The sequence below is a fragment of the Macrotis lagotis genome, chromosome X (assembly GCF_037893015.1).
Source record: "Macrotis lagotis isolate mMagLag1 chromosome X, bilby.v1.9.chrom.fasta, whole genome shotgun sequence".
Lineage (NCBI taxonomy): Eukaryota > Metazoa > Chordata > Mammalia > Peramelemorphia > Peramelidae > Macrotis > Macrotis lagotis.
This window is the reverse complement of record NC_133666.1, coordinates 555,960,085-556,032,173: the sequence shown is the minus strand read 5'-3', so window position 1 is coordinate 556,032,173 and position 72,089 is coordinate 555,960,085. Positions and strand designations below refer to the sequence as shown.

Sequence of the window (72,089 nt, the reverse complement as noted above, 5' to 3'; positions counted from 1 at the left end):
CAGCACAATAGTGAACTTCTAGTCTGTTTAATACCTCTTCTCTCTCACACTTTCTTTTGGAGCTTCCCAAATACTGATCTAGTTCTGGTAATGGAGTGTCAACCTCATTGTCAATGTATACCTCCCTGGAAAGGACACTGCCAAGGTAAGTAAACTTGTCCACAGTATTCAAAACTTCTCCATTTGCTGTAATCTATGGTTCCATATATGGATAGTGTGGTGCTGGTCAATGGAGCACCTGAGTTTTTTTGGTGTTAATTGTTAGGTCAAAGTTTGTAAAATCAGCAGAGAAAGGAGTGCTGGTGTAAGATTTTCTGTTTGCAGATGATTGTGCACTCAAAGCATTATTGTTCTATAAGAAACCATCAGTGGTCAGACTAAGCATGGAAAGAATTATATGAACTGATACTGAGCAAAGGGAGCCAAACCAAGAGAACACTAGTACACATTAAACATTCTGAATTGATCAACTATGATGGATGCAATTCCACTCAGCAGTTCAGAAAGCTAGGACAACTCTGGAAGACATGTTATGGACAATGCAAACAAACAGATCACAGAATTTGAATGTATACTATATTTACTTTTTTTAAAAAACTTCTTTTTTGTTTTTCCTTTCTATCTCATGGTTTTCTTTCTTTTCCTTAGTCCTAATTACTCTTACACAAAATTATTAATATGCAAAAATGTTAAACACAAATGTACATATACAACTTTTATAAAACTGTTTGCCGCCAAAGGGAGGGGGAAGGGAGGTAGTAGAAAAATGTGTAACTTATAAACTTGCAAATAAATGAATGTTGAAAAACTACCAGAACATGTAATTAAAAAAATAAAATATCAATTTAAAAAATAAATAGAGAACATTAAAAATCACTGGCATAGATGCCCAACTTTCTATCTATACAAAATCTTTTGAGTCATTGAGGTCAGTAGTAGGCAACAAGAAAGCTTCCATTAGTATTATACAATGCTAGAACATCTTTATTAATTTCCAATTGCCTTAAAGCTATAAAGAATATGGTCAATGAGATAGTGTAGTGCATAGAGCACCAGCCCTGAAGTCAGGAGGATCTGAGTTCAAATGTGACCTCAGACACTTAATAATTACCTAGCTGTGTGACTGTGGGCAAATTACTTAACCCCATTGCCTTGGAAAAAAACAAAAAAAAGACATAAAGAATATAAGGTCCTATTTTTTTAATTACAGGAATTAAATATTTGATGTAACAAAACAGCAATTTTTCAGGCTCTTTTAAAGCAAAGTGGCTCTCATCCACACAGCAACATCATTTGGGATTTCTTAGAAAATATCAGAAATAATTCTGTTCTATGACCCTAGGAAAATAAATCTCAGGCAAGGCATAAAAAAGGAAGATATATATTTGTCAAAAGTATTCACTGACATGATGGAAGAGACTCAGAATACAGATCAAATAGAGATTTCCTGTGTGAGGTCCTTCAAATGTTCCTGTTTGTAGGTGGAATTGTGATAATTATATAAAGTCCCAAAAAGAATATAGAGTCTCCTGAAAGACCTGTAATTACTCAAAGGAGATAGACCTGTCTATCTACATAGGAAAAACCAAGTGGATGAAGAATATTGTTCAGATTTCAACATGCATTTGCATGGATATACTAAAGAGCTTTATTTAGGGTGTAAATTTTGAACAGAGAGCAAAATGGATAGGGACCTAGAAAGAACTGAAAAGCAGAGAATGGGATAGAACACTTTAGGGAAATTTGTAAAGCTCTTTTACTGAGTTCATGCTTCCCATAAAAGCAAGAGTTCATTTTTATTTTAATACTAACATTTCAACAATGTTGCTATAAGGCAGAGAAATATGGAATGCAGCTGCGTCCAAAGGCAGAGAAGGCAATGGAAGGATTTGTGTTAGATGTAAGAAGATTGCAACATACAATACAGAAGAACCCTGAAGAAAAACAGGAATAAAAGACATTATCAAACAATTATGGGAAGAGGATGAGCTGGTCATATGACAAGAGCAAGGAATAATTTAACAGCAATAATAGGTAGAAATATTACAACATCTTAAATTTTGCAAAGTGCTTTACAATTATTACCTCATTTTATTCTCACAAGAATACCAGGAAATAGGTGACATCATTATCTCCATTTTTTAAAAGAGGAAATTGAGGTAAACAGAGGTTGAGTGACTAACTGAAGTATGAAATATGAATGCAGTTTTCCTGAATTTAGCACTACATCCACCACACCATCAAGCTGAGATGAGAAGTGAACAGCCAGAATATTTCATTTGTACTCTTGAGATATCAGGAAAGGGGAGGAAGCGCATAAATACACCATGTAGACCCACTATGGTGAACTTTTGGGAGAATATGGCCAGAAGTCATAGTAGATGGGTATGTCTGGATAGGTTGTGATCTGCATAAACTGGAGGAAATTCATGAAAAGACAAGACCATGGGTCCATTAGAATCTTTGAGGACACTGAAGGCCCAAGGGAATGGACCTAGAGGAAGGATAGTTTCAGTGGGAGAATGGGATAATAATAATAATAATAATAATAATAATAATAATAATAATACAAGGTTCCAAGGTGACACTAAATTCCTAGAAAGTAGAGAAAAAAAGACCAAGAGGAGAAGAGAAACATAAAGAGTTGGAAAAGAGATCAAAGAAAGGTGCTGAAAATAAGAGGACCAGGGCAATGGACAATAGGCAAACAAAAGGCAAGCTCTGGTTAGTGTGTGTAGCTGTAATAGGAATATTTTCAAATATAACAAAAATAAGTGTGTGTATGTTTGTCTGTGTGTGTGTGTGTGTGTGTGTGTGTGTGTGTGTGTGCAGGGGAGGAGACTAAGGTCACTCAGCTAGTAAGTGACAGAGTTGGATAACAGCCATCCTCAAGTACTCCAAAAGGCTATTATTATATGAAAGGACTAGATTTCTTTAGTGCAAGATTATAGAACTAGAAACAATGAATGAGTGAAAGTTGCAGAATTCTATATTTAGGTTTGAAGTAAAGAAAACTTCCTGACCAAAACTTAACCCTTCTTTCATCACATACTATTTCTTCTTCCTATTATTGTTGAGGGTACCAACCTTCTCCCAGGAACCATACCTTGAAAATGAGGTTCCATCCTTGACTCCTCTCTCTCTCTCTCAACTCCCATATCCTTTTGCTATGGCCTGATGATTTTACCTTAGTAATATCTCTCAATTACATGCCTTACTCTCCTGTGAAACTGCCACCACCCTGGGTCAGACCCTCATTCCCCATTGACCATTGTAATAAACTTCTGGTTGGTCTTCCTGTTTCGAGTGCTTTTCCCACTCCAGGCTATTTGCCAGCTGTCAAATTCATCTTCCCAAAATGAAGATCTGACCATGTCATCACCTACTCCATAAATTTCAGTGGTTTCCTATTAATTTTAGCATCAAATAAAAATTTCTTGGTTTGACTTTTAAAGTTTTTTATTGCCTGGCCCTTTTCTATTTTTCCAGGCTTTTTAACCTTACCCCATGCTACAATTCAGTGATACTGATCTTCCTGCTGTCTCCTTGAAAAAGTCATTCTATTTCCTATCTATTTCTTATCTTTTTCACTGGCTACCTTTAACATTGTCTTCCCCTTCATTTCTGCCTCCTGGCTTCCCTAGTATTCTTCAAATTCTTTTTCAAGCAGTCTTTCCTTTCTGTGGGAATGCTAGTACTTTCTCTCTGTTGATTATCTCCAATTTATCCTGTTTACAGCTTATTTGTACAAAGTGGTTTTCATGTTGTTGCTCCCTATTAGACTGTGAATTCCTTGAGAATAGGGGTTGATTTTTGCCCTTTTATCTATACTCAGCTCTTAGCAGAGTGAAAATAGTAAGTTATTAATAAAGGTTTATTGGCTTGGCTAAAAATAAGAGCTATTCCAAAGTGGAATGAATCCTTTCTTATTTAAGGTCTTCAAAAACAGATTGGCTGAGATTCTTATTCAAGGAGAGGGTAGAATGGATTAGCCTCTCAGATTCCCTTTTGAGATTCCATGGAAACCACCAAACATTATAAGGCATCAGAGAAGAGCTTTGATGAAGAAAAAAAGGAAATGAGCTTTTAAAGAAGTATAAGAAAAATAATTCAAGCACCAAGAATTTCACAACCAAGAAACTGGAAACTAGACTAGGACCCTCAGAAGTGGGGATGAGAAACAAGGAGAGCTGAACCATGGGTTGAGGTAAAGCAGGAGTTAGATTAATACTCACTTTGTCGGGAAAAAGCAGGTAGGCAAACCCAAGAACTTGAGAGGGGGGAGAACTAGCAGAGGACAAGGCAGAGGGACTTCTGGGTGGTAGCTGAGACTGCCTCTTCCTTCATCTGGGACAAAGTCTTATTTGCCCTTTGACTAATATGGCTTCATAAACAGAGCAGCTTAAGTGTCAGTGGATGGGAAGAACTATGTTCATGAATCTTGACATTATCTTAATAGTTCTTTAACTAGTTTTTTTTATTAACCAGATTATTTATTCATAAGCAACAAATGTCTAATTTGGATAGAGTAAGAATACCCTAACTATATGGTTTCTATACATACATTTATATATATATATATATATATATATATATATATATATATACATAATACATACACACATTTCATATATATATAAAATTATCCCAAGGTATCAGAAAACTTGCTTAATTTTATCATATTTTTTCCTTTCTTTGTGTATAGCCATTTTGGAATCAGATTTCTCAAAGCAAAGAGAGTAGCATAGTATATATTTTGAAAATCACATTGAATTAGGAGTCAGAAGGATTGGATCTTCCACTAAACTAGTAAAAACCTATGCCTAAATTTTCTCACCTGTAAAATAAGGGGTGAGGGAAGGCTATACTATTTGATTTCCATAAAGATCCTTCTACTCTATACTATCATTCTAATATGTAGAAAAGTCATTGATTTTTAAAGAACTAAGATTAAAAAGACAGGTTCTAAGAAAAGCATAGATAGAATTATATGATTCACCAGGCTCCACCTTTCACCCCAATGCAATTCAAATCTATATCACAGTGATGGCCACCCAACTTTGAACACTAGTACAAATCAAAACTTCTCTTGCCTTCAATCTCCTCATTTATAGAATGAGGGGATTGATTATGATGATCTCTAAGTGCCCCTATATCTCACATTCCAACCATTCCATGTTCTGGTAATAAGGAGAGTCCATTATCTTGTGCCACAATCCATTTTACTGTTGGTTAGTTTGAATTGCTATGAAATGTTCTGCTTTTATTGAACTAAAATCTTTTTCCTTGTACCTTCAACCCAGAGGTCTTAGTTCTAATCCTTGAAACAACATGGATAATCTCTCATATAATTACTCCCTCATATACTGGAAGATTGGTGCTATATCATATTCCAATTCTCATAAAGTCTTCTAAGATTCCATTTCTTCTTTCCCCATAACTATTCCTCCCATGACAATTTCTAGGCCCTTCAGTTGTTCTCTTGCGGAGGCACTCTAGTTTATCAGCATCCCTTAGTACCCTTATTACCATGTCTCCTCTTAAATCCTCTCTTCTCCAAGCTAAATATTCCCAGTTAAAACCATGATTCTTTATTGTTGGGATACAAATAACTACTTGAAGCAAATACAGTCACTTTCCCCACAGATAAAGGAAATTGGAAAAAAGGGGCAAAATATAAACACATTTCTTGTGGGTCTACTGTGGGTCTAACTTTCTTCAGGATTATTGAGTTGTTTTAGGGTCCTTCACAGTCATTTTAGTTAATTGGAAGAGGAGGGGTTTCTAGTTTACTAAAGTTTAGTAAATAATCAATCCCTTTCCCATTTAAGCATCTTGAATACCTGAATTCTTACCAGAGATAAAATATGTCAGGAAGTATGTTTCTGGTACTTACATTGCTCTTTCATACAAATTTATAAAGTGAACACATGGGCTGAATCCTGTGCTAAGTACTTTATATTAATCTCATTTGATCCTCACAACAACTTTGTGAGGTAAATGCTATTATCACTATTTTACAGTTGAGGAAACTAAGGTAGATAGAAGTTACCCTTGAATATGAATTTAGCAGAATAACCTACTTCCTCAAAGAGAGAGAAAAAATATAGGAAGGAATATGCATTGGAAGTACTAGGGTTAATGTTTTTATATTTGTTCTTTTTTTTAATTTTAGAAAGATTTTATTTATTTTGCTTTACAATTTTTCCCCTCAATCTTGCTTCCCTCTCCCCACCCCCCACAGAAGGCAGTTTGTTAGTCTTTACATTATTCCCATAGTATGCATTGATCTAAGTTGAAGGTAATGAGAGAGAAATTATATCCTTAAAGAAGAAACATATAGTATGAGATATAGCAGGATTACATAAGACAACATTTTTTTTAAATTAAAGGTTCAGACTTCACAATTCTTTCTCAGGATACAGATGGCATTCTCCATCATAGATGCTCCAAAATTGTCCCTGATTGTTGCACTGATAGAATGAGCAAGGCCATCAAGGTTGATCATCACTTCCATGTTGCTGTTAGGGTTTACAATGTTTTTCTGGTTCTGCTCATCTTGCTCAGATTCAGTTCATGCAAATCCTTCCAGGCTTCCCTGAATTCCCATCCCTCCTGATTTCTAATAAAACAATAGTGTTCCCTCACATACATATACCACAGTTTGTTAAGCCATTTCCCAATTGATGGATCAGTTTCCATTTCTTTGCCACCACAAACAGAGCTGATATGAACATTTTTGTACAGGTGATGGTTTTATCCTTTTTCATAATCTCTTCAGGGTATAGACCCAGTAGTGGTATTGCTGGATCAAAGGATATGCACATTTCTGTTGCCTTTTCAGAATAATTCCAAATTGCTCTCCAGAAAGGTTGGATGAATTCACAGCTCCAACAATGTATTAGTGTCCCAGATTTCTTATATCCCTTTATATTTGTTCTTGCTAAATATTAATATCCTTTTGTAAAGACAATTGATGTTAAGTGGTTAAGTTATCCTTTAATAATCCTTTACCTTTTAATAATAGGAGAACCACTCCTGTGAGAGCTTAAGGAGAGAAGAGTGACCCCAACACTTCAGGATGTTTCTCCAGAATTCTTAAGAGCAATGTAAGACTGAGAAATGCAAGGTTCTAGGAAAAGGGAGCATAGTATGTCTAATATATATATATATATATATACATATACATATATGTATATATATATATATATGTTATACATGCAGTATGTTTTGAAAACTTTAAAGCACCATAGAGATATCAATTACTATAGTTATTAAGAGGTATTATATGTTATCAAAAAAGAGGTATTGTACAGTTCCTTCATAGGATACTCTTCTAATAATTTTTTCTTAATTTGTTGACTATTGATATGTGCCTTTTAATGCACTTGGGATTAATAGCTAATTTGATCCTAAAACAAATATATTTACTCATCATGAGTTACTTGCAGATTTTTAAAAAAAGAACACAATTTTTCTAATACATTGACTTTATTTATATTGAAATTTTTAAAAAGAATTTGAAGGTCCTAGAAATATATTTAACAGTAATGTTTGTCCTTCATTTTAGAAGACCACAATATCAGGTAGGTGATGCCATGGCATGCACATGAATTGGATTTCAGTAGGAGGATGTTGTGCTAAGTCACCAGTCACTTTCTTCTCCAGAGCCATCTGGGTCCAGTGGCCAGATATGAATCATGAATCAGGGTTAAGTGACTTGCCCAGGGTCATACAACTAATTAAGAAATCAAATGTCTGAGACTGGATTCGAACTCCTATCCTACAGACTCCAAGGTCAGTGCTTTATTCACTGGGCCATCTGTTTTACAGTTAAAAAGGACTTATTCCTTCCCCTCCTCCATTACAAAGCTGTGCACCTAAAATGAAATCTTTTTTTTAAAAAAAATAGAATTATCTCATTAAGCATTTACATTCACTTGTCAGAAACCAAGTATCTCATGATCCAAAGTGTGGAATATTTAGATATGTGCTTTTTATCCTTCCTGCTTTTAACTCCCTTTTTAAATGAGGTCCAGCTGACAGAAAATGCCTAAAGAAAAGTAAACAGATTTATGTGTACACTATGTGACACTCAGACCTACAATTCAATTATAGTTGGCAAGCCTGCTTCCACAGTGCAGCAACTAAAAGGTATAAACACAGGTAGAGCAGATACATAGGTGACACAGCTGGAATAGACATCTCAAACCTTCTTTCTTGAAGGCTCAACTGAAATTCCACCTTCTATGAGAAGCCTTCCTTAACCCCTAACCAGTTGATTATTTCCTACTTATTCTCTATTTAGCTTGCTCTGTACATACTTGTTTGCATGTTCATCTCCCCCCTTTGAATGTAATCACCTTAAGGGCACTTTGTCTCATTGGCACAGTGCCTGGTATTACTAGGCACTTAATATTTGATTAATTGGTGGTTGCCTCAGAGACACATCTGATGCTGGTACCAAGAATGCTAAGACATTCTTCATACAGGAATATGTGAACCTAGAAATTCAGCCCTCTTAAATGTCTGGGATCCTTTAATTTAGATTGCTTCATTCTACCAGTACTCAAGTCTGCTCAGTTTTCTCCAACAGATGTGTAACCCTCTTGAACTTGATCTGGCTTCCTGCATCAACTCCCTTTGCCCTGCAATGTCTAGACTTTCCTTGCACTTCAGTTCAACTTGTATCAGTTTTGTTCACCCCAGTTCCAGATCCCCTTTTATCCCCATAGTCTAGATTTTATCTCCCAATTACCTGGGTGAAACAGACCTACAATACAACTAGTACGCCCTGTGAGCTGCCCTCCTCAAGAAGTAATTTCTAAGCTTTCTGCAGCTACTGCTGTAACCTTCAGACTAAATTAAGCAAGTTTTGAGAGGTGGCCTTTTTTGATGAGCAAACTTCAGCCCACCAAGAATGTAATTCACTGAGTAGCTGATCTCTCAAAATGATTGGTTCTTTTCTCCCCTTAAGAATAAGCAGGTTTTTGTAAAGGGTCAGATTCCTCTACCCCTCCCTTCCACCTATTCCCTATGTAGGTTGAATTACTTCTTTTCCTAAAAGTCAAGAAATGTCCCCAAGACTGGATTAACTGGGAGTGGGAGTGAAGATCAGGGAGCGGTCCACTTATGGCTCAAACTAACTACCCCAGCAACTTTGGGGTGGCCTCAGGCATATTGGTGGGGTTTCCTGTACACCTAAAGGTCAAAGAATAATTTATCTAGCACCTACCTAGGGTCTGACACTTAGCTAAGTGTGCAAAGTATTTACCAAAAAAAGGTAAAATAAACCTGTATAATTCAAATACATCAGCTTCAAGGGACCTCAGGAAAGACTCTCTGTAGAAGGTGAGATTTTAGCTGGGAGCACTCCCCTCACAACTCCAACACAGTATTTGTTTATTCCGTACTACTGCTGATCCCAGTGACCAAACACCCTATCCTCCAGTGGAAATGCCCAAGAACAGATAATCTCCCTATTTACAACACCCTCAACTACAAGATCAATCTATATAGCCAGGGGCTCAGTGCTTCCCAGGGCCCCAAACTCCTACCATATAGGAACATGGAAGCACTAATACTTAATAGGAAATCATTCTCATCTTTTGCCTCCATATTTTGTGTTCCAATATTGTTAAAACCAAAAAAAAAAAAAAGATGTTCAGTTGTGTCACATTAAGACCATTACTGCCAACATCAATACCCACTCCTTTTTGTTGTTGAGCTTCTAATCAACTGAGGCAGATCATTATTATTGAATTGTCTCCACCAGAAAGAAAAATGGCAGATGCTCTTCCAGGTGCAATTCAGGCAATGAGATATAATCAGACAGATAAAAATAATCTAGTGTATATGTCACTTTTCAGTTTGCAAAGCACTTTCCTCATACCACCTTTGAGGCAATAAAAAGTACAAATTCCATTTTATGTTTTTTAAAGGTTTTATTTTTATATTACTGTTATTTCCAATTATTTCCTTCTCTCAAAGAATAATTTTTGCTTGTAATAAATAGAACAAAACAAATCAACCTTTAACCATGCCTGGAATATGTCTTCCTCTATATCTATTAGCCTCTAAGCCAGGTCATACCTGCATTGCACTGATCAGAGTTCTGAAGTTTTCTGAGCTGTTATCTTCTACATTATTGTGGTATGATAGAATCAGGACTCTCTCCCTCTCATCCCCTTGCTTCACAACAGGGAAGTTTTCCCTAAAAGACTTTTCCTAAAAGATATCTCCCTTAACCCAGCTTTCCTGGACATTTAAGGGCATAAACAATCCCATTCACATTGAGTTGAGGAGACTCTCATTTGGTAGAAGTCTAAAGACCACAAAAGTCAGCATACTCTACCCTGCTGCCATGTGGTGTTCTTCCATATGAAGACGGGGTGGGGGGGGGGGGGGGATGAGGAGACTGGACAAGTCAATAAAAGCTAAATGCCTTTGACCTTGATGCATATTCTTGCTGTGTTTGAGTTGAGTCAACCTTCTTTTGATAAGTGTTATCCTGAAATTGAACCTAAAGAGTTAGTCAACATAAGGTCAGACCCCTAACATGGTAATCATTTAAATTATTCTCCTGATTCTACTTAGTTCTACTCTCTATTCTGTATCAGTTCAGTCAACAACCATTAATTAAGCATTTAACTATTTGCTAGGAGAGTGCTAGGGATACAACAAAAGGCAAAACTTCAGGGAAAAATTTATACCATATTAACGGGAGGCAATTTCAATTGGGGTAGAATGTGGGGGTGGGGTAGGGGGAGGTGACAAAAGAGAAAGACCTTTAGTAGAAGTTGAAAACTGACTTTTGAAGGATGTCAGGGAAGCAACCGCTGTCAGGCAAGGCAAGGAAGGAGAGAATTCTAAGCATATGGGACAGTCAGTATAAGGGTCCAGAGTGGAGAGGTGGGTGTTCTGCTTGAGAACTGAGCAGACCAGGAAGGACTTGGAATATTATAGGATTTTATATTTGATCCTGCAGATAATAGAGAAGCACAAGAGTTTATTAAGGGGGAGATGTGACATACTCAGATCTGAGCTTTAGGAAAATCATTCTGGTACCTGAGTAGAGGAGGGATTGGAGGAGCGATTGGAGGCAGGGGACCAACCAGAAAGCCACAATGGAAGTTCAGATAACAGGATGAGGGTCTGTATAAGGGTAAGGCAGCTGTTTAGAAGGGAGCAAAAAAAGGCGCATGCAAGAAATATTTTGAAAGTAGAAACAAGATTTAACAGATGGGCTATTAAGACTGTCCCAAATGTCTTAGTGCAATATTGAGCTTTAAAGCTCTATAGCGAACATTACTTTTAACCCAAATGTCTTTCCTGCTTCTTCCTGGAAAACTCATCTATTGACATCTGATGTAGTTCTGGGTCCATCTCTCATATCACCCAACATCCTGGATCATTTGGCATGTTTTCTTTGCATTTAAAATTAAATTCAGACTTTTATATAATATAAACAAGGGTTCCTCTAAATTCTTCATTTTTATAATTTCTTATTGTAAATTACCATTTCATTGTATTAATAGACTACAAGTTATTCAGTCATTTCTCAGTGAGTACCCATTTTCCTTACTGCAGAATGTACTGCTATATTTTTACATATAAAGAGGACCTTTGTGCCAGACTTTGAAAGAAAATGCAGGAACAGGCACTAAAAAAAAAGCAGGCATTCTGTTTCCACATAGTTGGTGCTTTTAAAAATCTTACCACTTGGCTCCATTATCTACCTGCTATAGTCTGGTGTTCTTTGGTACTTTTAGACTTGCAAGATTGTGGTGTGATGATATAGACACCTTAATATATGTTCAGAAGATTCCAAGCACCACATCAATTAATTTCTGTAGTTCTGGCCTGTTTTTACAAGCACTGTTTCTACATAAAGTTAGAAGGGTACCAGTTCCACACAAAGCAAATAATTTATTGGGCAAGCAAAGAGTCAGGATGATTCCACAGGAAGTTCATGGTATATTATGAAGGACTATTAACATTGTAAAGATGGGGATATTCAGGGGTTTGTGAGTCTACTACATTTGTCTTAAAAGAATACTGGAACCTTAGACAAAGATCTGGTGCAGTCTGTATGGCCTTATACTTGGACTTTCCTTGGACTCCAGGATTATGAACCTGGGGGTGTTATTTTCCATAGGTAGATTATCTTCTAAGTACTTCTCATTCTCCACAATCTTGCGATGTAGTCATATATTTGGGACCAAATATTCATTTAGTCCAGTGCCTAGGGAGTAGGCCTTCAGATATAACTTCAGCACTAAACACCATAACCTCTCTGTTAACCCCAGGGGCAGAAGCCATGACCAATTGGAACTTCTCCAGTCCTAAGGCTAGTCAATTCACATTCTCCTGCTCCCTGAGTCTCTATGATTCAGTCTTCCAAGGAGAAAACCCCCTTGCCTTGTCCAGTCTTTTTTTTTTAAAGGTTTTTGTAAGGCAAATGGGGTTAAGTGCCTTGCCCAAGGCCACACAGCTAGGTAATTATTAAGTGTCTGAGACCAGATTTGAACCCAGGTACTCCTGACTCCAGGGCCGGTGCTTTATCCACTCCGCCACCTAGCCGCCCCTCCTTGTCCAGTCTTGTCCTCATCTAGCTCAACCCTAAATCTAAAGTTTAGATCCTTTGCTCTATAGTTAACCTTTCTTTTGATCTTAGGAGTCTGAGGGATGCTCAGCTGGTCCACTTTTTCCTAGAAGCAATGGAAGAAATGATTTTATTAACTCAGAGCAAGAAATGAGGTAGAGTGGTAATGGTAATGATGATCATTCTTATCATCAAATTCAGCCCTGCCTTTAAGCTGCTTCCATTTTAAAACTGAATACCTACATGAATAGAAGAAACAATAAGCAGAAACCCTTACCTTGGATGTTGACATGAGAGTATGACCTTTAAATGTTCTTCAGCCAAAAATTTCATGGTCAGCTATATAAGATCACCAAGGTAAGGCATATAGTAATGGTTACAAAACTTATTTGTATAGCAACTCCATCTTCAACTCCTTGGGGAAAAAAAATACTTTTCAGATGAGTTTCTAGACATAAGGTCTCATATAATGAAGGAATGGGTATTGGGCAGACAGCTATATTCCCTCTGCCCCCGAATAATCAGACATTTGGATACACTTGAGTCTTCAAAGTCCTGAAGCTGTGTCTCAGGACTTCGAGTAGTCATACACCTGCACAGTTAGGCTTCCTCATCAACCCAGAATCCCTAGTGTTCCATATGGACAAATGCTATCCTAAATCTGTCAATCCTTTGGAACAAGATATCATCCAATTCAATTCTAATTCAATAAATATTTATTAAGTGCCTACAATGTGCCAGGCCCTATGTGATAAGCACTAGGGATACACACAGGTGTAAAAGACAGTCCCTACTCTCATGGAGCTTGTACTCTTTGTGGGTCGGATTTCTTTTAAGAGGTTTGTTTCATGTGGTAGATGGGGAAGAGATCAGGAGACTTTAAAACTGTGCCTGTCTTCTCTCCGCCATCTTGGTGGGAAGTCGAGCTTGTACTCTTAATGGGAGAGATGCTATGCACACAAATCTCTAACAGGGTAGTGGGAGGTATTGAGAAGGGCTGGCTGGGAAGGTTTCCTCTAGGAGGTGGGGAAGCTAAAGGAAGTCAGGGAAGTCCATAGCTGAACCAAGAGGAAAAGCATGCTAGGCAGGAGTCAAGAGATGGAGTGGAATAGCCAGGCAGTCATTGTTGTGGGGCTGAGGAGAAAGGGGCAAGCAGACTGGAAAGGTAGAAGGGGGGTAGACTACAAAGGACTTTGAATGCCAACACAGCATTTTGTACCTGCTTCTAGAAAGAAAAGAAGCAACTAAATTTTAATGAGGGGATGGGGTGGGAGGAACTTTAAGTGGATCCCCCAGGCACGAGAGGACAATGATAGCATCTACTAGAGTGGTAGCATTGTCATTAGAGAGAAAGGAGTGAAATCAGCAAGCCCTGGCAGAAGCTTGGGTATGTAGGCTGATGCCAATGAGGAATACACAGGATGCCTCTAAGTTTAGAAGCCTAAGGCACTGGGAGGTAAGAGTTTAAGATGTTTATTGGACATCCAGTTCAAGATGTCTGAAAGGCAATTGTAGATGCTAGATTAGAGGTCAGCAGAGAGTTTGGAGCAGAAAAGGAAGATTTGAGGATCAGCAGCATAAAGATGGCCATTAAATCTACAGGAGCTGAGAAGATCACCAAGTAAAGTATAGAGAACCCAAGAGAGAACCTGATATGGAGGAGGATGTAGTCAGATAGGTAGGAAGAAAACCAGGAGAGAGTTCTGAAAACTTAAGAGAAAAGAGAGTTATCAGGGAGGAGAGAGTGCTCAACAATGTCAAAGGCTACAGAGAAGATTGAGTGAGGATTGAAAAAAGGCCACAGGATTTAACAATTAGAAGATCATTAATTTTAGAAAAAGCAGTTTTGGTAGAATAAGACCAGAAGCCTGATTATAAGGAGTTAAGGAGAAGAAAGAAAGTGTAGGCAACTACTATAGGTAGTCTTTTAAAGGATATCTACAAAGGACAGAAGAGAAATAGGTCTATACCAGGAATACAAGTTTCTTTTTTTCATAATAGTTATTTTTGTAGGCAGTAGGAAATGTGCCAGTGGAAAGAGAGATTGAAAGTAAGTGAGACAATGGGGATAACAGCAGGCAATCTATTGGAGAAGATATGATGGAAAAGGATTACTAGAACACGTAAGGTTTAGCCATGATTAAAGAGTAAGGCTGCTTCATCATGTGAAAAATGAAAAAGTGGTGAAAGATGAGGAAACGGGGAAAAGAATTTCATTTAATATCTTGATAAAAATGGCTTATACATTTCCAAGTACTACACCCGCTTCTTCCAAAACAACTTATTCCTCCAAGGGGTCTACTAGGTCTCGGACTTGCCGCTCACTTCAAATCATATTTCTGAACCACCCTTTTTATTGACCTTTCAAATCAAAATTCACTGATCACCTACCATCCCCAATGTGGTAGGCAGACAATTTGTACTAATCATACCCTCCAATAGAATTTCTGCATCTTCATTTCATACAACTAATATGACTGACCTACTTTTTTAACACCACAAACTTTTGTTATAGCAACGCTACTCCTGCACCAGACACAACTTCTTGCTCCAGATTCCATTCCCAGTTCTTCTCTGCTCTCAAAACTTGGACCAAAACACTGAAAATGGACGACTATCTAGCAGAACTGGAAGCAACTCAAGTGTACCTTCAGGATATCCTAGAGGACACACCACGACAAGATACATTAAGTCAGGACATCAGGCACAAACTGTCTTCTCTTTCTTTGAGTTATTCCATTTGGGTTGGTAAAGGAAAAAAAATATGTTTGGTCTTTATATGTATAGTTGAGTGTAACTCTGGATAGGGTACTTGGTAATGTTTCTATCTGTGGGTAGCGGGAAGACACCAGAGAACTGGTACTGGGCTGATCAGATTGCTAAGGGGATGATGAGAACTGGCCCCAGAGTCAGCTAATTAGGTTTTTGTCTAATTGTGTGGCTCTGAGGCTAGCTTGTCTTCATTCTCAAGGGTAGAGGATAGTATCCTCTCAATTTCACTCCAAATCTATATTTACAACCATGTTAAGAATAAGAGAAATGAAAGGAAATTTAATTTAGCATTTATTATAAGATATATGGAAAGGGATAAAAAATTATCAACATTAAGCTTTTACAATTATATATGAATTATCAAAGTTATTACTCAACAACAATATCATGGAAAATCATTACCAACTACAACATCCATTGATTCAGCATTAAGGAGAAGGGAGCAAAAATCCAAGAAATATGAAAACAACAATTTTGTTTTAAGCAAACCCACATAATTTAAAACAATTTCAAATATTTGTAATCAAACAAGCAGTAAGGTATTTACTAAATTTCTTAAGAGAAGCAAGTTTACAAAGTTAATTACCAGAGTCTAGGTCTTTTGATTTAGGATTGCAAAAGGGATGAATATAGAGAAGTCTCAATGTTCCAGAGTTTGAAATTAAAAAATATATATATATTTGGGAAGGCTCAAAATCTAATTAGCATTTTGGAGCCAAATCCTATTTAGTACAGAAAATTTCAAGTTCATCCCAATAAAGGTAAGCTACAAGCTGTCATGGTCAAATTTTAAAAGCCAGATTTTGTTTCCCTTTTGTCTCTGTTAGAGATATTAAATCCTTGTTTATATTTCTTCCCTTTTTATCTGCTTCACATACAACACCCAATTCTTCTTTTTGACCTATGATTCCTAACCTACTCCAATAAAACAATCAAAACCTTAGTTGTCACCCAGGTTCCTTCTGCTGTGTTCTTTCTATAGAGTGACCTTTGTACCACTTTTGAAGACCTGTTCTTGCCTATCTATAGATTCATCCTAGCTGATATATTTTAACTTATTTGTGCCTCTTGCATAAGCCACTTGCATACATAGAGAGTAATAGGTTGTAAAATCACTTTGTCACAGCTCTTAATAAGGAAAGAGGCTGATGTTCAAAATGACTTCTTATAAATTGTCCAGGAAAATTATCTGACAAACTCCAATGGAAATTATCACTAAATTTGTCCATTTCTTTCTCTGGACATTTATCAATTAACATGTTCCTACAATAGTTACTTATTTGTTCTTTAATTGTTCTAGCCAAAAGCCTATCTTTATTAACCTGTCTAAAAAAATCAATGTCTAACAATAAGTGAAGCATTAACTGAAAGATAATCATGTACAAAAAACTTATTTGACTCCCTCAAATGAGTTATCTAATATCCTTCAGTAGACTGAGTATGAATTGCTTTTCCTATCAAATATTCCATGGAGACGCCTTAATTTATAGATAGGAAAACATGGACCTTAATAAAGGGTTTCAAGTTGAGAGTAACTATGCTGAAATAGTGTAAAAAGGGAGGTAAAACTCAGACAAGTGTTTAAGGGGGAAAAAAAAATAACAAAATTCACTAAAATTTAGATCCAGGAGAGTTGCCAAAAAAATCATAATGTTCTTGGGTCCTCTGGAAGATCCCTGTCTTTACTAAGTGGATAAATCAAATTCTTTTCCACTTTTCTAAGATTTACTCATTTCAGTTGAATTTTGGATTTAATGAATTCCAAATGTTCACTTTGCTGCTTCTTAGTCCTTGAGACTGAAATGCAAGGCCAGCAAGGGACAAATTCTTCTTCTGACCTTTCTCCTCTAGGCCTGCTGCTGACCAATTTTGAATTGTAAATGAGTATACATTGGAACCCTGGCACTGACTGCCTTTCTAGCTCCCTGTGGGTCACACAGTGACAGGCTCAACTGGTTGGACAGACATGGTAGTTCATGTACTCTTCCTCATTTTCTTTTCTCAAGGGATTACTTCTACAGAGAAGAAAGTCCTTAAATAATGTAGACAGGGTTTTAGCAACAATGATAATATCTTGTATTTGTATAGTGTCAGGAACAAAATCACTCTCATATCCATTATTTCATCTGGTACCTAGAAATATGCCAACACTTTCACTTTAATGCCAATAAATCTCACAAATATCTGGTGAACCACCAACACTTCTTAATTTTTGAAAAGGAAATGGTGATTATAGTTTTAATCAGTTACAAGTAAATTGGGATAAGACTGAATGATAATCCTTAGCCTCAATTCTCTAAAAAATATCATGAATTCTGCTGATCCTGATCAATATTGCATAGTTTTTTCACATTTAATTTTTTCAACGTTCACTAAATTTTCATAGCACACTAGTTAATTTTTAGAAGAGAAAAAAAATAGTTGAAGCCAATATTAAAAAGCATCAAGTTTGAGAAGGTTTGGGATAAGATCTGGAGCAAAACCCAGAAACAGGGAAAGAAAATTATGATCAAGTCTAGAGGTAAGAAATAGGTCAAGGATTGTAAGGTAGGTAGAAAATACTATCATATAAATCTTGCATAAGTAATAAAATGACTTGTCTGATTTCATGTAAGACAACAGAGTGACTAAGAACAAATGCTTTTCCTAAATTTCAGTTAAGTGTTGTAATGGTGAGGCTAGATTTTCCTTCCTCTTCTCTTCTCCCACTCTTTTTTTTTCCATCCCTCATTTTTTGGTGTCATGTATTATTAGGCTTGCCAGGGCCAGTGGTCCCCTATGCTTAAACCCACATGGCTCAAAAAGTCTCCTCCCTTGTGTTTAGTCACCAGATCTTGATCCTAACAAGTACTTACTGCAATATACTTTGACCAGTTAGGCCAAAATATTAATGTGACTATATTATACCAGCTTATCAGATTTTTAAAGCAATACTTTGCATAGGAAGATGAGGCAACTGACACCACTGGGGTGTCATAATTTGAAATCTTCCCCTAGCCTCTGATTCATATTTATGGTACTCTCATCTTTATGGTCTGCCTCTTGCACTGGTCTTATCTCATTTTCAGGGTCCTCATCCTTTTCTGGTGCCTTAACAGTATTAGAGTCTACAAGGTTCTTGCTCTTAAGCATGTCTTTGATTCTTCCCTTAGACTCACCTTTGATGATCTCATCTACCCCTGAGATTTCAAGTGAAACAATATCTGACTCCCCAATCCAAAAATATAATCCTAATGTTTAAATATATAACCCTAAATTCCAGAAGAATTATGCCATCCTGTATTTAGAGTTGGAATGCGTCTTAGAGATCATCTAGTCCAATTTTCTTACTTGACAGATGAGGATGAGAGCAATCAAGGGATTTTTCCCAAGACTACAAATAGAGAGCAGAGCTGAGTTTCAAACCCAGGTCCCCTGACTTGATATCCAGATATTTTTTTTATTATGACTTTTCCCTGACCTTTTACTGACATTATTCAAGTTCCAATCCTGTCATTTCTACAGTCTCTCAATTCCATTGCAAATACCTGGTTTGGATCCTTATCTCTTCTCAGGCTGACCTCATTAACAATCTCTTAACTGATCAGTTTGCCTCATTCTCCTTAGACCAATCAGGTTCCAAAGATCAAATAATTAATTCTTACTAATGTAATACCATAAATAGGTCATTTCCTTACTTTTTAACAGTTACCCATTGCCTACCAAATAGTTTAACTACTCATTGAAATTTCACAATCTTTCCCCAACTTATGTATCCTATGTCTCACTACTCCTCTTAGCATATTTTATCTTCCAGTCAAAATATTCACCCTACTCCATTCTCACCAGCTTTCATGTACCACAATCATACCCAATCTTTTGGAAAAGAAACACATTCCGAATCCCCACCTCTAACTATCGAAGGTTTACCCCTCCTTCGAGGACTATCCATATGCCATTTTTTTCACAAAGCCTTCCCTCCTTAAATTTCTCATAATACTTGGTCAAGATTTTCTTTGACTCTTATTTTATCTTCTGGACATTTGTCTCTGTCCCTGTTCTCTCCCCCACAACACTTAAGTTCCTTGCCCACATGGACTGTCATTTTTTTCAATCCTGTTTCCTCAGTACTTAGCCTAAAATCTTGCATCTTGTCCATATTTAAAGTAGAATGAATTTGTTGAGAGTAGGCGGTAGATTTGTGTTGTCTACTCATTTTCTTGCCTCTATGATTAACAAAGAGCACATTATAAAGACATACCTATATAAAACACAGTTTCTTAGAACTGAGTGAAACTATCAACTATCTTAATGGTTTAACCACACTAGCCCTTACTAAATGAATTATAGCTTTCCATGAAGGAAATCAGTCTGTTTTTTTCCTTCCTTACTGTGAGACTGAAGTGAGTTGCTGTTGGGAAGAAATCACTGGAGCAGTAAAGGGTAGGGGATTTAGGAGAGATGTGAAGGTGTATGTGGGTAAGTCTCTCCTGCTAAAGGACACTAATAAGTAGCTCGATTTCTGAAGTAGAATCCAACCTTTTAAAGCACTTTAACATGCATTTGTTCATTTTATCATTGTGAGTTAAGAAAGGCAGGGACATACAATTTTATAGTTGAATAAATTAAACTACAGAGAGGTTAAATGGTTTACAAATCTCTTCACTGGCCCAGCTACAACTTCATTTTTTTTTCCAAGGATCATTTTTCCTCTATTCTTCCATCTGAAAAGTAGGTATAAACCTTACCTGTTGTCACACTTAACTATTTATGTTCCCATTTAGGTCCCTTAAATCTGTCTTTCTAGTCCTGTTAACTTTTTGACATATCTTCTTGAAGTTGTTAAATTTAATTTTCCATATGACTACCATATATCTTTATTTTCTCCATTAAAATGTAATGTTTCTTAAAGGTAGCAATAATCTTGATTTTCTAAAGCACAAATTCCTCTATATCACCTCATCTCATCTTCCCCTTAATAAACTCCAGTGGTTCCTTATTGCCTTTTAGGATCAAACACCAAATTCATTGCTTAGTGTTGTTAAAATACTTTGAAGACACCCTGTTGCCTAGAGCTAAGGCCTAGTAAGTAGGCAGTGCCCAACAGCAATCCTTTGGGCTCTGGATGATCTCACACTCTGGCAAAGTGTATAACTCTGGTTTAGTACCAGGTGTTCACTGAAGGGTTTATGATTATAGCTCCCAGGGAGCAGATAGCCAAAATCTATCTCTTGACATGCTCACAATCTCTGTTCCTTTAAACTATCAAATGAACTGAACCAGAGTCCATATTCTTGTTCTAGTCTGGTTCTGTACCCTACTGAATCCCGACCCCCAGGATTTAAGAAAATCCACTTAAGAACTGTTCCCCACACATGCTCCTGCCATGGAACAGCAACTCAAAATTTAAAAATGATTATGTCATGGTCCAGCCTACTTGTGATTTTTAGATATATAAACTCTGCCTGGCCCTCAAAGTAAGATGAGCCTTCCTTCTCAGAAAGACTACTTGCATTGCTTTCCTCACTTTCAAATTACATTTTTGATCCCTGACTCCCTTGTCTCTACTAGCCTGCTCTGCTATTCAGTTTAAAGGCCATTTCTAATTGGGGTGACATTATTTAAAATCCTTCATATCTTAAGTCTCCCTCCTTTCTCTCCTATACTTTTTCCCCCTGACATATATTCTTCAGTGTAGGGACACTGGCTTCTTGGTTGTTCCATGAATGAGATACTTGAACTCTCAGCTCTGGGAATTTTTTTTGGCTGTCGCCCATGCCTAGAATGCTTTCCTTCCTCAACTCACTGGCTTCCCTGGCTTCCTTTAAATCCCAGCTAAAATTCCATTTTCTACAGGAAACTTTTCCTCACCCTTTTAAATTCTGGTACCTTCCTCTGTCAATTATTTCTTATTTATCAGGCACATACCTTGCTTTGTATATATATATGTTAATGTATTTATTTGCACATCATCTCCTCCATTAGATAGTAAAGTCTTTGAGGGCAGAGATAAGTCTCTTTTTTTTTCTGAACCCATAAAATTTAGTGAAGTGCCTGGTGCAGTAAGTGAAGAGAGCCCTGGCCTTCTAACTAGGACAAAGGACAAACAATAAGCACTTGAATGTTTAAGATTAAGGCTTACCTCCCACAGGACTTATATTATCTTGCAAATTTCGAGTGCTGAATATTTTGATAGTTAAATCGGTCTATTCTAGACAACTAAGGCACTTTTACTAGGATCACTTTCAATATAATACAATTTAATTTCTCCAATTCTTTCCAAAACTAAGTTCAACATACGGGTTCCTTTTTAAAAATAGAGCTCATCTTCTGTACACAGAGTTTAAAGCATTCCATTAAAAGATGATATATATCTTCAATATCCTTTGTCAAATTTCGAGGGCCTGATATGAAACTAGAAACAATTTAGTGCCACTTTTTAAGAGACAATGTAGGCTTTTTTTTTTAACATTCTTCATTTTGAATGAGTCATTCTCTCAGAATTCATTTAGTTGTTAAAGGTGATTTAAACATCCCACATGGCCTGGGGGAAAAGGGAGCCCCCCACGAAACAGGGTTCATGAGTGCTAACTTTCGAGGGGTTCTGCAGCATGCCCCTGGGATACGATTGTTCCTCGGGGGCTTTCTAGGCAAGGATGGTGTCTCGGATTCAATGTAGCAAGTCCCCCTTACGTTACGTTCCATTATTATATTATACCACATCCCGCTGAAGCCTGGGCGTCCCAGAGGTCGCCACACAAAAGCCGGGCCTCCGGTCGCCCCAGCTTCCCACTCTCCGTGCCAGGCGTTCGACAGAACCCTGCGCTCCGGGGCGAGGCTGTCTCCCCGGCCCCCCACAAGTCCACTGCCAAGTCCCGGGGGGGGGGTATTCACGTGTACAGGGGGCAGAGCCCGGGCTTGGAAGCTGAGGGAGGCTGAGGCCGGCCCCCGCGGCCCGGCCCCCGCAGCCCGGCCCCCGCGGCCCGGCCCCCGCAGCCCGGCCCCCGCAGCCCGGCCCCCGCGGCCCGGCCCCGGCCTCGCCCGTGACCGCCGCACCCAGAGGCCTAACAAAGGGGGATGCGGGGACGGCGCCTCGGCCGCCATGGGCTCTTTCCGTCGGCCGTTTGCTCCGTCCCGCCGGCCGGCCCGCCGAGGCCGCTTCCGAGCCCGGGGCCCCTTCCCCCTCCGCCATCGTCCTCGCCGCCTCGGTCTCGGGCCCGCCCCCGCGGTCCCGGCTCCCGAGCTCCGGATTGGCGCGCGTGGCCGTCACTCCGGGCTCGGTCGGGGGCGGGCCTCCTCGCTCTCTTTTCCGAGCCTTAAAAGGTCACCAGGCGGCTCTTCCCGACCCGAGCAGGTAGAGGGGCCGCGGTGGGGGAGGGGAGAAGTGGGGGGGGGGGCTGCCCCAGGTGTACCCCGCCCGCGCCCCGCCCCGGGGAGAACACAGGGGGAGGGGCGAGGGGGCTGGCCCGCTCCTCCTCCATCCCTCCCCCCGCCGTTCCTGGGGCGCCCCCCACCCCCTCCAGCCCCAGCCCCACCCCAGATCGATCACAATGCGGGAGCGGAGGGGCCGCTCACACCACCCGCTCTCGGGGACAGTCACCACGGCCAAGGGCGGGGGTGGGGGGAGGGGGGAAGGGAAGAGGGGAGGGGGAGGGGAAAGGCAGAGTGCGGAAGGCCCCGGATGTTGCCGCCGGAGGGAGTGACCGGCGCAGGCGCTGCGGGAACTAGCGGAAGGCCGAGGTGGGGCCGCGGCTCTTCCCTCGAGCGGGGTCCGGGGAGGAGCTTCGGGGGCGCGGGGGCGGAAGAGGGAAGGGGCGCGGGAGGCGGCGAGGCAGGGCGGCGCGCCCCGCGCAGGCGCTCCCGGGAGGCAGGGTGGGGGCTGGGCGGGAGTCGGGCGCGCGCCCCCAGCCCCGCTCGTTCGCTCCCTTTCCTCGCGCGCGCGCGCCAGGGAGCGGCGGTTGCGCTTGGGCCCCGGAGCGGTGGGCACCAATCAGCGGTTGCCATAGCAGCGTTTGACGTCATCGTGCGTGTGGTGCCCCTGCTGCCGGGGCTGGTGATTGGAGGAAACCCCGTGTCTGCGGAGCGGCTGGAGCCTGTGAGCTGAGAGATATAGGGACAGAGTCTGAGCCCCGCCGCTGCCGCCGCCGCCGCCGCCGCCCAGAGCCCGCCGAGCCCCCGCCGCCGCCGCCGCCGCCGCCGCCGCCGCCGCTCCGGGCACAGGTGAGCCCCGCCGCCGAGCCCCGGCCTCCGGGGGGGAGGGCGCCCGGCCGGGCTCGGCCGCCCCGGGCTGCCCGGGCCGAGGCGGCGTCCCCTCAGGCGGAGCCGGGCCGCGCTTGCTGCCGCCCGCGGCTACGGATTTCGGCCGCGGCGGTTTTTCCGCGGCCCCGGGGCGGCCCCGCTCGCTCCCCTCCCCCTTCCCCCGGCGACGAGGGCGAGCCGCGCCCACCGCGGCCATCCCCGGGGACGCGGGTCCGGAGCCGGCGGGCGGGGGCGGGAGGGGCCCCGGGAGCGCCGCGCCGCGGGCATTGCACTGCGGCGGGGCGCAGGTGAGGCGCCCCCCGCCCCCGGCGGCGCTGCGGGGCCCGGGCCGGGCCGCACCTAGTGCGGGGCAGGGGGCGGCGGGGCTGCGGCTCTGGGTGGGGCGTGCACGCCGGGCCGGAGCCGCGGGGGGGGGCCAGGTGGGCGAGGGCCCGCGGGGGCGCAGGGCGTGCCCGCCGCCCCACCTGCTGCGGCTGCGGCGCCCGCCGGGCGTGCCCGGCCCGGGCTCCCGCGGGTCCGCGGCGGCCCGCAGCGGCGCCCCCTCCCCCTCGGGCGGGGGCGCGGGCAGCTCCTCCCTCCCGCGCTGGTTGGAGGGGGCTGAGCGCTCCGGGCCGCGGGCTGGGCTGGGTGACACGGCTCCGCCATGACAAAGAGCAGCAGGGGCTGCTGGCTGGGAGGGGTCGGGGGTGCGGGGCCCGGCCTCGAGGTCTCGTTCCACCTGGCTCCGGCCGGGCCGATGGGCGAGGCCTCGGAGAAGCAATGCCTCCAGCTCCATTTTACTTCTTGGAAGAAGCTCCACTTCCGTTGGCTCCGAGGGCTGCAGGACATTCCAAAAAAAATATTCCGCAGCCGGTTTGGGATGGAGATTTTGATAGCTAATAGAACAATCTTCATAAGTGATTAAAATCGGGCTTCTAGAAAATCTTGTCATAATGTTTGAAAATGAGAATAGTAGAAGCTGCATCAAGTGTATTTTAAATAGACCCAACAGTTTTTGTAGGTGAGCGGGGTTTTTTTTTTGAAGACTTGAAAGTCCGTTTCTTTGTGTCTGTGTAAAAATTTGATATTTAGGGATACCCATAGTTATTGGGAAGGGAGAAGATAACTGAAGTTTTATTCCATACTGAGAGAAAATTGATCTTACTAACATAAGAATTTCCCCAATCCAAAATGACTAAAATAATTTCTCTTGTCAATTTCATATAGGTGTTAAGTACAGAAAAATTATCTAGAGTAAGGTGGAAATCAAGGGTACTGTAGAATTAGGAAAGGGGACCTTAAGCAGGAAAGAGAAAAGGAACTCAATATAAATTAGAAAATGTTTTTGAATTTACCTTAGTCGTGTACATGCTTTTCATATACCTAAGGGGATCCAAACAAGTAATTTGGTATTTCTGTAGCAAATGCTAAATTAAAATTAACCTTACGCCAAAACAGATCCATATTTTTCTTAATGGAAAAAGCACTAAGAATGTAAGCAGAAATAACCTGTGTAACTTGGATATCAATCAGTATAAAAGATGGTGTGTATTTTCGGAAGGGTTTCAAATTATAAAAAATGTGGCCATTTTATAACTTGAGGTATCCTACAGACAATTAGAAGAACTGCTAAATTTTGGTTCAGAGATAAGGTTGGAAACTGCAGTTTTGAGCATTTGACTTCAGATGACAGTTCACTGTCCCTAAATGAAGACAATGTCATAGCATTGGTATTGATGAACTTTTGAAGCTTTCTGTGGTATCTAGAATCTGATTGTTGGTTCTGATCATTCTGGGTAAGAATTTTTAGATCTATTGGCAATGGGAAATTGGTATATCTTCTGGTTATTGTGCCTACTTACAGTAATATTCCTCTATTGACTTAGATTTTAATTTGTTTTAAAGTCTTTAAATGATACTCTTTTTTTTCTTCAGAACATTCAGTCATGGATAAAAATGAGCTGGTGCAGAAGGCCAAATTGGCTGAGCAGGCTGAGAGATATGATGACATGGCAGCCTGCATGAAGTCTGTAACTGAGCAAGGAGCTGAATTGTCCAATGAGGAGAGAAATCTTCTCTCTGTTGCTTACAAAAATGTCGTAGGGGCCCGAAGGTCATCTTGGAGGGTTGTTTCAAGTATTGAGCAAAAGACGGAAGGTGCTGAGAAAAAACAGCAGATGGCCCGAGAATACAGAGAGAAAATTGAGACCGAACTGAGAGATATCTGCAATGATGTCCTGGTGAGAATCAATAAATATATTCAATTTAGCTTCTCTGTGTTGTAGAAGACGTCAGATATAATAAGCTTGAACGATGCCTTTGATTTTCTGTTTTCTATAAAACTGAGTAAGATTTAAGATTCACATTTTTGTATCTTTTTTTTTATCTAGATAGAGATTACCTTTACTTAAAAGAAAATTTAAAGCTTTTGTAGCTTGTAGCAAAATTTATGCTGTCATTTTAGGTACCTGGGATAGACAAATTTGTATTTAGATAATTTAGGTATATAGTAATGGGATTTTAACGTAGAGGCTTTGTATACCTGCTTTTCCCTAGGGGTGGGGGAGGGGAATGTTAGGGGGTGAGACAGAAGTTACTGGAATTCTTGTGTATTGTGCTTTATGTCTTGTAATAGGACTCTCATTATGGATGGTAGTACCCTCCCTGGATTAGTTGATGTAATGTTAATAAAATGAGTCAGTCAAGCAGAAAACTGTCTGGCATCCAAAGTGTTGCTATTACCTTGATCATTGGTAGCTATGATAAAGATTCTTGAACACCTTGGATATGGATTTTCTGTATAGGTTACAGTAGAAACTAAAATACTTGTTTTCAACTTAATTCTAAGAAATGATGGTTTATCAAAGTGTCTTCCTGGTCTAGAGAATATGTAGAATTTGATAGAATAATCCTTATGAACCAGTTTATCATGGAGTAACACCTGGTCCAAGTTTGCTAACATTTTTAGATTCATGAGAAAGAACTAATGTTTATAACGTTTTATTGAAATTTTTTGTCTTTAATACACATGACAGAAATGATTTATGCACTGAAAAATTGATGGACCACTACCAGGAGAGTTACTTGGGTTTTTGATATATATTCAAAGCATTTGGGGCATTTAAAGGACAATTTCTATTTTTTAATACTAATGATTTGGGAATACATAGGACACTTGGAGTTGTAACTTTTTTTAAATAACTTTATATGGAGAATTACATCCTAAAATATAAGAAGAGAAAACTAAGTGTTGTCTCTGTAGATTGTTGAGGTTATAAATTTAAAAAGCTTGAAAATGAATATTCTGATTATGGTTTCAGTTTTAATTGTCTGCTAGTGTTAGTGCACACCTGTAATTTAAGAATTAGCATCATTTGATTGGAATATTTTCGTTAAAACTGAGATTTGATCATTTTCATTCTGATTATTGAAATTGATAGGCGAGATTTTTTTACTGCAGTTTTCCATAAGTCAGAATGATGTTAAAATTTGGGTAAAAGGAATCATGATAACAGTGCATGACATTTTGGTGTGTGCTACCTTTCCAGGTGGGTATTTGTAGATTGTGAGGATGATCAGTACAAAAGGTGCTGTTAAATATGTTCATCTGTATTTTCTCTATTACTCTGCTATCCAAAATGCATTCATCTTTAAACTCTTTGAACTTAACAAAAGGCTATGAGGTTTTTTGCCTTTTTAAAATTTTTTTTTTATTTATTTAAAGTAATGGGGGTTAAGAGTGACTTGCACAAGGTCACACAGCTAGGCAGTTATTAAGTGGATGAGGTCGGATTTGAACTCAGGCAGTTGCTTTGCTCTATCTACACTGAGCCACCTAGCTTCCCCTAGACTATGAGTTGTTAATTGAATTTCAGTATGTAAAATGTATCATTTGTTCTTAACAATGCTATATATTTATCTGATTTTTGAGATTGTTTTATCAGGATAGTAGAAACTTACTCCTCCCCAAAAGAAGTTTATTCAAACAGGATAGAAAAGTATATTGTTGATCTTTTCTCATTACTTATAATACTATGTCATATCTGGGAAAGGGACTCAATTCAGAGTTTAGGTTGCTTCTGATCACTGAAAATTTTTTTAGTGACCCTTCTCATCACAGGATCTGATCTTCAATACTGTCTTACACATGAAAGCCTTCAGTTAGCTGATTGTTTGTTGTCGTTTATGTTAACAGAAGTGTTATCATTTGAGATCAAGTACCCTCTTGAAATATAGTCAAAATTGAGTGAAGAGATCCTGTGTCTTTATATATTGAATAATTTAGCTGTGGGAGTCTTAATGTAAATTAAGTTGATATGATCCCTCTCTTAATTTATGGTCATAGAAGAGCAGTTTAGCATGAGTTGAAGAATCTTAGCATTCATTTGCTTTTTTTTTTATCAGTTGGCAAATGGAGAAGTATGTTTCAAAATAGTTGGCTCTCTGATTTTCCTGCAAAATGTTGAGAGCAGAAGCTCTGGGGTCTTTCTTTGAATTTCCTAGAGCTAAGTCTAGTATGTCCTTGAGGATTCATTTCTTTAAACTCATTAACCACCTGGTAGAGAATCTTGAGGGCTAGTTCAAACAGGAAAGACTTGTAAAGATTCCATTCCTAAATTTTGTTTTCTTTTCCAAATATAGCCTTGTCAATTTTCTAGATTACGAGTTTTCCTTAAGATATTTTGTCTTTTTCACACACACACACACACACACACACACACTCTAGGTGCTTTTTAAGTTTGACTAATTCAGTAAATAATGCTGTGGTCAGGTTATTTTTTTTTTAAGCCCATGAGTATTCTGTCCTTAAAAAAAAGTTTTTTTTTCTTTTCCCCATTTCTCACTTTTTGCTTGAACAACCCTTTCCTTAGGTAAAATTTCTGAATTTCTGACATAAATCATTCAAGTATGGCAACCCTTTGTACCCTTTTATGAGATTGTCACCTGTTCATGGACCTATTATTCCCAGATTCCCCTCAGCCAGAAAGACATTTGCCTTCAGGGAACTTTGTTATGCCCGTCTTCTGATTACCCATCTTCTCTTATTCATTGTAAACTATAAGCTCCTTTGTAACTTGGCATTCAAGGCCTATTACCATCCCATTTCCACTCATCTTTCCAACCTTTTCTAATTGCTTTCAAAGAATCCAGTAGAAGCCACACAATGGGGCTAAGCTCTTGCTAGCATTTCCTCACATATGCTCATGTACAGAAATATGGGATCTAAAAATGCTAAATTTGACCAAGGAGGGGTATAATTTGCAACACTCCTCAAAAACTTTAATGTAAATTTATTTAAAAGTTAGTTTTGCCCTGAGTTCCTTCTTCATCGAATTCTTCAATTCTGTTTTGTAATTTGATCATTTAATAAGTAACAAATGCATAGTCTATGAGAAGTTTGAGAAGATCTTCCTGTTCTAGTAATTGACAACTTCCAAAATGCCTTCTACCACTAGGATTAAGCAATTTCTGCTGATGTCACTTGGTTCTGAGTGTGGGGGGAGGGTTGATTAGGGAATCTGAAACAAAGGGGAGGGGTGCAGAATATAGTACAGATGGACAACAATGACTTTAATACAGTTTACCTAAGCTTTGTTGTATTTAATAGCTAAAGTTGACACTTAATTATTTGTTGGATAAAACTTGGACAACCATGAACTCTGCTTGAGCTTAGATTTGATATAAATATATGTTTCTGTATTGTTTGATTTCTTGTCACTTGAAGGAAGTTTAAGGGAAAAATGTGTGTGGCAACTCTTAAGTTGACAGTGGTAACTGGTTAATTATATATGATGTATTGAAATCAAATCTTAATTCAGATCTGCTGAGAACTGTTTTTTAATTGTGTGTTATTAACTGGGCAATGATTAGTATGTCACCATAAAGGAAGAATAGAAGAATACTGAGCCAGGGAGACAAGTCAGACCTTCAGTACAGTATATTTTAAATTACTTAAATTATATGATGTAATTATACACATTGCTTATCTCTAGTAATACAGTAATTGAAGGTTAACCATAAATACCGATTCTGAGTATGAAAGAACCCTCCTGTTATAGGAATTGACAGCCCCTCTAAGCCTAGAATACCTGCTACTACTAGAGATAAGCAATTTTTGCAGAAATCACTAGTTTTTGGCAAATCTGGGAGAGATTGTCAGAGAATGAGAATCAAAAGATGGGAATTCAGTATGTGATACAAATAGTTTGTCACCACTTAGCTTAGCCCTATCATCTGTTTTAATATTGGTGTTCAAATCCATATAAAGTATTCTGTCCCCTTATTTAAGCCCACTATTTGATTTAAAAAAACCCATCAAGAACTTGGAGGTCATTTAGTGAGTGACCACTAAATATTGGACTTGTAGCACCAAGTTATTGGGGAAAATAGACCACAGATCCATTTATCTAGTAAAGGAAGAGAGATTCATACCTTTCTAGAAAAAGAGCAAGAAATCCTGACAGTAGTTATTGTTGGAGGGGGGGGTAGGGGGACTTGTCTATTGTAAAAACTTTGTGGTCATTGTCTAGGTGTTTTTTGAATAACTCTTGCCATACATGTAAGCACTAAGTAAAAGATTGTTGAATTGAATGTCTACATATATGAGGCCAATTTTTTAAAGAGTGGGGGAGGTAACTTGGTGTAGTGAAAAATGCAGGACCTAGGTTCAATTCCTACCGTTCCACTCCACACCCCTAGTACCAAGTAAGCTACAACTTTATGGAATTCAGATTTCCTCATCTATAAAACTAGGTGGTTGAACTCTATGGATCCCTCAGAACTCTTCTACATCTTAGATTCCTGTAATTCTTCTGTGAATTTTTTTGTTTTTAGCACTTGAAATTAAGATAGCTGCTTTAATTTAGGAAGCAAGTTCTTAAGCCAAAAATCTTAGATACTCTTTATCATGCTATTTATTTTTCCCTAAGCAACATTGAAGAAATCTAGATTTTTTTCCTAACAGACTACAAGAAAACTTTTCCAACAAACCCCCCCCCCCCCCCCCCCCCCGTGATTATCTCCAATTTGTCTCATATAAGATTTAAAATCTTCTGCATAGTTGTTTGGCATGTTTTCTCTCTACTTGCATTGTGAACTCCTTTTGAGTTCAGACTGGTTTTGTCTTAATGGCCCCAATGTCCCTGATATAAGTATCTAAGTAGGTACTTTATCTCTGTATCTGAGTTTTCACTTTAGGTGCTACTATTTGCTATCCAAAAGAAAGGTCTGGAGGGTGAATTGTTTGTTTTTTGTTAGCAAGGCAAATGGGGTTAAGTGGCTTGTCCAAGGCCACACAGCTAGACAGTTATTAAGTGTCTGAGGCTGGATTTGAACTCAGGTCCTCCTGACTCCAAGGCTGGTACTCTATTCACTGCACCACCTAGCCACCCTGAGGGTGAATTGTTTTGTTTTGTTTTTAGATTTTTCAAGGCTATGTATGGTTAAGTGGCTTTGCCACTGGGCTAGGTAATTATTAAGTGTCTGAAGGGTAAATTGTTAACACCTGTCATTGTTGGTTGGGGGGAATGGTTATGTGATTTAATTGGTGGTGAGGAGTTTTGCATTGGTCACTAAGAGGTTAAAATGACTTAGACATAGTTTGTGTCAGGCAAGAATTGACTCCCAAGATTAGCCCTTTATTTTTAGAGTTGCTCACTTGTAAAATGAAAGGGTTAGAGTTAGACTAAAGGGCCACTAAGATCTCTTTTGGTCCAAATCTACACTTATACACTTTTACCCCATTTCTATTTTCCGCTTCCATCCCAAGAGGTGGATGCTTCTTGATCTTTAGGGGCCATGATTGATTATGGTACATAGGTTATTATTATTATCCCTCCTCCTACTCCACTCTCAAGTATCTCATTCACCTACAACAAAGCACTCAGTTCATCCTTTTAAGAAATGGTGTAGCTCATGATGGTGTTTATTTGCCCCAAGAGTGGCACAAGACATGATACAGTATGATAGAAGGAACACTAGCTTGAGCAAATATGGTGCAGGAGAGAAAGTTTGAGGACTTATTTCAAGTCGCAGATCTGGCACAGTCACAGAGTGTGTCCACACCTATTACAACTCTGAAAAGTAACTCTTGTGTCTCAACTTCTCCTTCAGAAAAATAATCGCCTACCTCATGTATTTTATAAGCCTTAACATGATAACTGTTGAACTTGAAGGTGTTAGATTAGAAGCTATCCAGGATGCTCTCAGGAAAACATGGAATGGCATATAAATTAATTGCATCATGAACAGTTTACACTAACAGTGATTGTATGATAATCTACTATGAATATTGAAATGATCCAAGATTAAGCTATAGGACTTTCATAGGATGATTTACATGGAAATGTGTTGTGCATGTCTACACATGTAATTCTATGTGAAATTGTTTGCTTTCCCCTTGTGGGGGAAGGGAGAGAATTAGGAACTCATTTGGGAGGGATGAATGTTAAAATTGTTTTTATGTGTAATTGGGGATAAAATATTAAATACGAATTAAAGAAAAAGATTAAACTTACAGTCCACTTCTTAACTTAATGTAATTATTAACTCCCAGGAATTCCTTGCTGTTTCTTGCACTGTTGCAATATCCTGCAGGTATTTCCATCTGCTTGAGACTTAGTATTCCAATCCATTTAGCTAGTGAAATGGTTTCTCTGAAGCACTATTTGGACCATATCTTATTCCCCCCCCCCCCTTTTTTTGATATGTTCAGTCATCTCCTATTCTTCCTATGATTTTGGAAAGGTTTGCTATTTTCTTTTTCTAGCTCATTGGGTTAAATGTCTTGTTTGGGATCGCACAGGAGTAGGTGTCTTAATCCTGGATTTGAATTTGACTCTTCCTGACTCCTAATCTAGCACTCTTATCCATTGTGCCATCTAGTTGCCCTCCAATAAACCCTAGAGTGTGGTTAGTATATTCCCTTTAGTATAAAATCCCAAAATTTCTTGTTTGGTATTCAGACCCCTTCATAACTTTGCCCCCCACCCACCCATTGATTTACTGACACTGTTCTTTCATACAAACAGCTTAGGGCATTTTCTCTGGCTGTCCCTCTCTACTTGTGTGTTGACTTCTCTGGCTTCCTATTCCAACTGAAATTCCTAGAAAAATTCTCCAGTCTCTTAACTCTAGTAACTATCCTTTAAAATATACATTTGCATGTTTTCCCCTTTGAATTTTAAACTCTTTGAGGGCAGGAATTGTTTCTTTTTTCATCTCTTTGTAGTGAGAGCTTCACCTTGCCCCAGCACAAAGTATGTGCTTAATATTTGATTAATTGCTTTTACTCTCTCCTTTACCACCTTAAATCCTTTATTTTTGTTTCAGTTTGTTTTTGCAAGGCAAATGGGGTTAAGTGACTTGCCCAAGGTCATACAGCTAGGCAATTATTAAGTGTCTGAGGCTGGATTGGGTGCTTCTGACTCCAGGGCTGGCACTCTGTCCACTGTGCCACTTAGTCATCCCTTAAATCCTTTATTATCCTCCTTTTTACTTATCTAAATTCTACTACTACTTCAAAGACACATTAATCTTTCCTTTAACTTTGTTTGGTCTTCAGTATTTGTATTGCAACATTTTTCTGTCTTTTATAGGAAATATGGTTTTTGTCTGTTAACCTAGTTCAGAGAAGTTATTGGACAGTTAAGGACTTTGTCTTGTGTCCTCTTATACTTTGCTCCTGAAGTCTAAAATCGGTGTCAGTATAGTATGGTGAACAGTTTCAGGACCTGTATTTGAATCCTAATCCTGCTTCATTTTCTCCCTAAGTCATTTTGGGCAAATTGACTCACGTCTGCACTTCCTGGATTCCCTTTCTGATAATGAAAGGATTGCTTAGAAGACCTTACAGTTCCTTATAATTCTCAGACCTACCAATGATCCTATGTTCTAATTTGAAGGATTTGGTTTAAACATTAGGTGGCAAGTTTTATGATAAAAGTTTTGTTTCTCCTTTTTATCTAGCATTTAGTAGGCATTCTATTGACATTGAAAATCTTTTCTTTCTTTGACTTAGAAGTATAGCAGGTTATTTTGATTCAGTTGTATTTTATTATATATTATTATATATTTGTGATTAAGAATTCAGTAACCCAGAGTTAGAAAAATAATTTAGCAACTCAAATTGTCCCTTTCTTTTAATAAAATTATGAGATTGCTGATTTCTTAAGAAAAATCTTAAAAACACATTGTAGGGGTGGCTAGGTGGTGCAGTGGATAGAGCACCAGCTCTGGAGTCAGGAGTGCCTGAGTTCAAATCCAGCCCCAGACACTTAATTTTATCTAGCTGTGTGGCCTTGGGCAAGCCACTTAACCCCATTGCCTAGGGAAAAAAACACATTGTAGAATTTATACACACATACATATATACATATAATCTGCAAAGGACATGTCAAGAAGCTATCTAGTCCAATTCCTTCTGTTCTACTTTTAACTTGATGTAGCATTGACAAAAAATTTCATCTTATTCCATGATTCTTAGCCTGGTGTCTATGAACTCTTTAAAAAATAATTTTCAACATAAGTGGCTTCCCTTATTAATTTTATGCATTTTACATAAGTACATTCACTCCAGTTGTTGACAACATTTTATTCTTAGACCTAGATAGATTTATAGTATGGCACAAGTTTCTAGTTAAGTCAGATGTTTAGAAATCCCAAATGGGTTTTTTTTTTTTTTGGTTCTGTTTTGTTTGGGGGTTTTTTTGCTCATTTATAATTGTGTTCTAAATGACTTTTCCTAAGCCAACCTTCAAAAGGGAGATCTACAAGATCCCATCCAACTTTAAGTTAAATCCATATGTATCATGGATAAATTAGACTTTTACAGACTACATCTGCTCTATACCTGGCATTAATACTTCATTTGATCCTCCTAACAGTTGTGAGAGATAGGATGCTATTAACCATTCCAATTTTGCAGTCGAGGAAACTAAAGTAGCCATGATTTAGCCAGGTTAACATTTGAACTCTGGTCTTTCTGATTCTCAGCCCATCACTTTATTAATTGCACCACCTAGCTGCTACTTAAGAAAATACAACTCCTATTCCTAAATATGTTCCAGGAGTTCTGGCTTTATTTCAAGGGATAGTCTCTCCTTTCTACCACACTTGGCTGCCTACCTCCCTTTAAAAAAAATTTCTCTTCTAAGTCCCATGTTTGTCTTGGACTGCTTATAATGAAATTGAACTTGAGTTTTTAAGGCTCTTTGCCTCCCCCCATTGAGTTATAGGTGTATATGTATTATTAGATATCTGAAGAACAACAGTGACAGAATTACTAGACATTGAGGGCAACTTTTTTCCTCCAACTTTTCTGCTTGAAGAATAAAAACCTTAAGAAAATTAAGTGACTTGCCTTTTAAAGTGAAGCAGATCCTGTATTCTTTGTCATGGACATTTTGAAAGTGTCTTATGAACAGTATTTTCGCTACTATTAAAAGATTTGTTAATGTTAAGTTTTGGGAGTCAGTGCTATAAAAAGTTATTAAAACTAATAATAATTAGAAGATTGAATGTTAGGAATCACTTCAGTTGAGAAATAATAGTGCCTTGCAGTAAAAGGTTTTTGTAATTCCACTCAAATATTTTATTAAAAATTTACTATTTTACTACACAACACTCTTCTAGATGCTAAGTTAGCTAAATAAAAGTGAAACTCTTGTTTTTCAGTTCATGGTTCCCATCCAGAGTGAAACCTCTTTTAGCTATGTGCCTTTTCCATTTGCTTCATAGTTGAACTTGGACAGTTTTTGTGCCCAGCTATCCCATATCCAGGCAGAAGCAGCCTTCATTGTCTTGGTTTTAAACACCCTTAAACCCAATAAGCTTGGGACTAGAATGTTATGGTTGTTGTAGATGCAACTGTACTGGTGACTTTTTCTGTGACTTAGTTTCCTTTTTTATAAAATGAGGGCATTCCTATATGACAACCTTTAATGTTCCTTTTGGGCCTGAAAATCTGGTTTTTGAGGAGTAACAGAAGCAGGAACGATGAATAATTTTCTCATCAAGTAAATTTCAGTGCCATAAATCATTTGTGCTAGATGCTGAAGATAAAGACTTCTAACTTTAAATGTTTACATTTAATAAGAGATAGCTTAATTTGCTGGGTCTTTTGGATAAATTTAAGGGGATCTATGAAAGAACCCCTTAAATTGGGGGGACTACAGTAACTTAAATAAGTAAACTCAAACATTTGGATGAGAAACTAGAAACAGCTTTCATGTTGCAAATTTACTTGAATTGAGAGATTGGGGGTTGTGGGCTTTTTTGTTATGTATTTATTGCCTGAGAATATTAAAGATGGTAAGGCGTCATGCAAGTTATATACCTTAAAGACAGATCCAAATTTATAAAACCAGTTCCCCAAAAGTATATAACAATTTTAACATTGTGAACTTTAAATACTTTTGATAAATGAATAGTTTTTAAACTGTTTAAACAGTGAATTCAAACATCTTAAGTTGGAAAGTCACTGTTGAAAATGATGCTGGGTTCAAATGTCAAATTGTAAATTATAGAAGAACATAAATTTTTTTTTTTTTTTTTAGGTTTTTGCAAGGCAAATGGGGTTAAGTGGCTTGCCCAAGGCCACACAGCTAGGTAATTATTAAGTGTCTGAGACCGTATTTGAACCCAAGTACTCCTGACTCCAAGGCCGGTGCTTTATCCACTATGCCACCTAACCGCCCCGAACATAAAATATTTTATAGGCAGAAAGTTAGCCATGAAATAAATGCCTAATTAGGCTTACCTAAAATTGAATTTTCAATCTTCACAAATCAAAGTGTAGGTATTAGTAATCTAAAAGAAGTATCTTTTTAAATTAAGTCTATTAAGTTCAAGTTATACGCTCTGTGATTAAATAGGTGAATGATTAATAATGTTCAGAAAGGACAGGTGTGGATTTGGAATTAAAACACTAGAAAAATATCCTTATCTCTAGCATGATAGCATTCAATTCTTTCATTGAAACACTTTTCCTTTTAAGTTGTTTGACCATATAAATGAAACCTCTAGTAATCACTTTTGACCAATGGCTTCAGGACCATCCATCTGGTTTCCAAGAATTAGGATAGGCACATTAGCTGTTGTTTAATCTGTCAAAAATGAATCAAGTTCTTTTGATTTTAAGAGTCATTTATTGACCACACTGTCCATTAGGAAAATATATTGCCTTTTATGGCAGAGGTAGATATTTTTTGTACATCCTTTTGAGTTTGAACCTGCCCACCCAGATGAAAAGTGGTCAAAGTCATGCCAATAAACAGGTGTTATGAAACCAGATGTAATGTGGGCACATGTTGGTCCAAGTATCATCTTTTAACATGAGTGAGTAGTATTGTGTTTTTCAACATTGCTCAATCCAAAAAATAAAAGTTAAAAAAAGTACATTGAATAAACCACTGTGAAATCTAGTTATATATGAAGGACATAATACAAATTTAAAAGAATCTGGTGGAAAAGAATTTTTTTCTGGCTTCAGCTTCTGCTCTGTCCTAGAATTGTCTTGAAGCTTCATTTATCAAATGCTTTCCGTGTACTAGAAAGAAATGTATGCTTAAGGAGAGATTTGGTAGGAGTTGCAGCCTCCTGCAAGTTTTATATGGTTATGTATTAAGTTAAGAAAAGGGTCACAGGGGCAGCTAGGTGGTGCAGTGGATAGCAACATTAATATAGAAATACGTAGCAAAACAAGTTTTATAGTATGACATTAAATTTGCTGTTACTGATATTCAAGCCCTATTAATGCCACAATACTAAAGACCATATTCATAGCTCAGATTAGTTTTTCCTTGTAACAGTGTATCACTAACCACAGTCATGTCTATGTAAGTACAAATCAGAAGTCTCTATCTGGAGACCATCCATGAGTCATCCGTGGAACCACATCAAATGGCAGTGCTGTTGACCTGGAGACATCAGTTGGGTCATATATTATGTCATTATACCCTCCTTTCTCTTTTTACCTCCCAAGTCTTCTCTCCAGACATCAACATCTGTCATTTGATCTTAGTTGGCTTGTCACCTGGATACATTTTCTATTAACAGTCTTAGTGGTGAGATCCAGTTCCTAGAGGTCATGTGGACAATTACCAAATCCTAGAGGTGAGAGAAGTACAGCACTTTACAATCTCAACATTCCTGCCCTCCTCTAGGGCTGCTTCCCTTTGAGAGAATATTAGTTAATCAATAAAATGCCGAAGTAGAAACCTGATTAATTTTGAATGGACTGTTTTGATTTGTGAAAAGCAGGGAAGGGTACTAAATAACATAAGAAAGGTTTGGACTTAGATTCTGAAGAGCTTCATTCAGATGACCTGTTGCATTCGTTATCCTAGCAGCAGCAGTAGAGATCCAATGAAGGAAGATTTGAAGGCATTCGTGGCCAACCTTGGCCTTTAGGGAAATTATTAAAATGCAGCATCCTTTAAAAAGGAAAGCAACTAGAAGCAAGAAAGACCAGTTAGGTGTTTATTGCAATTGTCTAGGTAAAAGGTGTTGAGCAACATGCTCTGAATAGAAGAGATTCAAAAAAGTAGATTTAAGAAATAAGGAGGTCAACAAAATTGGAGAGTAGGGAAGGAGGCTTAGGGAAAAGAAATATGGAAAAGAATGCTATATTTAACATTAGAATACTTGATCGCTTCATGTACCTGTAACTTTATAACCACAGGTGAGTCTTAGCATCTCCTAGGTCTTAAAAGTCCCTATGTTCCTTTCTATCTATTTTGTCCCAACTCTTCTAAAAATCATCTACTCTGGTAATTTTCCCAGGGAGGAGAGTTAAGACTCAGAAGAGTGATAATAATAGCCAAGAAGGCTGGTGGTGCAGTCTTAGAGTGGGTTGAAGCAATGCCTAGTATTGGTAATAACCACCTCTCTGCTCTGCCCTGGTATTGTTTTTAGATCTAGGTACCATGTTTTAGAAAGGACCTTGTTAAGTTAGGGAGCAAAGGAAGACAACCTGGGGGGAAGGGGGGGGTGATTGGAGAGGAGGGCATGAGGCTTGTCTTTCAGGTATGGGAAAGATTCATGGGAGAGATTACTTAGTCTACAAGTAATGGGAAAGATCATCTTGGTCTTACAGGGTCCAGAGCTAGGAGCAGTGAGTGGAAATTGAATATATCACTTCCAGGTTTGACATTGGAAATCAAATAGAAAGTATAAACCTCCCTTGGCCAGCACAGTGTTTGAGCCTGACGTAAGCACTTAATACATGGCTTGTTGCATTTACTGGAAGAGTAAATGCCTCCGTACTGACTATCTGAGATCCCTTCCAACTGAGTTTCTTTATTGACTCTGGGAATGTGCCCAAGAAATACAAGTACCCTTCTTTTTTTTATTTTGCATGAATGCTATTACTTCCCCTTTGGTATCACAGTTTGCATTGCCAGAATATGATTTCCCATGTCCAGTTTAAGTTTTCTTACATAATGAGTTCTTTAAAGCTGTTTTTTATAAGCAGTATAGAAGGCAAGAGAACTTAAAATATTTTGAATTGCTATTTGAAAAAAATCTTCTTTAGGCTTTTGGCCTCCTAATGTCATTTGAATAATCTTCTGATGGAAATAGCTTCATATGTTAATTTTTCTTTATTTAGTATTTTATTTTTCCCCAGTTATATGTAAAAACAATTTGATTTTAAATCTTTTGAATTCCAAATTCTCACCTTTTCTCCCACCCATCCCCTCCCCATTGAAAAAGCAAACAGTTTGAAAAAAAAAGAAAAAGCAATTTGATAAAAAGTTATAAAGGCAAAACATTTCCATGATACTTATGTTATAAAAGATGAGAGGTTTTAAAACAAAACAGGTTTTAAGGGTGCAATGGATAGTATTTTTTTCTTACAAGTCCTTCAGAGTTTCTTAGGTCACAGTATTGCTGAGAAAAGCTAAATCATATCACATGAGAAAATGCTGCCAAAAATTAAGTTCTTCAGTTTCTTTCTTTCTTTTTTTTTGGGGGGGGGGGCAAGGCAATGGGGTTAAGTGACTTGCCCACAGTCACTCCACTAGGTAATTATTAAGGGTCAGAATTTGAATTCAGATGCTCCTGATACCAGGTCTGGCACACTATATATGCACTGCACCATCTAGCTGCCCCTTGAGCTTATTTTAATTAAACTGAGCTATTGTTTGATTTTGAGGTGAAGAGGAGAAAGGAGTCATGTCAGAAGTTCTCAAGCTTTTTGTTCCTTGGATTCCTGTATGTACGATTTTAGGTTTTTGCAAGGCAGTGGGGTTAAGTGGCTTGCCCAAGGCTACACAGCTAGGTAATTGTTAAGTGTCTGAGGCCGGATTTGAACCCAGGTACTCCTGACTCCAGGGCCTGTGCTTTATCCATTGTGCCACCTAGCCTAGCCACCCCTGTATGTACTATTGAATGTATTGAGTACTGTTTCTCAAGTGCTCGTGTTTATGTGGGCTATATATTTTGATATTTACTGTATTAACTTATTTACTCTTAATATTTTGAAAAACAGTTTTGACCTTATGTACTCTTTTCTCTGAAATACCACAATTTATTCAGCCATTCCCCAACTGTTGGACATCCCCTTGATTTCTAATTCATTGCCACTACAACAGCTGCTATGGATATTTTTGTGCATGTGGGATTTTTTACCCTTTTTCATGATCTCTTCAGGATATAGACCCAGTAATGATAGAGGAATAGCATTTTAATTATTGCAGAAAAAGTAGATAGCAAATCCCATTTTTCATGTGGAGGGACTGAATTAAGATTATTTAATTCAAAGTTCTTGGGAAACCAAGATGCAATCTTGGAAGTAGGTTTTGTTACATATAGACTAATATGTCGTGTATCTTGCCATCACCACAAACAATCTACTTCCGTGTTCATGTTCTTTGAATTCCCTTATTTGATCACACAACAATCTGTTGTTGTTCTTCTGCTTTGCAAATCCCCTAATCTTTATTTTCTCTTCAATTTCTTGATTCGTTAGTTCTTTAATGGGTCATAACTCCTATAGTGGTTACACTATCCTCCCTTTCCCACTTTGACCCCTTGATAAACTCAGTTCAACTTCACACTGTCCTCATGAATTCTATCTTTAGAATCTTTCCCTGCCAAGTCTTAGCTTTGAAATAGATTATTCCTGTTCATGTGCTGCCAAATGAAGCTGAAGAAATCATAAAACCTGGTTGATTGAGTTCACTACAAGGTTGTTACACAATCTGGGTCCTCACTTTGCAAGGCAATCCTTTTTACATCCTAATTAATTGACTCAACACAATAACTTTTTCTTAAAATAATTTTATTTTTTCCTCAAACCTCATATTTTCCCCAGCTGAAAAATGTCTCATTTCAATGAAAAAAATGAAGCCTCTTAATCCTCTCCTTTTCCCCATAACTCAGATGTCTTCTGCTTGTTACCCTTGTTAGTTCTCCTTGAACAAAGCACAAGCCCTCCTTATATACAAGTATCTCATTCCATCTTATGGTCTTCTAGTAGACTGTTCCCCTCCATCATCCCTAGTCTCACTAATCTTCAAAAGTTCACTGTCTACTGACTTATGCCTTACTCAGTTTTAAAACTTGTCTCATCTATACCCAGTAACTCTTTCTTTTTGTGACTTAGTCCTCGAGAAGGCCATTTTTTTTTTCAAGGCAAATGGGGTTAAGTGGTTTGCCCAAGACCACACAACTAGGTAATTATTAAGTGTCTGAGATCGGATTTGAACCAAGGTACTCCTGACTCCAAGGCCGGTGCTTTATCCACTACGCCACCTAGCTGCCCCGAGAAGGCCATTTTTGATGAGTATTTCTCTATTTCCTTTCTTAAGTATGCAGTCTGACTTCTGACCTCATCATCAACTGCAACTACTCCTGTCTAAATTTATCAATGATTTTTTTTCAGTAATGTGGTCTAGTTGTTAAAACTAATGTTCTTTTTTCAATCTATCCTTGCCCTCACTACAGCCTTTGATGTACCATCAGATCACTCATTAAACTTTCATGATACTGCTCACTCATCTTACCTGTTGCACTGTTTCTTCTGTGTCTCTTGCTAAATCTTAATTCAGTCACTCCCAAATCTTTGTCCTGAGAGTCTCTTATCCTTTTATGCTATCAGCTTCCATGAATTTATAAATTATCTCTATGTGAGTTTCTTGATAGCAGGAACAATTCTGAGATTTTGTTTTTTGGATTTTTTTTTTTTTTTGTGGTATCCCTAGCACACTAAGATCTTAAGAAATATTTGTTGATTGACCAGCTGACCAAAGGGGAATTACTTGTATATCCTGCTAATCTTTGTAGCCAGTTTTATGAAGAATATAGTCCTAAATTGCTCTTTTTAAAAGATATCTATTTTTTTCTCTAAAAGCATTTATAAGGGTTGGTGGCACCTTTTCTTAGATGATAAGATGGAAAGAAGAAAATTACTCATTTTATATTTCTACCCTAAAATTCAGAGTGAAAGATGGGAAATTGGTTCTTAATAGATCTATTGCTATTTCTATAAATGACAGCTTTCATTTTCATTAATACTGCTTTGCTTGTATAATTTACCAAGCACTTTATCTCAGAGTGTTAGCTCTTTATTGAAGGAGCTGTGATATAATTGAAAAAAAGTATTAAAGTCAGAAACTAATCATAAGTTCATATATTGGTAAATTTCTGCAACCTTGACCAAGTCACTTAAACATAAATAAGCTAGTTTTATCCTTTGTAAAATGGAGTGGGTGAAATTTGAAACTTAAGATGCAGATGCAGCTAGGTGGGCACAGTGAGTAAATGTAGTGCTGGTTCTGGATTTAGGAGGACCTGAGTTCAAATTTGTCCCCAGACTATTAATGCCTAGTTGTGTGACCTTGGGTGAGTCAGTTAACCCCATTGCCTTGCCCAAAAAGAAATCAATATGTGACTGATCTCAAATGTGTTGCCCCTAAGTTTTTTTAGTATGACATTTTTTTTGTTTAACAGTAAAGGCGCAGATACTGGGTTTTGAAGTCTCGTTTTGTAAAAGATACAACAAAGCATCTAGAATAATATCTCTTTAAAAAAAATCAAGAACCTTGAAGTAACTGGCCCAAAAGCAAAGGTTAAATTAGCCTCTAAAGATTTTGTACACTGATGATCACTTGTATGTTGAATTTTCCACCACAGTTCTGTTTCCTTCTCTTAGAGCAAACTTGTTAGCTCTAAGAGACAAGTTTGTTTCTCTTTTACCACTTAATCTGAGTTAATGGAAAGGAGCAATAAAGCAGATTACAGTTCACCCGTATTTTCACCAGTCTTCAGCCCTTTCCAAATAACCACATACTTTTTATTACCTTAGTTCTTTTTAGGTTTTTGCAGGACAAATGGGGTTAAGTGGCTTGCCCAAGGCCACACAGCTAGATAATTATTAAGTGTCTGAGACCAGATTTGAACCCAGGTACTCTTGACTCCAGGGCCAGTGCTTTATCACTGTGCCACCTAGCTGCCCCCACCTTAGTTCTTTCTTAGTTGAGCTTTGTTATACCTGAACCCCTGACCACCTTTGTGGAGAGGGAAAGGTGTAATGTAGATTTGGAGAAAGGTTAGGGATTTTGAGATCATTTGTACTGAATTTATCTGCACCATTTCAGTTAATTCTGTCTCATGATTGTGTTAAAGATGGATTATTTATTTGCCAAATCACTGACCAACCAAAGAGAAAACTAATCTTTATTTATTTTTCTTAAATTTTCCATCTTTCAGATTTCACACATGGAAAAAACATTGTCATAATTTACATTTTTAAATGCTTCCTTTTTTGTCTTGAAAGAGCTTTTTCTTTTTAAGAATAATTTTTAGAAAATGAAGACTCGTACCTTTACTGACCCTAGTTCTTGTCTTTTTTTTTTTAAGGGTTTTTTGCAAGGCAGTGGGATTAAGTGGCTTGTCCAAGGCTACACAGCTAGGTCATTATTAAGTGTCCGAGACTGGACCTAGTTCTTTTCCTTTAGTAACAGTTACCCTGTTTGGGGGCAGCTGGGTAATGCAGTGAATTGAGAGCACTGGCCCTGGAGACAGGACTGAATTCAAATCCTGTCTCAGGCACTTAATAATGACCTAGCTGTGTGACCTTGGGCAACCCCCTTGTCTTGTTTAAAAAAAAAATACCCTTTTTACTGGATCACCTTTAAACTTCTGACCATGATGGCTTGTCTAATTTTAGTTCAGAAGCACCATTAGTGAATATCATGAGTTTGTCTTCTCTTTTAAGTTTGTCTGGAATCTTTGGTGATTACTTGATTACTCCTTATATACTCCTTAGTTCCAGTCCCCCTTTACTCTTCCATTTCTCCCTCCACTACCCGCCCCCCCATCTCTGAAGAACTTCAGACTGGTCTTTGATAGAGCAGATTAAAAGAGCCAACCTGATGTAACTAACATCTGTTAGGTCTTGTTGGCAAGGTCATCTATATTCCAGTATGAGGCATTAAAAATAGGGCTTCTTAGTGAAGTGTCAGGGGAAAAAACCCCATTAAAAGGCAAATATTTTGACATTAATTTCAATACTCTTTAGGCGGTAACTATTAATTTCCAATGTCTACTGGTTACTTAACAGTTAGTAACTTCAGTTTCTTAATATAATGGAATCTCCAGAAGTAGTACACTAATTTTCTAAAAGAAATGATTCTCATTTATGTGATCTTAATTTGAAATGAGGTCATTTTGCATTATTAAGAGTGTAGGAGGCAAGATAAATGAGTCAGAATTTTCTCTTAGAAATTAAGACTCACTTATATGGCTTGTATCAAATTGAAGCTCAAAACAAACTTGTAAACTGTTACATGTTATATGTGACAAGTATTCATTCTAGAATTTTATATGGCTGTTTACCTTAAAAACTTTAACTAGAACCTGGAAGTATAAAGAGGGCGATTTACAGTTAAGCCTAGAAAGAGTTGGATTTTGTAAAATATACCAATAGTTTGTTATTTTATCCTTGAGCAAAAGAGAAGCCACTGGAATTTCATGAGTAGAATAGTAGCAAAGTCAAACCCTTAGTTCAGGAATACAAATTCAGGCAGTTGTGTGAAGGAGGAGGATCTGGAGGCAGGTAGAGCCAACTAGAGGGTTATTTCAACAGTTCCAGCAAGGGGGTGACATCCCTGAGTTTGTAGAGGCATGTGAATGTGGAAGGAAAAGGAATTTGTCCTTATTTGTATCACAAGATGTGAGGAGAAGGGAGATAGATTTCAGGATAGTGGTGGTATCATTAAGAGAGGATTTTTGGACACACTATTGTACTGTCTGTTTTTTAAAGTGCTGCTTAAGAATTTAATTGATGGAGCTAATTGATGGAGCGGCTAGGTGGCACAGTGGATAAAGCACCGGCCCTGAAGTCAGGAGTACCTGGGTTCAAATCCGGTCTCAGACACTAATAATTACCTAACTGTGTGGCCTTGGGCAAGCCACTTAACCCCATTTGCTTTGCAAAAGCCTTAAAAAAAATTACAATTGAGATTACATGAATTTTTAAAAAGCATTTTCTTAATCTGGTCAGCATAAGATTTTAAAATATAGTAAATTTAAATACTTGTGGCTAATTAGTTTGTGGTTGTTGTGAAAATCATTCTAAAATATGTTTACAAAGGCAGATTTGCCAATACGATATATTACATGTATTTCAATTTATACATTTAGTTATATTTATAATAATATATTTTAAACCTGCAAAGAGGACAATTATTTCTAGTTTTTTGTATTTCAAAATTGATAATTTTGGTTTTTTTAATTGTTTAATTGCCCACATGGCAGACCAGGATTAGAAGAACCCAAATACTTTTGACTTTATTTTTAAAAGTCTTTTTTTAAATCACAGATCTCTTTGGCAAGTCCAGTGAAGCCTATGGACTTCTCAGAGTAGTGCTTTATATGCATAAAATAAAAGTCAAATTATAAAGGGAACTCATATTGTGAAATATTTATCAGGATACTTAATTAAAAATAAAACACCACCAAGTGCACTGACCTCAGGTTAAGAGAACCTTCCCTCTCTTAACATTGCCTCACACCTGTTATTTAAGACTTCAAAAAACTTTTATTGTTTGGGGGATATGGTATTTAATTTATTAACTCTTATTATAATCTGGAAATTGCATTTTATAAATCTTCTATCAGTTATATTTTCTTTTTCTACACTTTCTAATCTATTTTATAATTCCAGTTTTCTTCCAAGATAAATTTGTCTGTTTTTATTGTCTTAATGATTCTTGTCCTATTTTGCCTTTTACAGTATAATCTGCCCATTTGTTGTTGACTCCTACTTCTCTTCTTAAGCTCTCTGCTAGATTTTAAATCATTCTGCAGAAATTATTGTTAGAGTAAGAAAAATAAGAAACATTTCAATAATCTGATGTGATAATAAAAACCAAGATTCCTACAGTGGTTTGCCTGTAGCTCAGAAGTGAATTCCAAATTTAAGGCAGGCTCTACTTTTTGAACTGATTTCCTTAAGGAGAAACTTGATGTGAGCATTCTCTGTTAATTTTAACTTATGTAGTTATTAAGGAAAACAGGACTAGAGGTTATAGACAAGCATAGTTCTACTGATGGGGAAAAAAAACTTGAGAAAAATCAGTGCTTATTGGAAGTTGAATAGACTATACCTCAGGAGATCTATAGTGCAGTTTCTCACTTTAGAGACTTTCAAAGAAACCTAATAACCAATTGTCAGATATTCAAGAAAGATCTTTGGATGGTGTTTGTTCCTGAATTGAAGTTCAGTGTTCTAACCACAAAACCATAATGTCCACCCATAGTCGATTAAGCCAATCCTAAAATTAGCATGCTCTTAAATCCTTTTCTTCCATGAATAAAAACTAAATATTATTGTTGATTCTTCCCTAGTCTCAGTTCTGAGAAGAAACCCATGTTACTAAAGATTAGATAGTAATAATGGTATGTGGTTGAAAGAATCCTGGATTTGGAGAGCAGATTCCTTGGGGGAATTAAATTTCACCCAGAAACTTTAGCACTTGAGTGATCTTAGGCAAATTTTTTTTAATAAATTTTTTTCATCTCTTAGATGATAAACATTGGAATATATGATTTTGATGTTCTCATTCTGACAAAGTCTCCAAGCTTGGGTTTATTTTCCAATTGCAACAACTTAGTACCTTTTTATCCTAGTTGGCCATTCCAAGTTCCCTCTAGTCAAAAGAAAAAGTAGTCTTGTTACACCCTTCAATCTTTACATCTTCAGAGTATCTTACAGATGTTGATAATGTCACCGCTACTCAGGTTTTCAGTATCAATTAAGGCCAAACTCCTTTGGCATTTTCCTATTTCCATACCTTTGTTCGCACTTTTCCTAATGCTTTTTATTCTTCTTCAACACACTTCCTCTCCCACCCAAAATCTTAACACATCTTGTAAAACCCAAATGAAAATATCCTTCTAGACAGTACTCCCTGATCCCACTCATTCATTCTTATTCTTTGTATTTTTTCCAATTACATGTAGTTAGTTTTCAACATTGATATTTTGTAAGAGTTCGAGTTGCCATTCTTTCTTCCCAGTTCCCATTCTTCTTCCTCCCTTCCCTCACCCTTCTCCATGATAACTAGTAATCAGATATAGGTTATACCTGTATAATCATGTTTAACTTATTTTCTGTAGCTGTCATGTTGTGAAATAATTGGAACAAAAGGGGGAAAGGCCATGAGAAGAGGGAAAAAAATAAGACAAATTTTTAAAAGTGAAAATTCTATATTATACTTTGGTCTAATTCTACAGTCTTCTCTGGAGGTGGATGGCATTTTCCATCACAGTTCTTTAGAATTGTCTCTTTGCTCATTGAACTGCTGCAAAGAGTTAAGTATCATAGTTGATCATCTATCTATACCATGCTGTGGTTAAGAACATTAACTCTTTATAGATGTCATGGTCCTCTAGGTCTTCCTGTTTACATGATGCATTTGAATTGGAGCATGAAAGCCAGCAAAGTCTCCTTTGAGAAGCATAAATCTGTCTCTTAGCTTTACCTGTACTAAGAGAAATAAAAATCAAGTAGATAAATTACCTATTGTCCAGCCAATATGCAGTTGGATGATCAACCTCTAGAATTAGCCAGTTCCTCGGGGTTTTTGAGACAGACAGTGGACTTTAGGTTGAACTATAGGTTGAGCTCTTGAACAAAAAGAAGCTGACTTTGGAAAAGAGAAAAATTTTAAAGATCTTATGAGTGAAAAGGTCAAGAGTTTTGGGGTAATCACCAGTAATTAATAAGTCTGAATAATAACCATTTTATTAATTAGGGTAGCACATAATCAAAAAAATGAAGTCAAAATGGAGATCCCTTGAGTGTTTAAATACCTTTGGAAAAATATTTCTTGGCAGTGGAAATCAACTCTAATTGGTTAAAATTAATGAGAAAATGAATATTATAATGAGGGGTGGATCTTTTATAATGAACTACTGCCTTCTTAATTTTGATCCTGATGTTATTTTCTTAGTTGGGTAGACCTCCTACCCAGGTTTAAGGAGGAATGTCTAGTCAACTTCCTTCATAAGGCCTGGGCTTTTTGTATCTGAAAATAAAAAGAATGAGGGAAAATCCTAATAAGTGATTATTAATCAAAAAGAGCATCTTTGGGTCCCTTATAAAACTTAACTATTAATAAAAGCAAATAAACATTTTTTCTAACTTACCTTCTTGAAAGAAAGACCCATCTTTTCAATACCAGTGTTCTCCCAGTTTTACATCACAAGTCAGAACATTTAGTCTCTGAAAGATTAGAATTGAAGTGACTCAAAAGAGGAATGGAAACAACTATGGTAGTTATGAGTAGACTGTAACACGTTAATAATAATGCATTATGGAAGAAGAAATTTTGGGTGTTATCAAAGAAATTCATGTGGGGAAAAATGTGGGCTGGTCACATCTTGAACACAGGATAGTCTAGTGAATAACATATGGATTTAAATGAACTCATGAATCAGAAAAAGGATCTGGTGCAGGTAGAGCCACTCAAATCAGTGAGATAGTTTGAGGATCAAGTGTATCTTCTCCATTTCGGTGATACAGAAAAAGTAATCTTACATTTGTTAACTTCCTCATTGCTTAGTCATTTCACTTCTTAGCTTCATATGTTGTGGATTCTGATTCCTTGACTGAAATACCTTTCTCAAAAGTTACCAATAATCTAATTGTTAAATGCTATGGTTTCGTCTTCATCTATTTCTGTCCTTAGAGCTTTTAACAGCCTTCATTTGAGGAATCATTAACTTCCTCCTTTAGCATTTGACCTGCCCTTTTTACTAGTTGACACCTATGCTTATCTATTTTTGACTTTATTATTAATTGATTTATTCTGCTTCCATAGTTATAAGCAATGCCTCTTAGAAGAATTTCAAATTCAGTTCTTAGACCACACATATTTAAATGCCCTCCATGTTCTTTCAGTTTTACAGTGTCTGAATTAACTCCATTATCCTCCTAATTACCCAGGTTCAAGACTTTGGAGTTAGCTTTTGCTCTTGCCTCTTCTTCATTCCAATAGCAAATAAATTATAAGGTTCTTTTAATTCTTCCCCTATAGTTCATAGTCCATCAATTCTCATTTAAACATTATTATAATGGCATATAAATGATTTCCTGGATTTGTCAGTGTCTTCCCTCTTTATTCTTCATATAGCTGCCAACATGATCTTCCTAAGGAATAGGACTAACTGTACTCTCTGTACTCACAAAACCCTCAGCAGCTTATTTGCCCTTGGGTTGAAATATGAACTTGTTAGCCTGATATTTAAAACTTAACATCTTCTGGTTTCAGTGTCTTGGCAGCTTTATTTCACGTTATTCCCTTTCACATACTTTGTTCCAGTCAAATTGAACTATATGTTCTCCAAATTTGTGGCAATCCCCTATGCCTGGTGGAATATGATTCTTTTTCAATCTTTGTTTGCTTTTCAGAATCTTCCTTTCTTGAGATAGTTTGTGGAATACTGCAAGGAACAATGAATTTGAAATCAGAAAAGAGACCTAGACCTGGTTTGAATCTCCCTCTGATAAATTTCTTTATCCATTCGTTTATGTAGTGCAGATAATGTGTAGTACTTAATCTTACAAAAATAGTTGTGTTGGATATTTTGCTTAGAGTTCATTCTAAATGTCAGTTCATATAATTCAAGGCTCAATTCACATGCTATTACTTATTACATACCTTTCTGTATTTGTTTTCTTCCCCTTTCCCTTGTGTTCTCCAAGTTTCCTTAACATGTTGACGCTTTCCTTTGTCTCACTTTCCTTCTCTAACCTTGCTTGCATCAGTATGTTATCAACAGTATGTTTATCTCAATCATAGCTCAGTTGACAATAAATACTTGAAGCTCTATTGATTTTGGAGTACATTTAATTCAGGGAAAAAATCCATTAATATAGCAAATATCCTCACTATCCCAGGGCCAGTCTAGCTACATCTTTAAGGGTTTTTAAATATTAACCCTAGTTAACAGTAAAAAGATATTGCCTCAAAGCCTCTATTCTGAGTGTCTTTTCTCCCCCTCCATCCCCCCCCCCCAGTGATTAATTGCAGTTATAAAGGGATATTCACTTGGAAGACGAGGCAAGAGCAGACATTAACACCCCCTGGCACTTTGGGAGATCTCTCAATCTGAGGTGTTAACATGTATGACCTGCCTGCAGTCTTCAGTGTAGCTTTTAAACAAAATCAAATGTAATTCAGAAATATTTAACAAAATAAATGAAAACTATGTCAAAACACAGATAATGATGGATTTTGAAAACCAAATCAATATGCCACTCTGGATCTTAATGAAAAAATTAGTGTGCGTGGACCCCCCCCCCACCCCTTTATCCAGTTTGACATTTCTGCCCTATATGATCTCAGTCACTGAGTAGAGTGAGCTCAGGTTTAAGGCAGGAGCATATCAGCCTTTCATCCCATTAAGTTTATATTCAAATGCTGGATAAACTGCCATGTGAATCATTTTATCTCAGCTACTACTGGAATGGATCCCAAAATTCATTCTATTTTTGCTTTTCAGAGCATCAGTGCTGGGGATTGACTGCAAAATTCATCATAAACTCAAATTTCTTATCTCAGCTGACTTAATCTCCTGACTTTTCAGTATTCACAGTCTTACACAGTATTAGTCTCTATATTGATCATTTTCACTCAGGGAGGTCTCTGATCCAGTAATCTTCCCAATTGAAACTTGAACAAATTCCAATTGATAGAGGCATGCCCTCCACTTTTTTTTTCTTTGGCAAGGCAGTGGAGTTAAAGTAACTTGCCCAGGGTCACACAGCTAAGTAAGTTTTAAATGTCTGAGGCCAGATTTGAATTCCGGGTTCTCCTGACTCTAGGGCCAGTACTCTATCCACATTGCTACCAGCTGCCCCTGCCCTTCACTTGTGAAGATGGTTTCCCTTCCTAAAACTTCTATTTCCATGTAGAAGACAACCACTATTCTGGTGGCCTTCTCACCCTGCCTCCCTTGCTCTTTTATTAATAAATAAATCGTGAGGGGGCAGCTAGGTGGCGCTGTGGATAAAACACTGGCTCTGGAGTCAGGAGTACCTGGGTTCAAATCTGATCTCAGACACTGAATATTACCTAGCTGTGTGGCCTTGGGCAAGCCACTTAACCCCATTTGCCATGCAAAAACCTAAAAAAAAATTAAGTAAATAAATAGATCATGAGGGGAGACAATATATCAGCTTTTTAAGAATACTCTTCTAAAATAATTTGAATATTTTAAAAACTGTCTAAAATTAGCCTCATCATGAATTATAGAGATCTAGTTTGTTTCACTGGCTATTTTACTTAACATGCTGCTCATCAGAAATAACATAGATTGTTAGATCACATCAAACCCAGTTATTAAGGCATTTGACCTCAAATAACTAGCCCTGTTAGCAAGTCTGTTTGCTCATTTGATTGAGAATGTTTTTTGACATGCAACTATACATATATATATATGTGCCAACTCATTCTTCTTGGACTTCAGGCTTCTGGAGCTGAGAAAAGTGACTTTGACAGTTGAGCATATCAGAGTAATTTTGCAACTGAGTACCAGAACCTTAGACTAATTTTTTTTCTTTTTTCTTTCTTTTTTTTTTTTTTGCAAGGCATTTGGGGTTAAGTGGCTTGCCCAAGGCCACACAGCTAGGTATTATTAAGTCTGAGTTCAGATTTGAACTCAGGTACTCCTGACTTCAGGGCCAGTTCTCTATCCACTGCACCACCTAGCCACCCCTCTTAGACTGATTCTTGAAGAATAGAACAAAATATTTTAAGTAGAATCAACCCATCATTAAGGGAGTGCCCCCACCCCCAAATTCATCTCACTCTCAGGATTTTTCCCCCACCAACCTCCCCAAAATACATTCACTTAACTTAATTTGGTCTGTCTTAATAACATTATCCCAAAGCCCATTTATTGTTTAACTTGATACAGAACTTTAAAAAAAAATCCAAACAATATAGTTTAACCATTTTTAGACATTAAAAAAATATAAATGCTAAAAGTGGAAAATAGTTGACTAGAAGCCAGATAATCTAGGACATAGTCCAGCTCTAAACCTGCTGGTGGCCTTAATCAGGTCATTTTGATGTTTCTGGCTCTCAGTTTCCTCTAAAAAAAATAAAAAGAACCACCAACTGATTCTTAAAGATCCACCTTCAGTTCTTCCAGCTGTTGGTTCCGAATGACAAATTGCAGTTCAGTCCTTGAAAGCTTCTCAAGAATAATTTAATGGATTAGATTCTAGAAACATCTTTAATTTGTCTGGTTCCTAGTTCTGAGTTGTAGGGTAAACATTGAGCTAACAGTGTTTATATATCTGTAGGAGAGATTTATTAAAAAGGGATTTTCGGTTTGATTAATTGCATTTAAAGTTGTTATAAAGCCCCTTTCCTGGGGTGACTTTTTTCCTTCCTTCTCTTTAGACAATTTATAAAACTCTTGTTTGTAAATAGCTGTTAGCAGGCATCTGACTCCCATTCAACTGTGAGCTAACTCCTTAAGAACAGAAGTTAGTTTTACCTTTCTATTTAACCCCCAGCATTCAGGGCAATGCCTGGCATATAATAGGTGCTTAATAAATGCTTCTTGTTCCTTGTTCTGCTCTTCTATTTTTGTACAGCATTTTGCCAAATTATCACAATTCTCACAGGTCCCAACTTAGTCCTGGAGTTGTTTGGAGTCCTGATGTCACACTTTGTCCCAGCTTACCCTGTGCATGTCTTAATCAGAAATACCTTTCTCCATTTACAACTTTGCCAGACTTGAAGTCATCTTCCTAAGTTCATGTGTAGTTTCAGACACTTAATAACTGTGGGCAAATTACTTAACCCCTATTTGCTCCTCAGTTTCCTCATTTGCAAAATAACTAAAGCCTAAGGAAATAATAAGCACTCCAGTATCCTTTGCTAAGGAAACCTCATACAATCACAAGATTGTCCATATGACTGAAAAACAACCCCAAATAACTGTTTACAGATTTTGTTATATGTACTTTTTACTCTAGATTCTTTTCCCTTGCTCTACTGTTTAAATGAAAGGAGTGAGCTCCCTGAATTCTTTCTATATGAATCCTTTCTGCATATGGTCTTATTAGAGCAGTGCTTTATAATGTGAGGAGAGCTATGAATGTACTTTCTTCCTCCTTTGTGACCTCCCCAACTAGATTCCATCATGTCAACTGAGCTAGATTTTACAGAGAAATACAGTCAAAATATTGTATAAGTACAGTGTAAACTTTACTCTTGATTTAGAAATAAAACTCTGATAAGCATTTTACTTGATATAAGATCAGTATTGGAGAATAAGCTTCTGCTTTGAAAAATAAAAGGACGAAAGGCTCTTATTTCTGAGTACGATGTGGGGTTTTTTGTTTTTTACACATATTGCATCTTGTTTTTACAATTTTTTTTCTGACAAAGTGTATTTACGCAATCAGAAAAAAAGGCTCTAGTCTGTAGGGGATATCAGACTACCAAAGAAGTTTATTATACAAAACAAAGTTAAGAGCACATAAACTGGATTTGAACTCAGGTCCTCCTGCCTCCCGGGCCTGTGTTCTCTCCACTGGGCCACCTGGTTGCCCCTGTTTTATTATCTCTTTGCAGTAGTTCCCAATGGAATGTCTAGGTGGCGCAGTGGATGGAGCACTGGCCTTGGAGTCAAGGAGTACCTGGGTTCAAATCTGAACTCAGACTTAATAATACCTAGCTGTGTGGCCTTGGGCAAGCCACTTAACCCCCATTACCTTGCAAAAAAAAAATAGTTCCCAAAATTTGTTTCAAACCCAGATTTTATTTCCAAAGGTGAGTTGGATATCACCTGGACTCAACCTCCAAAATATAGCATGTCTTAAAGCCATATTCATTTTCTCCCTTCTCATTTCTTCCTCTTTACTTTGATGTTTGTATCAGTGAATCATTGTTATCTAATAAATTAAGACTTTTAAACCTCTCAGTGTTTTAAATCTTTTGGAGACAGTATTCCTCCCACCCTCAGTTTTTTCTGAGTTTTATTTTGTCCTGGTTACTTCAAGTCATTACTAATTCTCATTTGGAATATTATAGTAGCCTTTTAATTACTATTCCTGTCTCCTCTTCCAGTGGATTATGCATAAAACAACAGGAGTAATCGTAAAATATTCATTCATGTCATTGACTTCCCAAAACCTATAATAGATTTTGTTGCCCATAAAATAAAGGTCAAGGTCTTTTTAAACCTCATTCAAAATGACCTTTACTTATCTTTTCCTTCTACCACTGACCTATATGAACCTTCTGTACCAAATAATCAGATTATTCTCCATTCTCTGAACAAACTTTTAAGGGTTTTTTTTTTTTGTGCCCATTGAAAACCCTTTCTATCCTTTAAGGTCCAGCCTCAAATTGTCATCTTTTGCATGAAGCTCTCCAGATTCCCTTCCTTGATTCCTCACTATAGGTACTTTAGTTTTCTCCCTCTGAGCTCTTAGACCCCTGGTAACAACTCCTTTGACTAGGAATCAATTTAGTTCATCTGAGGTTGTCCCTTCATTGCTATTTTCTCTGACTTTTGAGAAGTTACTTGACTTCAGTGAACTTTATCATATGATTAAACTTATATGTCTGGCCCTATTGTCAAAATATTTGTATGTTTTAATATCTAGAAATAAAAACCTAATTTCTAGACTCCTTCAGGATAAAATTAGATTTTGTTAGTCTTTTTCTTTTATCAAGTGGATTATTAGTACAAGTTTATTGATCCTGAAACATCTTCCAGTTTGGTTATGAAATCAATACGGATAACTTAGACTTAGAAAGTAGAAAGGTTCAGTTTATTAAGTCTCAAAGGAGAAGATGATAAGTGTATGTATGTATATATGTATATAAAATCTAGTATTTGGTTTTGACAACTTGGTAAATCTTTCTGAAGTGTTGTATATATAAGCTTTTCAGCTTTAAAATGTTAAATTTGTGACCTCATACTTCTTTCTCCAACCTTTTAAACAAATACATATCAAATTAAAATGTGTCCCTTGTTGAGAAGCAAAGTATATGCTAGTTTTAGCTTCATTTGTAATTTAATATTGTAATAACACTTTAAACTATACTTTAAATTTTGTTTGAATTCTAAGTTTTTTGTGTTTTATTTTAAATCTCTATGCTTATGAGAATTTTTCTCCCTCTTTTCTTTCAAAGTCTCTATTGGAAAAGTTCTTGATTCTTAACGCTTCACAAGCAGAAAGCAAAGTTTTCTATTTGAAAATGAAAGGCGACTACTACCGCTATTTGGCTGAGGTTGCTGCTGGTGATGACAAGAAAGGTATATCATTGTTAAAAAATAACTAATAAATAACATTTCCTTTTGCTCTTGGTCAAGTAGCTTTAAAGAAAATGCAATTTCATTTTATCTTTGAAGTGATTTTTTTTTCCTACTTCCACCCCCCATTCTTATTAAGTTATACTTTAGGTTTTGAACTCTAGTTTGTGTATGCTTTAATGGAAGGTTGAATACATATATGAATACACACACACATTTGTGTATGTATTTATATATCAGCATTGTATGCCAGTTTCATAATCACATGCACATTTGAATTCTAGATGAAGGACAATGCATGAAAATGGACTCATGATCAGCTTCCATTGATGGTAAACTACTTTGAAAAGGCATATAGGCCACAACCAAAGTATGGGGGGGAGTCAGTGTAGACCTTTTTATTCTCAGTTGATTGTGAGATGTAACCAAGTATATGGATCAATTCTCTGCCATCTGTGGTAATTTTGGCCTGATAATTACCACATCATTCCCATATGTGGAGCCATTGGGCACAGTAAATGGAAAAGTTTTAAATACCAGGACTAAGTTCACTTACCTTGGCAATATACTCTCTGTGACCATCAACAAAGATGCAGGTATTGCCAGAGCTAGCTCAGTGTTTGGGAAGCCCCAGAAGAAAGTGTGAGAGAGAAGGAGGTAGAAGGTTGCATACCAAAATTATATCTACAGAACTGTCTTGCTAACTGCATATGACATTGAAACTTGAACAAATTATTAGGCCATGCCAGAAAACTGAATTGGTTCCACTTGAATTTTCTAAGAAAGATTCTGAAGATTATCTGACAAAATAAAGTACTGGTCACCAAGGTCCTCTTTATATCTGAACTGCCAAGCATTCAAATTCTACTCTAAGGAGAACAACTTTGATGTGTTGGCCATAAAGTTCAAATGCCAATCACATGTTTATCTTAAAGCCTATTTTAGGGAGAACTCAAAGCAGGTCAGAAGAAGTGCTATAAGGACACTTAAATTCTCTCTGAAGAACTTGGGTATCAATTGTGAGACATGTGACTTGACTCACTGTCACAGAACTTCGCAGCATGGTGGGTCACCAGTGTGCCCTGAGCAGGACAGAATCAGAACCTGTGTAAATCCAGAATCATTTCTAATATGAATATTTAACATACCACTCATTCCCAAACTGTGGGTGAACCCTGCTCTGTTCAAACATAGCCAAACACCTTTCTTTGACTCCAAAATTGTAGTGTCATTGGTCCTCTCTAAAAAACAAAAGACAAAACAAAATTTTAGAATCGTATTACAAAATATTAGCATGGTAATACTCTTATAATTATCCAAAGCTGACTACAATGCTGCAGTGTTAGCCTCTATCTCCTACTTGTTATGTGTAGTATATATAATTTAGTCAGTATTAAGAGTCTTTGATCACTTTGAATATAAGAATTGATGGTTTTTCATTTTTAATAATTTTTCAATTGTGTTATACCAATCATTTAAGTATCTTTAAATTTGGGGGGGGGGTATGTATTGTGAGGCGTAGTAAAAATAAGGTAAATCACTTCAACTGACATTTTTTTTTCTTTCCTCAGGAATAGTGGATCAGTCACAACAAGCATATCAAGAAGCATTTGAAATCAGCAAAAAGGAGATGCAACCAACGCATCCTATAAGATTGGGTCTGGCCTTGAACTTCTCTGTGTTCTATTACGAGATCCTGAACTCTCCAGAGAAAGCCTGCTCCCTTGCAAAGACAGTAAGTTTAGTTTGCTGTTTGAACATTTAGCAAATTACTTAGAATTTGAGAACTAATTTTTTTTTCCTGTTACAGGCTTTTGATGAAGCCATTGCTGAACTTGATACATTAAGTGAAGAATCATACAAAGACAGCACACTAATAATGCAATTACTGAGAGACAACTTGACAGTAAGTACATCACTGTTAAAATTGTCTTATCAACCAAATTGATGTTATGCATGATAAAGTGAAGAGAAATCACTTTAGGATCAGTAACTTTAAAAATGAAACAATTGGGTGACATTCACTCTGCTTTACATCTAATGTGATTCCTCTTAGTTAACTATTCTGAAACAGTTTTCTGAATTGATTAGGATTTTTATAATAGCAAATTTTACAAACAGGTTGACATTTCAATGGTCTAAGATTGTACATTTTATACCTTTATATCTTTAGACCTATACCATATATTTTAAACTCGTACCTTGGGAAGGTAACACATAGATAAAGGCATTCACAGATTACAGAAAAGGTCATAACTAACTTTATTTTCTGATTAGAGCAGAACATTTAACTTTTAGTAATCTTATAGTGGTGTTTTTTTTATAACTTCTCATAAGGTAAAACTTTGGTCAGAGCATGCAATGCAGTATATAGTATTAGAGCCATATTTTTTTATTTTTATTTTTATTTTTTTTTTGCAAGGCAAATGGAGTTAAGTGGCTTGCCCAAAGCCACACAGCTAGGTAATTATTAAGTGTCTGAGACCGGATTTGAACGCAGGTACTCCTCACTGCAGGGCCGGTGCTTTATCCACTGCACCACCTAGCCACCCCTGTTAGAGCCATATTAAAAGCAAATGAGTGTAATAGTGGCACTATGTTACATACTGTCCAAAAGGTTGGCTGCCCTCTAGGGAGTGACCTTTAAATTTAAATTTTTTGTTTTGAGACAGGCACTCTCCTTCCTCCCCAACACTCCTTTAATAATCATTTGTATTTGTGGAACAGATCAAACATATCCATTAGAATAACATAAAAGCAAAAAATTTTAACATAGGAATTAGTTTTCCCCATCTCCCATTGCAAAAATATGAACTATTCTACATTATCAAAGCCAGTAAAATATTTCTAGTAATTTCTAGTAGCCTGTTTTCCAAGCAGGATAGATATATAATATTCTCTTAGTCTCACAGTTCCTTAGTCCCCTTTCCCTCCCAACTCTCTGTAGTTCATTGACTAGTTTTGTGTATAGTGTTTTCTCTATTTAATAGAAGACTGTAGCAGACCTCTCTGTAGTGGTTTTTTTCATAATGCAGATTTGGCCCCAGACATGGAGGGGTGGAGGAGGGCCCACATGGTCCGAGGACATAAAGGGGGCAGGGCAGAAAAAGAGCAGGAGAAGAAACATGGGGGCTTGGAAAAGGGTAGGGAGAGTGGACAAGATAAAGGAGAGAAAAGGCAACAACTGGGTTGGAATAGATATAAAAGGACCTAAGGAATCAGAAGACAGACATCTGGGCGGGTGGTCTTCTCTCAGTTTAGAGAAGTTGCACACCAAGTGCAACTTTTGCTTGCATTTCTCAGGAGTGGGGGGGTGGCATGGACATGGCTTGCCTAATGGAGTGGCAGGAAATAGAGAGTACAGTATCATACAGTAAAAAATTAGCGTGGGTGTTTCTCTTTTTGGTAATACTGGTCTCCTTTTATGTATGTATGTATTGCAAATTTATTTAAGGTGAGAACTGTTCATATTTTCTTTTAAATGTCTTCTGAAAGCAACCCTAATAATAAAATAATAAAATAAATCATGGTTTGGGTGGGATGATTCAGATTGTGAAAGGAGCTCTATGGAGAATTTATATGAAGGAGTTAAAAGGCACTTTAAACTTAAACCTTATATTTGATGTTATATTTTAGGCATTTTTTCCTTCATTTACAAGAATCAGGTAGCAGTTAGTGAACTGATTCTTTTACTTGGTGATGGTAGCTAAAAGTAGCCAGTAGAACTGGAAGTTCTGGTTCATCAACTGTGACTTTGATCCCCAATATTTTGAAATTGAGTTCATTTTCATGACCTTTTGGAAAGGGTTATTTGGTATTATCTACCTTGAATAATTTTTCACATTCTATGCATCTTGACTAAAGTATGATAGTTTATTTGTTAATTTAGCAAGGGATGAAATGAATAATGGTTGACTTTTTAAAAAATGTAAATTTTTTAGGGTTTAGGAGGATAATTGAAGTGAGTTTCTTACTCCCCCTATCTTTTGCTGAAATCTAAAATGGATAAAAATAAATAAAAATTTTAAGAGATCTCTTTTACTTTTATTATTTTAGAATAATAGGTAAAATCTTAAAGTTGATATTATATTAACAGTCCAAAAACCCAAAGTAATTTTTATTTAATTTTAAAAATAAATTGGGGAGGTGCAAGGCAAATGGGGGGTTAGGTGGCTTGCCCAAAGCCATACAGCTAGCTAATTATTAAGTGTCTGAGGCTGCATTTGAACTCGGGTACTCCTGACTCCAGGGCCGGTGCTCTTTCCACTGCCCCACCTAGCCACCCCACAAAGTAATTTTTAAATGAGGCAAAAATGCTTTCTGAAGATTAGATGGAAGATTTGGGAATCTAGGCTGAGTGTCTAGTAATTGCAGGGGTGTTTAATTTGGCTTGCATGGGCTACTTCTAGGGCTGGAATATGTAGACAAAGGCTTCTTTTAAAAACTTGATCAAAAGCTAGATTGCATTTCTTAGCCCTAGGCCCATACCTTAAATTAAATAAGAATAGACAAACTAGGCATATTTTTTTTCAAAATAATCTTTTCTGTTACGAATCTACCAAGGTAAAAACAAATTATGGCACCTCTGTACAGTAACCAGTTTTCTATATATGAGCATAAGTTAGTGATGAAATCCAATTGTAAAGCTATCTCATATGTTCATAACAAAGAATAGACAATGAGTTTAAAGGGTTTAAAAGGTCCTTTTTGTCTTAGGTAATTGAAACTCATTTTAGAATAATTCCTTTCATCTTGAATCTTTTTGTTCTATGTTTAAATGTTATCAAATATATTGTTATAAAATTGAATACTTATATGTACAGCCTTTGATTTTTCTCTGTACCTGAGTGATAAATTAACTTTTTTCTTTCTCTTCTATAAATTCTGCTTCAACCCTCCCCCCCTTTTTTTTGTCTTTTACAAATGTGGAGGGGAATCTTAATCTTTTTTTTCTTAAAATTATATATGTACATATATTCCTACTGTGATACTCTCAGGTTTATGTACTATTTGTTGAATGTATGTGTTGATGAAGATGCTGATAGAATTTCTAGGAGTTTTATCTCTTAATGGCTGAAAATAATTTTTGTTGTCTAAACTATAGAAATGTTTTTCCTTATTTGGGAAGACAATTAACTTGGTAACAGCAGCCTACTTTATTGTCATGCTTGATTGATATTGAGAATTGCTGTGCCATGTAATTAATTACATTACTTAGATATTAAGTTGAAGACAAGTTATAAGCAGAATTAATTTGCATTTTCAAATTGTAGGTTCTAAACTGTTTTGTTTTGTTTTTTTATCAGTTGTGGACATCGGACACCCAAGGAGATGAAGCTGAAGCAGGAGAAGGAGGGGAAAATTAACCAGCCTTCCAACTTTTGTCTGCCTCATTCTAAAATTTACACAGTAGACCATTTGTCATCCATGCTGTCCCACAAATAGTTTTTGTTTACGATTTATGACAGGTTTATGTTACTTCTATTTGGATTTCTATATTTCCCATGTGGTTTTTATGTTTAATATTAGGGGAGTAGAGCCAGTTAACATTTGGGGAGTTATCTGTTTTCATCTGAGGTGGCCAATATGGGGATATGGAATTTTTATACACGTTTTACATGTTTGGCATAGTACTTTTGGTACATTGTGATTTCACAAAGCCAGTGTTAAAACAGCTTCCATGTCTAAGCAAAGAAAACTGCCTACATATTGGCCTGTCATGGGGGGGTGGGGGGGAGGGGGGATAAAAAGGGATAATTGGTTCCAGCCACAGGTGTAGTTATTGTGGGTACTTTAGGGTTGGAGCACTCATGGCTGTGGTAGAAACAGATGTCCCATAGATATTACATGTCATACCATGTGTATCTGTGGAATACACAATCTCAACGTGTACACCTTTATGATTGCAGTTGCAAAAGTGTTCCTTAAGACAAAGTTTTAACCCAGTCAATTTACTCTGGAGAAGGGCAGAAACGGTTCACATTCCATTATTTGTAAAGTTACCTGCTGTTCGCTTTCATTATTTTTGCTACACTCATTTTATTTGTATTTAAATGGTTTAGGCAACCTAAGAACAAATGTACAAGTAAAGATGCAGTAAAAATGAATTGCTTGATATTCATAAAGTCACTGTATATCAAGCACAGCAGTAAAACAAAAAACCCATGTATTTAACTTTTTTTAGGTTTTTTGCTTTTGTGATTTTTTTGATACTTGCCTAACATGCATGTGCTGTAAAAATAGTTAACAGGGAAATAACTTGAGATGATGGCTAGCTTTGTTTAATGTCTTATGAAATTTTCATGAACAATCCAAGCATAATTGTTAAGAACATGTGTATTAAGTTGATGTAAGTGGAATAAAAGTTTTATGAATGGACTTTTCAACTACTTTCTCTACAGCTTTTCATGTAAATCAGATCTTTAGTTCTGAAACTTCTCTAAAGGAAATTGTACATTTTGACGATTTACTTCCCACTTGGTAGCTATATAATGAACTTTTAAAAAAAAGTATAAATTATCAAATGCAAAAGTTCCATGTGTTCCATATTGTTCCAAACATTACTCCCCTCTCCACCACCCTGATTTTGTTTCTCTTTTAAAACAAAAGGTGGTGGTCTGAATAAAATCATATGTTCCACTTAAATTTTTGGTATGGCATTTTTCTAACTTAAGGAAGCTACAAGTTCATGGTCTGTGGTGACATCAGTTAACTATCAGGTTTGTGCTTCCGAAATCCCCCTTTAAAAAGAATTTGTTGCTATTCATATAACCTGCCTTGGATTTTAATCCCATATTCCAATTTGTCAGGTATACCTTTTAGCCTTTTCTCCTTCTGCCTTGTCACTGACCACACTCCTATTCTGGTGGTGGAGGGGGGGGAGGGTGTTGTGTGGGGAAAGATAGCATGATATTTCTGGCTTCAGTATCTGAGATTCCTTTCTTCCTTTGCTTGCATCCCACAAACTTCTTGCCTCTTATTCCTATTTCCTATAGGAAATCTTCCCTTAATTTAGTGAGATAGTGGATTTTTTTTTAATCTCACTCTTAAGCTCTACCCTGAATGGTCTGTTATTGTCTGCCTTAAACTCTTTCCCCTAACCCCAGTCCTCTCACCAAGTGATGGTGGGGCTAAGTTATACCCAAAGCTCACGCTGCAAAATCTTCCCCTCACTACCCTTGTAGAAAACACCAAACACAAAATACCATTTAAAGAGAGAGGTGTATTTTTTGTTATAGAATGTAAGCTCCTCAAGGGCAGGGACAATGTTTTTTCTGTATGTTCTATTGTGCCTAGTACACTGTAAATGCTCAATAAATATTGATGATGGGAGGCAGTGAGTCTTTATGATAAGTAGAGGTGAGAGTCTTGCACATTTGAAATCTCAACTAACTTCCATTATATCCTCCTTAGGTTGATCTGAGAGATGTTAGCCTAGAATAAAGTGGAGGCCTCAGGCTTTTTCTTTGGAGCAGAGATTTCAACTTTGGATCTTCACTCAGCATTCTTTCTTAAAACTTTTTCTTGGTTATTGACCTTATTATCCTTTTGAACTAAAAGGACTTGATCATTTGATTAATTTATCTGTTAAAAATCAATTCGTTTAATGAGCTTTTTTGCTCTCAAGACTATAAATTTAACTGGATAGTTGTAACACCTAGGTTAGATACTATTAAATCACAGTATTTAGGTTTGACTTCCCTAACATTCTAGGGTTTGGTGTTGGCACAGTCTTCATTCAATGATTGCATGCCAAGCAAGTATAAAACTATATTCCAGGCTTTATAAAAGTAAATATAGTGAAAAAATTATGAGCTTATCATTAATGTAAGATTGTGGCACAAACATAGCGTACATTTCCTTGGGTTCAAATCAAAATGCTGTGTATCGAATATCTCAAGGTAACATCATTCAGAAAAAACTACCCAAAAGGTTGACATTGCTTAAGCTCAAAAGAAGGGGAAGAAATGCAGCCAGCCAAGAGTGAGAAGCAAAAACGTACAGTGAATGGGATTTGAATCAGCTAATAAGATATTCTAATGAGCACACTGAAGCTATACCAGCAAAGTTGGTACCTGACTTTTAAAATTACTTAAAAGACAGATTTGCAAAGCAATTGGAGGACAGGTAAATCTTGGATTGGTTCCTTAGGAAATTTCTGGGATATCTAAATTCAACAAACGTGACAAGCAAGGAGCTGACATCTTGACCTGGGGTCATAAATCTGCTTTTTTGCCACACACTATAAAGGAAATTCTCCATGCACCTCCCTTTTCCACAATTGCATTTTTCACACCTCAGTCTTCACTTTCTGCAAAATTTGACTTGGTTATTTTTTAGAGAATAACTTGCCTCACCAATCTAAATCCCTTGGATAGATTTAACCTTTCCCTAAAATGGCGTATGTTCAAAATATTTTCTTTCCTTGATAACTTAAAATGAAGGAGACTTGTAGCAGTTATTTGTTGAGTCCTCCCTTGGCCTCTGGTCTTTTCTGGAGGTAGAAGCCTAAGATCCTACAGCCTTAACCTTTATACTATCCTTTTTGGTTCTTACTACATCCTTGTGAGAGGCTGAATGGACTGTTTCAACTTCACATGAAAAAATAGACCTTTGTTTTTTTAACAAATGTTTGGTTCATGTTGATGGCATAGGTAGAACCAAGAACTCTTGACTTAGAAACTCAATAAGCATGTATTACTGTACTAAGTGTTTCTGCTGATAATATAGTAGAGGAAGGAGTGCTTAATTTGGGGTTCCATATATACACATGAGCTACCACCAGAACAGAAAAAAAGTACGTTAGGCAATATATAAAGTTTAGAATCCAGATTGCTTTGTATTTGATAGGTAAAATGTTGTTCCCCTAGTTCTTCAAAAAGCCCAATACAAGTTTTGTGCTTAAAAATAGGACTAAAGATAGCAACACATTATAAAGGAATTTTTTGATAATTATCTGTTGAAAGAATGAAGAGCCAGATATGAACTGGAGAAACAGCTTGGAGAGAAGTGTGATTTAGTAATCTTGGAATGGGGAAGATAAGTATAAATCCTATCATACACTTTGTAGATGTTATTCTAAGCAAATCACTTCTTCCCTTTGCCTTGAGTTTCTTCATCTGTAAAATGAAATTGGATTGGGTAACTGAAAAAGGATGTCACTTGGTTCATTGCATTTTCTAATTACCAGTTAGTGAATAATTCAGATGTAATGAATTGTGACTTTTTTGGAAGAAAATGTTACTTCAACCAGGTTTACTTGAAAGCATCATTATTTTATAAAGTTTACTGACTAGTGAGGGGACCTGAGTTCTGGACTCATTTTCCATTACTTTACAATATGACTGGACAAGTTAAGAAAATAGAAGTCAATGGAGATTGTCACCATTTCTCAGTGGATATCACATATTCCTAAACTCAACAGGCCCCAAATAAAAGGAATACTCCCAACAAACCCCTCCTTTTTCTTTAAAAAGGTATCACTATTATGGTCATCTAGATTTAACCTTGGATTTCTCCTTTATCCTCATCTTCACCCTTATTAATTGACATGGCTTGATTATTTGATATCTCAAATTGGTTATCTTCCTTTATGCTCACACCCACCACCTTTATTCAAACCCTCATTACCTTTTGGTTAATTTTTTACTATATAGTTTAACAACTATACAATATTTTTCTATCTTTTTTTTTGAGGTTTTGAATTTTACAATTTTCTTCTCCCCTCCCTCTCAAAAGTAATCTGATAATCTTAGATTTTTAATAATCTAATTAATTAGTATTCCTCATCTCTTTCCATTCTCCATACACTTGCCAAGGTAATATTCCTAGGGTAGCACAGACCCTCAATAAATTCTAACCTATTACCTCTAGGAACAAAGAGGAATTGTCTTACGATCTGATTCCATCCAACCTGATTCCATCCAACCTATCAAAACTTAAATGTGTTAACTCCTTCCAGTCATGGAACCTTAGGTGCCACTTTATGATTAAGGTTTTCCTGATAACTCCCAACATAGGCCCCACCTGCTCCTGCTGCTCTCCATCCTCAAAATTCCTTTCATTTAATTTGTATGTACTTGGATTTGAATGTAAGAGGCAGCTAGGTGGCATAGTGGATAGAGTGCCAGACCTGGACTCAGAAAGACCCATCTTTGTTCAAATCTGGCCTCGGTCACATCTAGTTGTGTGACCCTGGACAAGTCACTTATCCCCGTTTGCCTCAGTTTACTCATCTGTAAAATAAGCTAGAAAAGGAAATGGCAACTCCTCCAGTATCATTGCCAAGAAAAATTCCAAATAGGGTCACAAAGAGTTGAAAACTGAATCAAGTATTGTTTCCCTTGGCAGAATTGAGTTCCTTGAGGTTAAGGACTATTCAGTTTTGGCTTTGTATTTGCCACAATGCACATAGTGCTTCATAAATACTTATATTTATAAAGTGAAAATAATGACATTTCCAAGTGCTCTCATAGATTTCTGTGGTCTACAGGTCCTTTTTTTTCAGTGTCCAGATTAATTGGGTGGCATGATAATCCTTTTAAGTTCATTGACTTGCTGTTACTCCAGTCTCCCCGTCTTATTCAGCATTTCATTATTCGTGCCATCTTCATGCTTCCAGATTGCTGCCTGTCACAGAAATATCCTCCTTGATTTATTATTTATTTATTCACCCATTTCTCTTGTGGAAAGGTTGATTTTGAATCATGGCTGTGGGCACATTAGTGAATTTTGTAACTTTAAATTCACTAAACATGTCTAAGGCTCAGAGGGTTTCTTGGCTGTATTTTTTACCTGTAAAATGGATATTCCCTCACTATTCTGAAATTGTTTTGAAGAAAACAACGTAAACTTGAAAGCACTATAGAGAAATGTTCGCTATTACTACTATATTGTAGCAACTTGGGCTACATCTTGACATGGCTATCTAGAAACTTCAGTGTCATCTACCTCTGTTGATACCTGAAATTCTTCAGACTTTTTTTGAAGGAAGTTACTTAGATCTTCCATCCCTTTAGATTGCAGCCTTGGGATTTGTAGTAGACCTAGACTCTATTGCTCATTAACTGTGTACATGAGCAAATCACATCACCTCTATGGGGGCTGTTAACTCATAGGTAGATTTCTTTTTTATAATATGTATGCCTATTCAGAGCTATTATATACCAAACCATGATTAGCATGTTGCTCTGAATTTAGGTGTATTTTATTCAAAATAGATGATTTTAAAAAATAAAGGGGGTGGGGTGGTTGGGGGGTGGTTCATGGAGTAGAGAATTGGTGGTGAATTCAAGGGAGAAGCATCAAGATTACTAATGACCACCAGACAGAAAAGTTAGGAAAACAAAGTGCCAGTCTGGCAGAAAGGCATGAGAGTAGTAGTGGTGAGGTCTTCAGACATCTACTAGATCATCTGCCAAAAGTAGAGCAGTTAATGATTTCTTGGCCTACTTGTCTTAATTTTTTTATTCTTCCCAAAGAAGAATCACCAAAGGTCATGGAGATAGGAGGATATTAGATTCTAGAACTAATTCTTATTTATAAGGAAAACTGGTTGCTATGGTGGACATAATGGAAAGTATAAGGGAAAGAGACTACTTCCTCCAAATAATGACATATAGCCCGAAATAAAGTATAGTCTGAAATGCTCCCTAGACTTTGGGGAAATTGATTTCAAAAGATTCAGAAGGATGGAGAACCTGCTGAATTAAAATGCCTGAGGGGAATTCAGCTGAGAAAGGAGGGGAAATTCAAGTTTGAGAAATGAAATGAAAAAAGTCTGGAGGCAACAAAGTAGATGCAATAAAAATTTATCAGTAAGGATTTTTTTGTATTACTAAAGTAGTAACAAAAGATGAATAAAAAAGCAATGATAGTCCTTTGAGAATTGTTACAGGAGTATGATTATAGGTACAAATAGTTCCTAAAGTCTTAGTTTTTAAAGTTCTGGACCCCTTGACGTCTACTTGTTTGCTATGGTGGAGGGAGTATCCCCTTACCAAGGAAATTAGATATTATCTTTTTAACAATTTATGGGGTGGCTAGATGGCACAGTGGATAGAGCACTGGCCCTGGAGTCAAGAGTAACAGTTCAAATCTGGCCTCAGACACCTAGCTGTGTGGCTCTGGGCAAGCCATTTAACCCCATTGCCTTGCAAAAAACCCTAAAAAAACAAAAGCAATTTATGCCAATGGGGAGGGTGTAGAAAGTAAGAGAAAAGAAGCCTTGAAGAAGCGCCCCCACACACAAAGTTGGAAAGAGGAAGAATGAGCAGCAGGAGAAACAGGTGTAATGGATATGCATTTCATTTTTTAAAAATGTTTTAGAAAATTATTTTAGAGTTTATTACGCTTTGTGGTTTAAATGGTGTTGGAAATATTATAAAATGCAAAAACAGACATAAGGTATTTGGCTATTTCAGAAATTGATTTTTGTCAATATCTGATTTACTTGGTTTCCGGCAGGAAATACACTGGCCAGAGGTGGAGGAGAGCTGAAGACTTAATTCTTTAAATACGATGTTTTTTAACCAAGCATGAACAAAACCAAAAAGTTGTCAGAGAGCCAAGTAATGAAACTAGCATCCCCAGGTCACTGGGATTTGTATCTTAAGACTGACTCCTTTGATGACTGAAAAAACACCAGGTCATATTGTCATATTGGAGAACAATGTCCTAAAGTTTGGAGAGGACATATTTGTACACAATAAGCATTTTATAAATGCTTATTCTCCATGTCTCCATGTAATTGCCATTTCAATTTTTCATGGATTTTAAAAGAAGTGAAACATTTAGTTTGCCTGGTTCTCAAATTATTCCAAATCAGACTTAGAGCAACCTCATAATCTTAGTATTATTTTAGGTGGTTCACTCTTTCTCAACCCACGTATCCAATGGCTAAGCCTTGAAGTTTTCTGTCTCTACATCTTTCCCTACCATATTTTAGACCCTTACCGTCTTTTGTCTGAGCTATTGTAATAGCCACCTAATTAATCCTTTTCCCTCAAATGTCTCCCCCAATTCCAATCCATTCTGCTGTCAGATTTTTCCAAAAACAGTTATCTTACATGTCCCTTTTCAGTAAACTCTAGTGGCTCTATTGCCTCTAAGAACACATAAACTCTGATCTTAAAGCCTTTCCCAACGTGGCCTTTCAATCAATCAACATTTATTAAGCAACTAATATATACTGGATACTGGTACTTTCCAGCCTTAATCTTACATAGTCCAGTCAAGTTGGTCTCTCAGTTCCTCACACATGATGCTCTATTTTTAGCTTTTCCTTGACCATCCCAAATTTCTGGAATGCAATACTTCCTCAAGTCCATGTTAGAAACCCATATTCCTGTACCTCCTGCATGTTACCTCACTTTATAATAAAGCATTGCTTAAAGATTTTTATAAGATTTACAGAACATTTTCTTATAAAAGGAACAAAATGAATATATATATATGACACTGAATATTATGTATAGTTTTTTTTTAAGTATATTTTATATTAGTAGGGGCAGCTTGGTGGCACAGAGGATAGAGTACTAGCCCTGGAGTCAGGAAGATCTGGCCTCAGATATTTGATACTTGCTAGGTGTTCAATCTGGGGCAAGTCATTTAACTCCATAACCCCACCAAAACAAAACAAAAATATATTTTATATTTAATCTAATATTTCCAGTAATTCTCTTCAGAATTTCTTCTGCTGTCTCCTAGAAATACCAGCTCCTACAGGAAACTTTTCTCAATTTCCTCTCCAGGCCTTGCATCATTTCTCCCTAATTATTTTGTACTTAAGAACCTTGTGTTTATTTTTTATTCTGTCTTATATATTTATGCTATATACAACCAGGATTCTAATGAAACCTGAGTCACCTAGGAATCAGGTGTGACTCCTAATTGGTGGAAAGAATGCTCAAAGGATATTACATATGTGTAAGAAGTAGAATTTGGACCAAATCTCCTTGGAGAGAGTCACATACAGCTTTAGAGATTGGAAAAAAAGAGGACACAGCAGGATGGAAAGAAAGGAGAGAGAAAGGAAAGAAAGGATTGAAGGAGGGAAGGAAGAAAAGAGGGAGGGAAGAAAGTAAGAGAAAGGGGGGAGAAAGGAAAGATGGAAGGAGGGAGGGGAGGGAAGGAAGGAAGGAAGGAGGGAGGGAGGGAAATTGCAAAAATGTGAGGGAATGTGGCTCTTCACTATGTTCCTGATTTCAAGTTTGCCTTCCCCTAGAAATTTGAGAACTTTTCTTTGGTTGACATTAGTTGCCATCTCTTTCCTATCTAAAGAGCTCATTCTTTTCCTAGCATAACTTGTTTTATTTGCTATTCACTATCTGCGTTGGTCTTTTGTGTAACCAGTATTTGAAGAGGAGTTAAACTTGAGAGTGACCAAGGAAATTATTTTTGAATTGGTCCCTATGACTATTTGTTTATTTTTAATAACCTTTCAGAGATTACATTTCATTCATTTTGCACAAATCATGTATGACTTAATAATTTGCCTTTTGTCTTCTCCCATCAGAATGTGAACTCCTTGAAGGATAGGGATATTATTTTTTTACTTTCTTTGCATCCTTAGAACTCGGCACAGTGTGGGGCTTGTAATGAAATAATAAATGCATATTGACTAACTGGATGACTAAATGCTAAAGACTATATAGTTGATCTTAGAAATAATAGAAAGTCACTGAAATTTATTGAGTGGAGAGGAAACTTGGGAAAATGGTCTTATTTGTGCCTTAGGAACATCAGTTTGTGGAAGTTAGATTGGAGCAAGGAGGACTTGAGACAAGGAGACGATTTTAGGTGAGGGGCAGTGAATGCCTCTAAGATGGTGGCTGGGTGAGAAGGAAGACGAATATCAGAACTGTTATGAAGGTAGAAATGTTAAGATTCAGCAACTGATTGGATATATGGAATGAAGAAGAGTGAGCACATGAGAATGATGTCAAATTGTAAAACTGGGAAGGATTCTGGTGCTCTCTACAGAAGTTGGAAGGGTGGATGCCTCAAATAGAGAAGGCAGCTAGGAGGTGCAGTGGTTAAGAGGCCTGGAATGAGGAAGATCTGAATACAAATACGGCCTCAAACATTTATTAGACATTGGACAAGTCACTTAACCTCTATTTGCCTCAGTTTCTTCATCTGTAAAAGGGGGTATATAATAATGCTTACTTCCCAGGATTGTTGTAAGGAATCAAATAAGATAATATTTATAATGTATTTTAACATTTTTTAAAATTTATATTTATTTTATTTTTGTACAAATGATGTTTTTCTTATACATTATTAAAATATTCTTGTTTAAGAGTAAACACAATACCCCTCCCTCCAAAAAATATACACCCTCATGAGCAATTAAAGCAAAGGAATGAGGAAAAAATTAGAATTAAAATTAAAAAAATAATAATGGGGCAGCTAAGTGGCTCACTGGACAGAGCACCGGCCCTGGAGTCAGGAGCACCCAAGCCCAAATCTGGCCCCAATCATCCAACTGTGTGACCCCAGGCAAGCCACCCCAACCCCACTGCCCTGCAAAAAGCATAAAAAAACAAAGCAAAATAATAATAATAGTAATAATAATAATAATAATAGTAGGGGTGGTCAGATGGCACAATGGACAGAGCACCAGCCTCAGAGTCAGGAGCACCCAGGTCCAAATCTGGCTTCAGACACCCAACAATCACCCAGCTGTGTGACCCTGGGCAAGCCACCCAACCCCATCCACCCTGCAATCCCCCCCCCAAAAAAACAACAACAACAATAATAATAAAATAATAAATGTACTTCAGTCTGTGTTCCAACACCACCAGCTCTGTCATGGGTGGATCACATTCTTTAGGATATGTCCATCACAGAAGCTACTTCCATATTTTTCACCTTGCCATTGCTGATCACAACTCCCTCCATTTGTACTTCCCCACTACATACAATACACTATATTTTCTCTCTCCTTTCACTCTGTCCCTCTTCTTAAATGTGCTGTAGGGTAGCTGAGTGGCACAGCAGACTAATCACCAGCCCTGGAGCCAAGAGGCCCTGAGCCCACCTACCACCCCTAAGGCCCAGAAACCACCTGACCCTGTGATCCCAGGCAGGCCATCCAATCCCAGCCCCTTGCAAGAAGATAAAAAAGAAAATGTGTTATATATGACCACTCTCCTCCATCACTTGCATCCCCCACATCCCCCTGTCCCTCTTCTCTCCTTCTTATTCTAGATGTCTACACTCCATTGAGTATATATATATATGCTGTTTCCTCTCTGAGCCACATCTGATGAGAGCGAAGGTTCCCTCATTCCCCTTCACCTTCCCCCCTTCCATATCATTGCAATAGCTCATTGTAATAAAAAAATCTTAGATGAAATATCTTAAGCCATTCTATCTCTCCTTTCTCTTACTCCCATTATATTTCCCTTTTAGCCATTGACTCCATTTTTACAATATTATATCTTCAAACTCAGCTCTCTCCTGTGTTTCATCCATAAAAGTTCTTTCTACCTGCTCTATTAAATGAGAAGTTTCCTATGAGTATTATCAGTATCATTTTTCTATGCCAGAATACATGTAGTTCATCATCATTAAGTCCCTCATATTTTACCCTTCTCCTCTGCTCTCTATGCTTCACCTGAGTCCTGTACCTGAAAATCAAACTTTCTGTTCAGCTCTGGCTATTCCAATGGGAACATTTGAAATTCCCCTGGTTCATTGA

The 72,089-nt window shown here is 37.4% G+C and overlaps 1 protein-coding gene across 5 annotated transcripts; it reads left to right on the top strand.

The window, feature by feature from the left end:
• The first annotated feature begins 22,604 nt into the window (after positions 1-22,604).
• Positions 22,605-62,716, top strand: YWHAZ (tyrosine 3-monooxygenase/tryptophan 5-monooxygenase activation protein zeta). 5 transcript variants are annotated; one of them, XM_074200667.1, is made up of 7 exons: positions 23,003-23,095; positions 23,365-23,575; positions 25,529-25,833; positions 55,264-55,387; positions 56,956-57,119; positions 57,195-57,290; positions 60,691-62,716. In XM_074200667.1, the coding sequence occupies exons 3-7, from the start codon at positions 25,540-25,542 to the stop codon at positions 60,748-60,750; spliced, it is 738 nt and encodes a 245-aa protein (XP_074056768.1). In that variant the 5' UTR covers positions 23,003-23,095; positions 23,365-23,575; positions 25,529-25,539; the 3' UTR covers positions 60,751-62,716. The 5 variants fall into 5 exon arrangements, with proteins under 5 accessions (XP_074056769.1, XP_074056768.1, XP_074056770.1 ...); XM_074200666.1 differs by having other exon boundaries at positions 23,030-23,095; positions 23,304-23,575; XM_074200668.1 differs by lacking the exons at positions 23,003-23,095; positions 23,365-23,575 and adding an exon at positions 22,605-22,709.
• The last annotated feature ends 9,373 nt before the right edge of the window (positions 62,717-72,089 follow it).

What these genes read in the sequence shown, in the direction of transcription:
- YWHAZ (XM_074200668.1), top strand. Translation starts at nt 25,540, where the DNA reads ATGGATAAAAATGAGCTGGTGCAGAAGGCCAAATTGGCTGAGCAGGCT. An exon ending in TGCTGGTGATGACAAGAAAG is followed by an intron (nt 55,388 to 56,955) that starts GTATATCATTGT and finishes TTCTTTCCTCAG; the next exon opens with GAATAGTGGATCAGTCACAA. An exon ending in TACTGAGAGACAACTTGACA is followed by an intron (nt 57,291 to 60,690) that starts GTAAGTACATCA and finishes TTTTTTTATCAG; the next exon opens with TTGTGGACATCGGACACCCA.